The sequence below is a fragment of the Paramisgurnus dabryanus genome, chromosome 3, assembly GCF_030506205.2.
Source record: "Paramisgurnus dabryanus chromosome 3, PD_genome_1.1, whole genome shotgun sequence".
In the NCBI taxonomy this organism is placed as follows: Eukaryota; Metazoa; Chordata; class Actinopteri; order Cypriniformes; family Cobitidae; genus Paramisgurnus; species Paramisgurnus dabryanus.
Window position 1 is genome coordinate 43394071 of NC_133339.1, and position 72089 is coordinate 43466159.

At 34.8% G+C, this 72089-nt stretch overlaps 4 protein-coding genes and 1 long non-coding RNA gene across 9 annotated transcripts; all 5 read left to right on the forward strand.

The window, feature by feature from the left end:
* Positions 1–593: 593 nt before the first annotated feature.
* On the forward strand, positions 594–7095 carry LOC135744881 (immunoglobulin lambda-1 light chain-like). 4 transcript variants are annotated; one of them, XM_065263261.2, is made up of 4 exons: positions 594–634; positions 719–1038; positions 5992–6025; positions 6610–7095. In XM_065263261.2, the coding sequence occupies exons 1-4, from the start codon at positions 595–597 to the stop codon at positions 6927–6929; spliced, it is 714 nt and encodes a 237-aa protein (XP_065119333.1). In that variant the 5' UTR covers position 594; the 3' UTR covers positions 6930–7095. The 4 variants fall into 4 exon arrangements, 1 of the variants encoding a protein (XP_065119333.1); XR_012336380.1 differs by lacking the exons at positions 594–634; positions 719–1038 and adding exons at positions 4768–4908; positions 4985–5171 and having other exon boundaries at positions 5943–6025; positions 6610–6749; XR_012336381.1 differs by lacking the exons at positions 594–634; positions 719–1038 and adding exons at positions 4780–4908; positions 4985–5099 and having other exon boundaries at positions 5943–6025; positions 6610–6749.
* A 9589-nt stretch (positions 7096–16684) lies between these two features.
* LOC135744817 (immunoglobulin lambda-1 light chain-like) lies at positions 16685–19348 on the forward strand. Its single transcript, XM_073813719.1, has 4 exons — positions 16685–16766; positions 16843–17139; positions 17721–17774; positions 18586–19348. Exons 1-4 carry the CDS (start codon positions 16685–16687, stop codon positions 18903–18905), a joined length of 753 nt encoding a protein of 250 aa, XP_073669820.1. The 3' UTR covers positions 18906–19348.
* A 14841-nt stretch (positions 19349–34189) lies between these two features.
* On the forward strand, positions 34190–35869 carry LOC135744900 (uncharacterized). The gene is made up of 5 exons (XR_012336464.1): positions 34190–34436; positions 34524–35008; positions 35088–35144; positions 35257–35310; positions 35411–35869. It is a non-coding gene; the product is annotated as an uncharacterized lncRNA (long non-coding RNA).
* A 1422-nt stretch (positions 35870–37291) lies between these two features.
* On the forward strand, positions 37292–40011 carry LOC135744917 (immunoglobulin lambda-1 light chain-like). The gene is made up of 4 exons (XM_073814161.1): positions 37292–37370; positions 37447–37772; positions 38346–38379; positions 39190–40011. The coding sequence occupies exons 1-4, from the start codon at positions 37331–37333 to the stop codon at positions 39507–39509; spliced, it is 720 nt and encodes a 239-aa protein (XP_073670262.1). The 5' UTR covers positions 37292–37330; the 3' UTR covers positions 39510–40011.
* A 23828-nt stretch (positions 40012–63839) lies between these two features.
* On the forward strand, positions 63840–68923 carry LOC135744918 (immunoglobulin lambda-1 light chain-like). 2 transcript variants are annotated; one of them, XR_012336382.1, is made up of 4 exons: positions 63840–63954; positions 64031–64217; positions 67260–67342; positions 68430–68567. XR_012336382.1 is itself a non-coding variant. In XM_073814073.1 (4 exons), the coding sequence occupies exons 1-4, from the start codon at positions 63873–63875 to the stop codon at positions 68747–68749; spliced, it is 765 nt and encodes a 254-aa protein (XP_073670174.1). In that variant the 5' UTR covers positions 63846–63872; the 3' UTR covers positions 68750–68923. The 2 variants fall into 2 exon arrangements, 1 of the variants encoding a protein (XP_073670174.1); XM_073814073.1 differs by having other exon boundaries at positions 63846–63954; positions 64031–64359; positions 67309–67342; positions 68430–68923.
* Positions 68924–72089: the final 3166 nt, after the last annotated feature.

Here is a 72089-nt window from a genome sequence, read left to right on the forward strand (position 1 = left end):
CAGTTTGAGATCTATGAGATCTTTCACTTCAATCAAATTCAGTGATGTGTGAAGATTTTCTTCAGGACAGAAACTTCTGTAGTGACACACAGGAAACATCTGCTGTTATAACATTCATTTACTTCAGCTCTATGTAAATCATCACATCTCTTTATTTTATTTGTTTATCTCTTCAGTGGATGTTCACTCAAGCAGACTTTTATTTTCAGGTTTGACTGAAGTTTTAAAGAAATATATAAAAAAAAAATAAAAAAAAAATGGCATAAAGTGAATGACTGGTGACAGACAACAAAAACAAATTTAAAATCTCTCTAACAAATAATAAATAATAAACACAAAAGTGACAAATAAGAGAGTGAGATGACTCAAAGTGGGTTAACGGTCATCATAAATATTTATTTTTACAGTATTTAATAATGTCAGAGTGAAGAGTTTATATATGAACTAGTGTGATAGTCTCTCACTCACTGATTCTTAACCTGATGTTGAATAATGATGATGATGATGATGTTTGGTGAAGCTCCTCCCTCTTCATCCTCCTCAGTGTCTTATAGCTCCTCTCTCATCTCTCTCCTCACATCACACACTGACATCATGCTGATCATCTTCATCATCTTCATCATCACACCATCATGTAAGATACATCAGATGAACATTTAATATCATCAGAAACAGATGTGAGTTATTGTGTATCATTAAATGTGTTTTTATTCATCAGGTGTGGGTGGAGTGACTGTAGTGACCCAGACTCCAGAGCTCACAGTGAATACAGGAAATAAAGTCACAATCAACTGTAATCTGGGATCTGTTGATAATTATGCTGGATGGTATAAACAGATTTCAGGAGGAGTTCCTCAGTATGTGTTAAGACATTATCATGGCTGGAGCTCACCTAGTTATGGATCTGGTTTCTCTGCTCCTAAATTCACATCAACACATTCATCTAAATCAGATTATAGTTTGATCATCAATAATGTAGATGTGAGAGATTCAGCTGTGTATTATTGTCACACATGGGACGGCTTTGCTCAGGAGCACGTATCACAGTGATTCACATCATGACAAAAACCTCCTCACTGTTCACAGTCACTTCTGCTTTCATATAAACAGAATGAAGGACATGAACACATTTATGACAATCTGACAGTAAATGATGTCTTGTTTCTTTATGAATGTTCACAGTAATTACAAACTGACCATTCAGTGATCAGTCAGATTGATAATAAAATAATCAAATTAATTCAAGAAGAGTTTATTATTATACAGTCAAACTAAAACACTTGCAGTGATAAACAAACACTGTATATATTTCTGCTTGTGTATAAAGTTGTATGTTTGTCATGATATTTAATCATTGAAAGAGCTGTAATGAGTTTCAGTTTAGTGTCATCATTTTGATTTATTTTTACATTTGTTGAGTTATTCACAAGATTAATGAATTAAAATACAACCTAAAACGAAATGCATAAATGTAAGATTTCTCTGCTTTAACACTGTAAAACTAATTTTTACATATAATGGCAGTGTAATAAGAGCGTTGCTGGAAGAGTTTAGGTTTAGAGTTTTAAATGATGACAATAACTATCTACTAACAAAGATAGTTCATATGTCTGCATTCTGTTTTTAATTTTAATATCAGACTGTCTTTGTCAAAACCTACAAGTACCACAAGCGTGATAATAGATGAACTGAAAACCCAAACAGTCCCTTATGTTAGTCTTAAAGAGCTCCTATGGTTTGATTCATGATTTTACATTTTCTTTGGTGTTTAAGTGTGTAACGATGACGCAAGTTATCGTCTCCAACGTGAATCTCCTTTCTTGGACAGAAGCGGACAATCCATGTGCCATGAGTAAAAGTCCTCCCCAGTATTTTGTTCCAATCACCTGGATTAGCACAGTTTTTCAGCAGGAGGTGACCTCCTGGCTCGTTGGTGTTTTAAGCCCTCAAGGAAGACTTCAAGGCCGCGCTGCCTGGAAGGCACTCCACGTGCCCCGAGCGTTTCAGCCAATCACAGCACTGGTGCAAGATATCGAGCCTTCCACCAGCTTCTGGCAGTTCGAGCTCACCGTTGGTCAGGTGAGTAGCGCAGATATGTTAAGATAGGAATGTGACTGTATTTGAATTTAGCTTGAAATGTTTCGAGGGTTTAAGTGACGTGTTTCCAAATGTCTGTGGCACGACATGCTTTTTCGTGCGAATTTCACATATTGTTTACTCAAGTGTTTTTCCTATTTTCTTACCATTGTCGCTTGGGATTTGGGTTAGAACAACTTTCTGTTACAGAATATTACATCCTCACCCTAACCCAATTATAAACCCAACCACAACCGAAAACAGTTTATAATTCTGACAAATAAACATAAACCAATGCTTAAAATAATATCCACATTTATGCCAACCCCCACTTTATCCTCGCACGAAAACAGCAGAAAAAAGAGAGGAAAACCACAAATCTAACCCCAATCCTTAGCGACAAGGGTTTGAAAAAATTAAAACCAATTGCGTAACCGATACGTGAAACTGGCACAAAAAGAAAGTCGTGCCACAGACACGTGAAGACGTGCAAAAACGTCACTTAAACGCTCAAAATTTTTTGAGTTGAATTCAAAAAGAGTCACATTCCTATCTTACCATATCTGCACTTCTCACCTGACCAACGGTGAGCCCGAACTGCCAGAAGCTGGCGGAAGGCTCGATATCTAGCACCAGTGCTGTGATTGGCTGAAATGCTCGGGGCACAGGGAGTGCCTTCCAGGCAGTGCTGCCTTGAAGGCTTTGTTGAGGGCTTAAAACACCACCGAGTCAGGAGATCACCTCCTGCTGAAAAACTGTGCTAATTAGCAAATCCAGGTGATTGGAACAAAATACTGGAGAGGACTTTTACTCATGGCACATGGATTGTCCGCCTCTGTTCTTGGAATACAACAAACACACGGATTGTAGGCAACAGTTTACCAGCTAACAGAAAAAAGTTCTAAGAATGTTCCCTGAAAGTTTCCAATGTTTCCAAAAACGTTCTGCCAACAGAAAAAGTGTCCAGTTTTCTTGACGTTCTAAGAACGAAGTTTCTGTGTTGACTGAACGTTAGAGGAATGTTACATTTTACCATTTTTAAACGTTATGACAATGTCATGTTTTAATGTTCACACAATGTTTAAAACAACAGCTGTTTATTATATTGACTTGTTTAATTGTTATGTAAATGATAGAGAAACATTGCATTTTATTTTTTTATAAAACATTATTTCTGAATGTTCAGTAAATATATTGCTGTAGAAAACACAATTCACTTATTAGGTTTAGATGTTGATGCTTTGTTTCTTTTCAAGTCACAATTATTGTGATTAGTGTTTGTTTTAGTTGGACTCTTGACCCTTGACATCGAAAGCTTGAGTCCTGAATGGTCTGGGGGAAGGATTATAGTGTCTCTGATCCAATACCCACAGTAGATGGCGGTAATGCTCTTTTAAGAATGCGAGCCGCCAATAAGCTCAAAGAAGAAGAAGAAGAAGAAGAAGAAGAAGAAGAAGACTTTTTGCTTTCTTCCCTGGTTGTGTTAAATTTGTGTTAATACACCACATTTGTTATGAACTTGTAAAGTTAACAGTTTACTTCTGTGGTGTTTGGTATATAATGGTAAAGTTCATCATCTAGTTAATTTACTAATCAAAAGTTTATTTTCTGTCAATAATGTATATGAGATCCAGCACTTTCACAGCAGTTTGTTATCAAGGAGTTTTAGAAACTTTGGACAAAAATGTCCGCTGTATAATTGGGACGCACAAACATCAAGAATCAGAGTATGAATCTCAACCATGGTCACAAATAAAATTATAAAAAAACATTATTTATCCATGCTGCAGTGCATGCTGGGAGTCCTGAATGAGATTTGTAATTTGTTAATACCCAGCATGCATTGCAGCATGAAGTTTTTTATTTAATTGTCACCATGGTTGAGGTTCATACTCTGATTCTTGATGTTTATGCTTCCCAATTACACAGCAGATATTTTTTGTCTTTGCAAACATTATTGTGTTGTTGCTGTTTGTTGGCTTGTGGGTTAAAATATCTTGCACCCAACCACTGCAAAAGTGTACACACTTGCTGTATTCTAAATAATTGATGAAGTTTGGGTACTGTACGTCAGAGAAGAAAGTTTTCAGGGTCTCTTAGCCATTCTTTGGCTGGCAACTCGTCTGGGTCGATGCCGTTTATTGTCTTTATTTTATCTAAATATTATCCATTGGAAACAGTATTCAGTATGTCGTGAAAAGCACCTCGCTTTTGCTTACTCCATATTTACCTTCCTGTATGTCCTTATTTAACACAGCTTTGGTCAGACCAAACAAACTCCAGTACAGATCAAAATAGCGTATGGTCCTTCCAAATGGCACTGGTGCCCCTGCATGCACTGTGGCGTGACGTTGCTTAAAACTCGCTATACATAACTATATATATTTTCAGTGGTATATAAAGACCTTACATAATGAACGGTTATGTTTTTATTACTTTAGAAGCTGTTTTGTCTTGATACACTGCTGGTCCTCTTACATAGAAGTTGCCATTTTGCACCGCCATGTTTCTACAGCAGCCCCTAAACGGAGCTCTAGAGAGTTTTTATCACTATGTTGTCTCAGACGATGACATGTTTGTCCGATTTGATTTTACATAACATTTATTTAAAGATTGATTTTTGCAGGCAGACTGATGAAACTCTTTTACTCTCTAGCAGGAAGTGAAGCTGATTGGCTGAATTTTAATGAACTTCCTTCTTTCAGAGTTTCTCTTCTTCAAAATCTCTATATGAGAATGAAATTGTCTTCATGTCTTCACTAAACTCAAACAGCTTCACAAACACAGACAAGATGCTGATAATATTCATCAATCTCTTCACTCTTCTCTCATGTAAGTTACACATTTCACTCTTAACATATTGATGTCATGGACATGAAATGAAGGATTTTCTCATTTGTTATTTCAGGTGTCAGTTCAGCTAAAGTTGTCACACAAAAACCCTCAGTACTGACAGAAGAAAAAGGAAAATCTGTCACTATGGACTGTAATATAGGAAAATATGATGGCAACTATGTTCCTTGGTATAAACAGCTTCCAAATGCAGCTCCTCAGTTTGTGTTGCTTTCCGATCCATCTGATGGCTCTCCTGCTGAGTATGGTGCCAGTTTTTCATCAAGCCGTTTCACATCTAAAAAAATTTCAGATCTTGAGTATCAGCTGATCATCAATAATGTAGATGTGAGAGATTCAGCTGTGTATTACTGTTACAACTGGGATGACTCTGCTCGTGAGGACGTATCACAGTGATTCACATCATGACAAAAACTTCCTCACTGATCACAGTCACTTCTGAGAGCTGACTGACATTATTATTACTGTTTAAAACCCTATTATTAAAAATATGTGGCAGTAACTGACTGAAGAAATTATTGAAACACAAATCATATCATAATAATTAAAAAAGTAAAACGACCTAAAATTAAAATCCCTGTATATAAGTTACTCTAAACTCACTGTTATAATAAACTCACTGAAGACGTTTACTGATATTTAATATTTGACAGAACACCGAGTTAAAATGTATCCATGCTGGGTGGTTTTTTCCCAAATGCTGGGTTATTATAACCCATGGCTGCATTACAACAACCCAACATTGGGAAATTTTTAACCCAGCATGCGTTGTGTCCAATATTTACCCAGCATGACTAATTAATAAAAATAACACAGGCAGTTTTAAAGTGTGGATTATAAATAATGTGAACAGGTTTGTTGTGTAGTTTAATATATCAATCTTCTTCAGCACATCAGTTTCAAGTTTTAATGATTATTAAACAAGTGTTTAAATCATTTCAAAATATAAACTAAAGGAGACAGAGATGAGTTGAAGTTGAGTGACTGTTTCACTTCTGTTTGTATCACATCAGAGACTGAGGAGGTTTTTGTACGACTGAAGATCTGAAATCTATCACTGTGGTATTCGGACAAGGAACAAAACTCATTGTGACCGGTAAGTCATCTTTCTACTCGTATACAAGCTGTTTTTATATTTTAAATGTATGTAGAGATATTATAAAATAAAATAAATGATAATTGGGGCAATTCATATTTAAAGAAACATTTTACTGCTTAATCAACACTTAGAAAGGCTTCATGTGAATTTTTACCTGGATTAATTCTTTGTGTACTTTCAGTTTTTTTTTTATTATAAATTATCCAGTATTTATGTATTTTTGTAACTTAAAAGATGTTTTTAACAGCACACAATTTGATCTGCTCTACATTTACAGGAGTGATAGTTAATGTTTTGTTCGATTGAATCACGTGTTAAACATTAATGTTTATGACAAAAATGATGGACACATTGTATATATGATTGCATTAATTTACAGTTGTTCAGTTCTCTAAAAATAAACCTTTACAAAAAAAATTAATCTCTTTAAATAAGTCCTACACTAATAATACATGTGAATGGGATTTTGGAATGGGATTGATTTACATAAATGAACTCTGTGTAAAATATAAAATGTTAAAAACTTTAAACACATGTTTATGATAAAGTCCATTTATTTCTTCATGATTTGTGTTGTGTAGATTCAGGTGTTTCTCCTCCTGTTGTGAAGATTTTGCCTCCATCCAGTGAAGATGTGAGCTCCAGTAAAGTGACTCTGGTGTGTTTGATCAATGACATGTCTGTGGGATTTGCTGATGTGAGTTGGTTTGTGAATGGAAACTCAGTTACTGATGGCATCTTCACCGGATCTGCCGAACAGCAGCCGAATGAGAAATTCAAGTTGAGCAGTTATTTAACCATTGAGAGATCAGAGTGGGAGAAAGACAAAGATCTCACATGTAAAGTGACTTCTGCTGGAAAGATCACAAACACAAAGATCAAGAAATCTCAGTGCAATTAATAAATGCAAAGATTATTGTGTGCTAATTGTTTGTTTTTATGAAAGCATGTGTTAATAGAAACAATTGAATGTTTAACTATGAGATTGAATTTCTGCAAACATTTCTGCTTTTCATTTTATTGTAATTTGATTTCAATCCTTAATAAATTTGAATAAACTTCATAATAATCAAACCGTTTACTTATTGATTTATGGGGAAACTAATAAAATTTAGAAATATGTATTAGTTAATAATTTAAACCTAAAAGAAAGAAATGATTCTATGAAAGAAACTTTCTTTAGTTTGTATACAGAGTACAGCATCTATATCATTAATTTATTGATTATTTGTTTTTTATATTTTAAACTATAATGTTTCTGAAAATAAAGATAAATAAGAGAAGAGTAAACTGTAGTTAACAGAACTACATGTAAATTTGAGATTCACATGAAGTCTCATGTTTAGAAAAATAAACTATAAAGAGTTCATGAAAGATGTTTAATTCACTGAATTATTTAAAAAAGAAGTTAAGTTACAATGAAAACATCATGAAAAAGCTTTGAGTGTAAATATGTTGAATATTATTGAGAATAAAGATGAATAAAGTCATTAAAGTTCATCAGGCAATGTTGAAGTTTCTCTTCTTGCAGATTCAGTGAAGTGTGGAGATTTTTTGAAGAAGTTTTGCTCTGACACACAGGAAACACCTGCTGTTATAACACTCATTTATTTTAACTCTATGGGGTGGTTTCCCAGACAGGGTTTAGATTAATACGTAATAATTAATAAATAAGTAATTTTTACAAACAAACCTTACAAAAACAACACAGGTGTGCATCCTGAGACAAAACAATGGCACTGATATATGTCAAGAGATGTCAGAATAAGGTGTTTTTAAATTAAGGCAACTCAAACATGCAGTTTAGACTGGGACTAGCAGCCCACATAGCAATTTTGTTCCGGCCCAGCTCTGGCCCACACAACCAATTTTCCTCGGCCAACATACAACGAAGAATAACGGCCCTACGTGGCCCAGTTCTGGATTACAGACAATAGCCCATACCTGGCCCAGACCTGGGCCAGAACAGTAGCTGCAAACAAGCCTACGATGGCCCTTTTTCTGGGCATAGCCTTAGGGCACCATGCAGGTTTGCTCACTGGCGAAACGTTGGCCCCTTAGCGCTGGCCCTGCATCCCCAGGAGGCCCTTATACAGCAAAATCCCCAGAGTTAAATAATTACTGCTGGATGTATATATTGTCCCAATCTTACAGAGTGTTAAAAAGTAACACTGAAGCAAAATTAAAAGCTCTGTTATCCTCTCTCTCACCATCTCTGTCTGAAACCTAAAATTGCATTTACCATCTTATTTGTAGAGTCACTTTCTTAACTTAGGTTTAGATTTTGTTTCATTTGAAGTCACCATTATTGTGATTAGTTTTTGTTTTAGTTGGACTCTTGACCCTTGACTCTTTCCTTCTTCAGTCTTTTGATCGCGATGACTTTGTGTGTTTAAGAAATCTTTGTTACGGCATAGAACAGACTATAGAGCAATTCTGTGATGGTGGTTAATACTGTACATGAAGTCTAGACATCATCATCTAGAAAACTTACGTATTAATTAAGTGTTATAACACAACTGTTAATCCAGATAAAGAAATCTAGCGGCGTCAGTTTGTGTTGAAAAGTGGTGGGGACAAAAGATCAGATGAGAAAACATTACAGCAAAAATATTAAATAACGGCGCATCAAAAATGGGCATAACTCTGGCATAAATGGGCTCAACAACGTCGACTGTACACAAGTAACAGTCCCTGCAACACCAGCTCAACCGAACAGTGCCAAAGCACCATACTGTAGAAAACAGCAGCACGTTAAGGCAATGATTACAATGAAATTCATTACATATGTAAAAGAAAACACACCATAAGCACACAATGCAACATATCTGACCCTGGACCACAAAACCAGTCGTACACTGCAAAAAATGATTTTCAAGAAAAAAAATTCTTAGTATTTTTGTCTTTTTCCAGAAGAAATATCTAAAAATATCTTAAATTAAAGGTATTGCGGAGCATTTTCTTTTTCTGGGTGGATCATCAAGACTATTGGTCCTCCTAGTTGTCAATCAGGAGTGTTGAGCAATTGCATTTTTTTAAAATGTGGAGAAGGCAGTTCTTTTCTAAAATTCGAGAAAATCCTCCACTACTTTAAGATTGATGAGCAAAATGACCTAAGAAAATAGGTCTAGTTTTTAGACCAAAAATACCAAATGTAAGTGATTTTGTGCATAAAGCAAGCAAAAAAAATCTGCCAATGCGGTAAGCAAAAAAATCTTGAACATTTTTCTTAAACAATAAATTCAAGAGAAAAATGCTTACCCCATTGGCAGATTTGTTTGCTAGTTTTATGCACAAAATCACTTCATTTGATATTTATGGTCTTAAAACTAGATTTTTGGTCATCAAGAAAAAGCTTCTTAATTTAAGAATTTTTTGATATTTTTCCTGAAAACAAGACAAAAATACTAATAATTTTTTTCTTGAAAATCTGACTTTCTTTCTTAGTATTTTTGTCTTGTTTTTAGTAGAAATATCTAGAAATTCTTGTTATGCAGGTGGTAAAATATATCAAAACGAGCTATGATGCTATTTACAAAGTAAAAGTCTTCATCTTCTACTTCCGGTTATTGTTGGACTTCAGTGGTGCATTACTGCCATCTAATGTATTACAGCATTACTGCAGTTTATATACAAGCAGTTTATATACACGGGGTTAGCTGACACACTTTAAAGAATATTTGAAATTTCCTTACTGTTATTGATCAGGAAACGTTACATAACTATAGGCTTTACAACAAATGTAAATAATAAACCAATGAAAATCAAAACATTTTATGACACATTTAAAAGATAATGGAAACATTTGTTTTCGTATCAACACATATGAAAAACCTTTTTAGCTCATAAATATACTAACCCAGCTGATAATACCTTGAACAGATAGGAAATATAATTAAATACTTACGGATTTCAGCTGGTTCCTTGTCTTGGTACTTCCTACTTTTTTACTGTTTCATTCAACTTTATTGCACATAGCTTTACTTATGGACTTTAATGTTGTGAATTCATTATATTTGTGGATTTCTTGAGTTAATACTGATGTGTGGTGAAAATTTTATGTGAATAACCTCATTGGAAATATATGTACTGAAATTGACACGTTCAATACTGATTTTGCCCACTGTATAAACCAATGCCAAACATTTAAAAAAAACTGAAAACTCCTGATGTGTGTAGATGACAAAGATAAAAGGATTTCTGTGACTTAAATAATCATTTGTGATTAAACAGTTAAATGTCATGCTTTCATTTGCTGTTAGTATCTTTATTAGTAAGTTAATGATCGTAATGATTTACTGATTATAATTATTGTGTTTATACTCTTATTGAACATTTCATATAAAGGATCTTGTTTAAGTCAAATCTTCATCACATCTTGAATCTCATGTGTCTACAGTACATTGTGATGATGTGTTTGGGTCTTATAGTGTTTTGTGTTTTTAGCTCCTCTCTCCAGATCTCTTGAGTCTGTCTGATCATTTCAGCATTATTAGTTTAAGGGATTAGCTTAATCCAGGACTAGGCCTTAGTTTAATTAGGAAATATAACTAGTTTTACCAAACATGCCTTACTAAAAACATTACCTGTGTGCATTTTGAGGCAAAACAATGGGCCCTGATGTATTTTAAGATAATTCAGTGCAAGTTGTTTTCAGTTTGGAAAGCTCTTAAAAATGTTTTAGTCTAGGACTAGTCTAATCCCCGTCAGTGTTTCTCAACCGGGGGGCCGGGGCCCACAGGAATCCTCAACAGGTTCCAAAGGGGCCTTGAGATGCCTTACTCAAAATAAGACAAAAAAGCATTAAAGCTGTTGTTGGTAAGATATATTTGATCATATTCACTGAAACCGACACTATGCTCCGATAGAACAACATAAATTAGACAAAAATCCACCGCTCCCGGTCAATCTGGTCCAATCAGTGCAGGCCGGTTCATCTGGTCCAATCAGCGCAGGGCTGTGTAAAACCTGCCTGTCAATCACAGTTCCTGCACGCGCCACATGTCCCCCCCATGTGCGTTACAATATCACATGCATCCGCCTGAAGTTCACGGGTGTTTTGAATTGAACGCTGGGTCATGGCGAAGAGAACATTTACTAACAAACTTCAGATTCCTCAGTTAACAACCAGAGAACAACCAATGAAAGAAGGAAACAAAGATAGAAAGCGACCGTGCCAGATATAAAACTAGGATCAATATCGGACCGTCATTTGAAAGGTGGAGGAATCTACGAGATTTTAAAGGGTTCAAGTTGGATGCAGAGCTTGCCATATTTCTTCTTGGCAGGTAATTGTGCTTTATCAACCATTGATTGTATTTCTGAGTGTTATGTAAGTAATCTAAGTATTCTTGCTAAGTATGCGTTCACAAAAATACTGGTGCACAAGCGCTGACAAGAATGAGCTTTAAGGAAGGTTGCTCGGTGGAAGTGTGGGAGGGGCATGAAAAATGTAAACATTTGAAATCATCCCAATCCTCTGGAGCTGCCTACTGCGCTTTAAAATGAGACAAAGCAACCAAAAAAATCTAAATATTTCTTATTGTTTTGCTTCTACCCATACACTCTAGAATATTTTATAAAACGATTGATTTGATGTGCCCATGAGCTGTAAAAACCTGGTTGTGCATTCCGTTGTTTGTCATGGATGCAGGGTGCCCCCATCCAAATGCCAACCTGGTCATCTGCCCATGTCACCCATATATAAATCCACCTATGCATGCTTGTGAAGAGTGATCAACTAGTTTTTCAGTTTTTCAAGTAGTCACAGTATTTGATTGCAGGCTGGAGCCCTTGGTGCCCCCCGATTAGCTGGTGCCCCCTATTGTCTGGTACCCCAGGTCACTCGCCCAATCTCGTTTACTGATTATCCGGCCCTGGATGTTTCCATTTGGTGATATGTTGCTGAGAGGTTCATATAGTTTTCACCCTGAAAATTGCTCTCAGTGTGCAACGAACCAAAATAAAACTGCATAATGATTTTTACTTTTAGCCTTTAACTGTGTTTCTCAAAAGCATCATAAATCAAATGACCTTACTCACGTTATACTGCAAAAAAAAAAAAAATATATATATAATAATAATAATAATCCACAGGTTTAGATAATTTTAGGTCATTTTTTTCACTTCTAAAAACACAACACAATTCAACACCTAATTAAAAAATACAAGTATACAAAAAAAAAAAAAAATGTATGCGGTAAACAATGTATAGGACATTTATAATAATATAATATTGGGGGAAAATCACAGACTTCACTAAAGGTTTTTGGGCAGCCGAACACTGCTGTCGTTTTAACGACAATCAATGTGGAAGCGTTGATGTGCTTTGGTTGCTATAATACAAACATTATATTGTCGATGAAAACAACTACTGTCTTATAAGTATCTGCTTATGCAGATCATTTGTTAAATCAATGCGTATTATTGTGGTAACACAGGCTGTTATATAAATGACCATTTACATTAACCTTTATGTTGATGTTCTGAAGTAAAGGTAGGATGTTCTTGTTGGTCGTGTAGTATTGGTTTTGTACGGTGGCCCTGAAGTGCAAACCACAACAACAAATTACTAAACAACAACAACAAATTAAAAAACACCACAACAAATAAAAAAACACTACAACAAATTAAACAACAACAACAAATAAAAAAAACACTACAGCAAATTAAAAACCACTACAGCAAATTCAAAAACACTACAACCAAAATAAAAAACACTACAACAAAATAAAAAACAAATACAAAATAAAAAACACAACAGCAAGTTAAAAAACATTACAGCAAATTAAAAAACACAACTACAAATTAAAAAACACTACAACAAATTTAAAACACAACTACATTAAAAAACACAACTACATTAACCTACTGGAAGAGGTAGGTACCAGTGGGCCATAGACATTATATACGTGGACACCTCTTAGAGTGAGCTGCCTATTGGAGCTGACGTATCGAGCGGCCGCCATCTTGGATGGGTCTCCTTGCATTCATTTCTAATGAGGAATAATCATAACTCCCCTAATTTAATTACTAAAGTACTTTTTACTTAAGTAAAAGTAAAAAAGTAGATGTTTAATGTACTTAAATATTAAATATAAACCAAAAACTTGAAATTATGAAATGTAGTGGAGTAAAAATTATAATAATATGCTTTGGAAGATAAGTTTTCCAAAGAAAAACACTGATAAAATACAGATACTTGCAAATTTACTTTTATGTAGACGGTAAAATACTTAAGTAGTGTCTGCCTCAATATGCTATACTTAAAGAGCATAATACAAAGTATTTTAGCATGAAAGCAGTATTTTTCAATGTGTGACAGCGTCCTGTATCATAACTAAATCTCTCCCGCTTATAACAGCTCAAACCGTGTGAAAATCCGGTAAAAATTAGGGCAGTTATGATTATTCCTCATTAGAAATGAATGCAAGGGAGCGCACTGGAGACCCATCCAAGATGGCGGCCGCGCGATACGTCAGCTCCAATAGGCAGCTCACTCTAAGAGGTGTCTACGTATATAATGTCTATGGCCCACTGGTACCTACCTCTTCCGGTAGGTTAATGTAGTTGTGTTTTTTAATTTGTAGTTGTGTTTTTTCAATTTTTGTAGTGTTTTTTATTTTGTAGTTGTTTTTTATTTTGTTGTAGTGTTTTTTAATTTGTTGTAGTGTTTTTTTTTACTTGCTGTTGTGATTTTTATTTTATGTTTTTTATTTTGTATTAGTCTTTTTAAATTTGTAGTTGTGTTTTTAATTTGTTGTAGTGTTTTTTAATTTGTAGTTGTGTTTTTTAATTTGCTGTAGTGTTTTTTTAACTTGCTGTTGTGTTTTTATTTTGTACTTGTTTTTTATTTTGTTGTAGTGTTTTTTAATTTGCTGTAGTGGTTTTTAATTTGCTGTAGTGTTTTTATTTGTTGTTGTTTTTTAATTTGTTGTAGTGGTTTTTAATTTGCTGTAGTGTTTTTTAATTTGTTGTTGTTTTTTAATTTGTTGTAGTGTTTTTTTAATTTGTTGTGGTGTTTTTTCATTTGTTGTTGTTGTTTAGTAATTTGTTGTTGTGGTTTGCACTTCAGGGCAACCGTAGTTTTGCCTCTCCTCCATTACCATTGGATGGTAGGATTAAAAGTGACTTTTCCGAGCACCACATTTTGATAAATAAAAATATCCCAACTAACAGAAAAAAGTTCTAAGAACGTTCCCTGAAAGTTTTTAACGTTCCCAAAAACGTTCTGCCAACGTTAAAAGTGTCCAGTTTTCTTGACGTCCTAAGAACGTTTTTGTGTTGTCTCAACGTTAGAGGAATGTTACATTTTACCATTTTTAAACGTTATGACAATGTCATGTTTTAATGTTCACAGTCACACAATGTTTAAAACAACAACTGTTTATTATATTGACTTCTTTGATTGTTATGTAAATGATAGAGAAACATTGCATTTTATTATATTTATTTTTTATATTTATATTATTTTATTATATTTATTATATATTATATATTTATTATATATTATATATCTATTATATGTAAGTTTAGATGTTGATGTTTTGTTTCATTTTAAGTCACCATTATTGTGATTAGTGTTCGTTTTAGTTGGGCTCTTGAGCCTTGTCTTTTGCTTAGTTTTTTCCCTGGTTGTGTTAACTTTTTGTTAATACACCACATTTGTTATGAACATGTTGAGTTAGTAGTGTAATTCTGTGGTGTGGTGGTTGGTACATAATGGTAAAAAAATCATTCCTAATTAATTTACTAATCAAAAGTTTATTTTCTGTCAATAATGTAAATGAGATCCAGCACTTTCAGAGCAGTTTGTCATTAAGGAGTTTAAGAAACTTTGGACAAAAAATATCCGCTGTATAATTGGGACGCACAAACATCAAGAATCAGAGTATGAATCTCAACCATGGTGACAAAGAAAATTGGAAAACAAATCTTTATTTATTTATGCTGCAGTGCATGCTGGGAGTCCTGAATGAGATTTGTAATTTGTTAATACCCAGCATGCATTGCAGCATGAAGTTTTTCATTTAATTGTCACCATGGTTGAGATTCATACTCTGATTCTTGATGTTTGTGCGTCCCAATTAAATAGCGGATATTTCTTGTCCAAAGTTTCTAAAACTCTTTAATGACAAACTGCTGTGAAAGTGCTGGCTCTCATTTACATTATTGACAGAAAATAAACTTTTGATTAGTAAATGAATTAGGAATGATTTTTTACCATTATGTACCAACCACCACACCACAGAATTACACTACTAACTTAACATGTTCATAACAAATGTGGTGTATTAACAAAAAGTTAACACAAGCAGGGAAAAAACTAGCAAGCAAAAGAGAAGGCTCAAGAGCCCAACTAAAACAAACACTAATCACAATAATGGTGACTTAAAATGAAACAAAACATCAACATCTAAACTTACATATAATAGATATATAATATATAATAAATATAATAAAATAATATAAATATAAAAAAATAAATATAATAAAATGCAATGTTTCTCTATCATTTACATAACAATCAAAGAAGTCAATATAATAAACAGTTGTTGTTTTAAACATTGTGTGACTGTGAACATTAAAACATGACATTGTCATAACGTTTAAAAATGGTAAAATGTAACATTCCTCTAACGTTGAGACAACACAAAAACGTTCTTAGAACGTCAAGAAAACTGGACACTTTTAACGTTGGCAGAACGTTTTTGGGAACGTTAAAAACTTTCAGGGAACGTTCTTAGAACTTTTTTCTGTTAGCTGGGATTATGATCAGATTAACAATTGTTTACAAAGTAATGTACATAAATGTATATATTTGTTTTTCGAATATTAATTATTTTGTAAAAATGTTTTTGCCAATGCAGCAAACTCTGTCTGTGTCTAATGCTAAAAGCAGAAGTGACTGCGATCAGTGAGGAGGTTTTTGTCATGATGTGAATCGCTGTGATACCCACTCCTTAGCAGAGTCGTCCCATGTCTGACAGTAATACACAGCTGAATCTCTCACATCTACATTATTGATGATTAAACTATAATCTGATTTGGATGAATGTGTTGATGTGAATTTAGGAGCAGAGTAATCAGATCCATAGGTAGGAGAACTGTTTGGATGATAAAAATATAAGACAAAGTGTGGCACAGCTCCATTTGTCTGTTTATACCATCGAGCAGCACTATCAGTAACAGTGTCCAGATTACAGTCCAGTGTTGCCGTCTGTCCTTTATTTACTGTAAGAACTGCAGGATTCTCGGTCACTACAATGACACCACCGACACCTGAAAAGACAAACACAGTTAAAGACTTTAATTACAATGACCTGAAACACATGCAATAATCTCAACATCAGGAGGTTCATACAAATCCAAGCAGTGAAGAGAAGGAAGAGTTTGATGAGCATGTTTGTAGATGCAGACCGGTCTGTTCTCATGATGAGAGATCAGTGAGAGATTATACACTAGATTGAGTTTGTGGGAGGAGCAGCATTTGATATTTTACATAACATTTATTTGAAGATTGATGTTTGCAGGCAGACTGATGAAACTCTTTTGCTCTCTAGCAGGAAGTGAAGCTGATTGGCTGAATTTGAATGAACTTCCTTCTTTCAGAGTTTCTCTTCTTCAAAATCTCTATATGAGAATGAAATTGTCTTCATGTCTTCACTAAACTCAAACAGCTTCACAGACACAGACAAGATGCTGATAATATTCATCAATCTCTTCACTCTTCTCTCATGTAAGTTACACATTTCACTCTTAACATATTGATGTCATGGACATGAAATGAAGGATTTTTTCATTTGTTATTTCAGGTGTCAGTTCAGCTAAAGTTGTCACACAAAAACCCTCAGTACTGATAGAAGAAAAAGGAAAATCTGTGACTATGGACTGTAATATAGGAACATATCAGGGCTATTATGTTTCTTGGCATAAACAGCTTCCAAATGCAGCTCCTCAGTATGTGTTGAGACACCATCCTTCTGAAAGCTCTCCTAATGAGTATGGTGCCAGTTTTTCATCCAGCCATTTCACATCTAAAAAAATGTCAGATCTTGACTATCAGCTGATCATCAATAATGTAGATGTGAGAGATTCAGCTGTGTATTACTGTGCAACATGGGACAGCTCTGTTAATGAATACGTATCACAGTGATTCACATCATGACAAAAACCTCCTCACTGTTCACAGTCACTTCTGAGAGCTGACTGTCATTATTATTACTGTTCAAAACACATGATTAAAATATTATTGAGAAAGTATCAGTATAATTTAATATGTTTTATTATATATAAATATAATTTGTTTTACTTTTTATATTGCAGATGATTATTTAACAACAGGCTATTATTGGAAATATGTGAAGGTTGACTGGAAAAAAAATGAAACTCAAATCATAATATAAAAAGTCAAATCATGACTTCAAATCCAAATCACTGTTTCTTTACAAAGTTACTTTTCATTTACTGTATAATAAACTCACTGAAGTGCTGATGTGACTCTGGATTATAAATAATGTAAATAATGTCAACAGTTTGTGTTGAGTTTCAATGATTATAAAACAAGTGTTTAAATCACAAGTATGTTAAAATAATATTAAATAACTAAAGGAGACAGAGATGAGTTGAAGTTGAGTGTTTCACTTCTGTTTGTATCACATCAGAGACTGAGGAGGTTTTTGTACGACTGAAGATCTGAAATCTATCACTGTGGTATTCGGACAAGGAACAAAACTCATTGTGACCGGTAAGTCATCTTTCTACTCACATACTAAGCTGTGTTTATATGTATTTTATAAAGACATTTTCATAAAATAAAAAAATGTATGTATTTATTATTTATGTATTTTGGTGTAATACATTTTAGGAGAAACATTTTACTGCTTATTCAACACTTAGAAAGGTTTCATGTGCATACCTGGATTTATGTTTTATGTACATCCAGTATTTATGTATTTTTGTAACTTTTTTAACAGCACACAAATTTATCTGCTCTACATTTTAGAATACTGTAAAAATTGGCAGCATTTTTGTCAAATCAATACATATTTTATGTTACATTAACTTAAAGTTCAACTTGAATTCATAAATTATGTCAACATTTTAAGCCAGAACTTAAAAAAGTTAGTTGAATTGACTAAGTTGTTTTATGTGCTGCATTTTTTTCAGTGCAGGGATGGTAGTTAATGTTTTGTTCAATTTAATCACCTGTTAAACACTATGATTAATAAAATGATGATTGATTTATTTACAGTTGTTCCAGTTCTCTAGAAATAAATCTTTAGAAAACCAATTAACCTGTTTAAATAAGTCAAGTATAAATTTGGATTGAGACGGATTTACTTAAATTGACGTTTTTTAATTAACTACATTTTGAAGCTTTCAAACGGAGTTATTAAATATTGTTAACAGAATATATCAGTAAATTAATCAATGAAACTTAATCTTTAATCTTGAGAGACTTTAATGTTGTGAAATGTTTAAAAGTTTCAACACTTCTTATTCTGTGATAAAGTGCATTTATTTCTTCATCTTTCTTCATGATTTGTGTTGTGTAGATTCAGGTGTTTCTCCTCCTGTTGTGAAGATTTTGCCTCCATCCAGTGAAGATGTGAGCTCCAGTAAAGTGACTCTGGTGTGTTTGATCAATGACATGTCTGTGGGATTTGCTGATGTGAGTTGGTTTGTGAATGGAAACTCAGTTACTGATGGCGTCTTCACCGGATCTGCTGAACAGCAGCCGAATGAGAAATTCAAGTTGAGCAGTTATTTAACCATTGAGAGATCAGAGTGGGAGAAAGACAAAGATCTGACATGTAAAGTGACTGCTGCTGGAAAGATCACAAACACAAAGATCAAGAAATCTGAATGCAATTAATAAATGCAAAGATTATTGCGTGTTTGTTTTCATAAAAGCATTTATTAATATTTCCTGCAATAAATAATGATTATAGAAACAATTTAATGTTTAAGTATGAGATTTAATTTCTGCAAACATTTCAGCTTTTGATTTTATTGTAATTTTTATTTCGATTCTTAATAAATTTGAATAAACTTCATGATAATCAAACAAACTGTTATTTTAATCTTATTGATTTTGGGGGAAACTGATAAAATTGTGAAATATTAATGACTTAAGCCTAAAAGAAAGAATTAACCATTTCAGTGTGAATATACAGAAATCTCTGTCATTAATATATTGCTTATCTGTTTCTTGCATTTTTAAATGAATGAATAAGAGAAGAGTAAACTGTAGTTAACAGAACTGAATTTCAAATGAAGTCTCATGATCAGAAAATAAACTATAAAGAGTTCATAAAAGATTTTTAATTTATTGAATTATTCAAAAGAAGTTTAGTTACAATGAAAACGTCATGAAAAAGTTTTGGGTGTAAATATCTTGAATATTATTGAGAATAAAGATGAATAAAGTCATTAAAGTTCATCAGGCAGTGTTGAAGTTTCTCTTCTTGTAGATTCAGTGAAGTGTGGAGATTTTTGAAGAAGTTTTGCTCTGACACACAGGAAACATCTGCTGTTATAACACTCATTTATTTTAACCACATGTAAATACTTTATATCATCTATTATCTTTATTATCACTTGATGTTTATCCAACCAGTGAAGATCATTCAGATAAACTTTATTGTTGTTTATGATGTTGTCTTTCCATCATATTCTACATGAAAATACAGAATAATACAATCTAAAGATTTTAATGATCTTAATAAAAGTTTAGATTGATTAATTCATAGCCTATAGTGGATGCAGCTGTATTTTGCATTTATATATTCTGATCATAAATCTGTTATTTTGGTGTTTGTAATTATCAATCATTGTACATAATTAAATAAATGAAATATAACCTGACTTTAATCTATAGTAAACTCAAATGACACACAAGATGTTATGTTAAGATCTCAAGAGACAGTTATGATCCTCACACACTTCAGTCTGTGCGATTCATCTGCTCACTACACATTTATACACTTAGATGTAAACTGTGAAGTTTCTCACTCAAGATGAAAACAAACCGACTCAAACCCACCCAGCTAAAGCTTCACATGACAAACATCTAAACAACATTAAGATTTACAGACCTCTAGCCAACAAGGAGTGAAGGGGTGGGCAGCAGGGTGGGACAGGACAGTGTCATCCCTAATACTCACAGTAACAGGGTGAATGAGTTCAAGGGTGAGGACATGGGTGACAGCTCCACAGTAAAGTCTATAATCCAGCGCTCCTCAGCTTGTGTGTGGACAGACCAGCAGGTATTTGCTCAATGATTGAAGGTTTCTGGTTCTGGTACAGATATTGTGGCTGATTCAGGCTGTGGGACAGACACTGTGGGATGCTTCTGGTCTCTGTTTATTTAATCGTCTGGTTAACTTTAGTGTCCACTTGCCCAAGACAATAAGAAACACCGATTTGTGGCAAATGACTTACCAGTTTCCCGTTGAAGGGGAGATTGTGAGACGGAGATGGGCCTGTTTAAACCGATAGATAACATCACCAAACAGGCACTCACCTGGAATTCTCAAGGGAAAAGAAAACGAGGAAGGCCAAGAAACACCTGGCGCTGTGACCTTGAAGTAGACATCAAAGTGACTGGCCTGTCCTTGGGCGAACTTGTCAGATTAGCACAGAATTGAAAGAGCTGAAGGGAAGTCGTCAAAGGCCTATGCAGGTTCAATGGGCTTAAGTAAGTAACTTTAGTGGCTAAACTGAACTCTGGACAAATACCTCATTAAAACAAATAAAAACACTTTGATTTGAACTAAGGCCATCTACTTGTTGGGAGACATTTATGAGAAGAGCACAGCAAGCGGAGTGATAGAGACTTTGAATTGCAATATTTAAATGTCTTCCTAAAGTAAATGTGATGTTTCCTGACAATATTCTTTAAAATACCAAAGAGGGATGTGAATGACGCTGTTTAATTTAAAATGGTTATTTTATTTCACTGTGTGCAATGTGTTCATCTTAGGTCACACATGCAGTATAGGCCAGTATTATAGGATGCTTTACAAAATATTACGTGATTTCCCAGTTAGAATTTAAAAGTTCTAAGAACGTTCTCTGAAAGTTCCCAATGTTCCCAAAAACATTCTGCCAACGTTAAAAGTGACTAGTTTTTTTTAAGTTCTAAGAACGTTTCTGTGTTGTCTCAACGTTAGAGGAATGTTACATTTTACCATTTTTAAACGTTATGACAATGTCATGTTTTAATGTTCACACAATGTTTGAAACAACAACTGTTTATTATATTGACTTGTTTGACTGTTATGTAAATGATAGAGAAACATTGCATTTGATTATTTTAGAAAACATTATTTCTGAATGTTCAGTAAATATATTGCTGTAGAAAACACAATTCACTTATTAGGTTTAGATGTTGATGTTTTGTTTCATTTTAAGTCACCCTTATTGTGATTAGTGTTTGTTTTAGTTGGACTCTTGACTCTTGACTTTTTGCTTGCTAGTTTTTTCCCTGGTTGTGTTAACTTTGTGTTAATACACCACATTTGTTATGAACATGTAAAGTTAATAGTGTAATTCTGTGGTGCTTGGTACATAATGGTAAAGATCATCACCTAATTAATTTACTAATCAAAAGTTTATTTTCTGTCAAAAATTTAAATGAGATCCAGCACTTTCACAGCAGTTTGTCATTAAGGAGTTTTAGAAACTTTGGACAAAAAATATCCGCTGTACAATTGGGATGCACAAACATCAAGAATCAGACTATGAATATCAACCATGGTGACAAATAAATGAAAAACTTCATGCTGCAATGCATGCTGGGTATTAACAAATTACAAATCTCATTCAGGACTCCCAGCATGCACTGCAGCATGGATAAATAAGGATTTTTTTTACAATTTTATTTGTCACCATGGTTGAGATTCATAGTCTGATTCTTGATGTTTGTGCATCCCAATTTTACAGCGGATATTTTTTGTCCATAGTTTCTAAAACTCCTTAATGGCAAACTGCTGTGAAAGAGCTGGATCTCATTTACCTCATTGACAGAAAATACACTTTTGATTTGTAAATGAATTAGGTGATGATCTTTACCATTATGTACCAACAACCACAGAATTACACTTTTAACTTTGCATGTTCATAACAAATGTGGTGCATTAACACAAAGTTAACACAACCAGGGAAAAAACTAGCAAGTGAAAAGTCAAGAGTCAAGAGTCCAACTAAAACAAACACTAATCACAATAAGGGTGACTTAAAATGAAACAAAACATCAACATCTAAACCTAATAAGTGAATTGTGTTTTCTACAGCAATATATTTACTGAACATTCAGAAATAATGTTTTATAAAATAATAAAATGCAATGTTTCTCTATCATTAACATAACAATCAAACAAGTCAATATAATAAACAGTTGTTGTTTTAAACATTGTGTGAACATTAAAATATGACATTGTCATAACGTTTAAAAATGGTAAAATGTAACATTCCTCTAACGTTCAGACAACACAGAAACGTTTATAGAACTTAAAAAAAACTGGACACTTTTAACGTTGGCAGAATGTTTTTGGGAACATTGGGAACTTTCAGAGAACGTTCTTAGAACTTTTAATTTCTAACTGGGTTGTAATATATGTGAATGTTTTTACATCTGAGAGTGTGGATGGTTGTCTAAGAGCTCATCTTATTGTAAGTGATATATTTTTTTCTTACTTTTAGTTAAATTAAGTGGGTAATATAAGGATCTACTTACGTTATTTTGTCTCTCTTTGTATATTATTCCCACTGCCGTATTTTTTGCCGTAACTTCACACCAGTGAAATAAGAGATTTGAGTGTGCCGTATATTATCAAAATCATTGCAAACCTGACTCAATACTGGATCATCTGTTTATCAGACCTACTGGTTTTATTTAGTTTTTATGGCTTAGCTTTTATCACAACCTTCTGGTTTTGCACGCTGCAAGTTACTCCTAAGGGCCGTTCACACATACAGCGATATGCATTGACACAAGTTGCTGCAGTTGTACTCATGAAAGTTGGTGGTTATCCAATAGAGATGAGTCTTTGGATCACATGTGCCTTGCCAACCAATCATATAATGGCCCTGATGTCTACTGACCTGACTCAACTATTACCAGATACCACAGATTTAATTAGGTATTAAGCACGAGTGATGGGTCGGCTCACATTGGCTTTGTCTCCAGATTTGCCCTGACACACCAAGCTGACGGTTGACCAAGTAGTATGTGAATATAGTTGGTATTCATTACTCAAAATGGGAAACCAGAAGAGCTAGTGAGTGAGCTTATAAAAAATACATAAACAAAGCAACGCTCATAACAGATGGATTTGTCATGACTGTATAAGTTGTAAGTGGCCCTGCTGTTGTCAGCCCTTAAATGAGATATGCAAAAAATAAAATGAGATCCCTCATCCCTTTCATTTTTCTTCTTGTGCACTGGTTGGCTAAGTTGAACAGCCAATCAGAATAATCGGACCCCTATAACCAGACCAATAAAACTGTCAGACAGCTGACCATTGGCTTGGTGTGTACTTACTGTAGCATTACCTGTGATTTCTCAAATAAAACAGCTGTTCTTAATGTTGTATACTCAGTTTATTCAGTCTACCTGTTTTCGTGCTTTTCCTGTATGTTTTCCCTAGAGGAGAGATCTGGCCACAGTGACCATCGGCAATGCATTGTAGGTGTGTCCAGTGATGCAACAAAGTTGAGAGAAGTTGAACTTTATGCAAATGAGCGGCGACACAGCGTAGCGACTACCAGTAGGATTGAAGACACTGGATGTGATTCGTCTTCTGTGAGATATTGTAGTTAAGAACATTAATACAACGACCGGGACAATGACCCGTCTATTAATCGCTGTATGTGTGAACCCCCACTATTACAAGGCAATACAGAAAGACGCAGGACTAAATAAAATGTTTAAAGGTTCAGAATGAAATATTTAATCCTATTCCCACAGAAATGATCTCACATTTAAACACACCTCATGCTCACAGTATTGTTATAGTTATTTGGAGAAGATGAAACACTTCATAGCATAGAAATCAATGAGCATCTCAAATCCAGATCATCTGTGTTTTGAGGATTAGTCTAATGGTCTCCATTCATTTATTAGTCTGGTGATCTGATGACTTCTTAAAATGCTCTCCGTTCATTTTCTTGTGACGTCTGATGAACTGAAATCTGAGGAGATGAGACAAACACATACAGATCATGGATCTACTCTCAGCAGTACTGTGTGTCACATAACAGGGAAGAAGATTTTGGGGCCAATAATTTAAAGAGCAAAATCTAATGTATGATTTAATAAAATGGGCATTGACTGTTGAATAAATAGACTTCTGTTAAGTGAATGTATTTACTGTGACATTCATGAATGAATCAACGTCACAAACTAACAGAATGTACACAGGAAAATCCCCAGTGTTAAATCAACTCTACCAGTGTTAAAGGGACACTTCACCCATTTGCATTAAGCTTTGTATAGTTAGAACCCCAGTCATGTTTTTGAATGGTCATGCATCATTTCCTCAGCTGCTGCTGAGACAGGAGAAATACAGATTTCAGTGTTGCACTTCCTTCTTTCAATGATGTAAAAATCATCATATTGCATCATTGAAAGAAGGAAGTGCAATATCTTTTATGAGGGAGCGAGACTACAAACACCCCTTTTCTCTGTCAAATAGGCACCAAATTCTAAATGTATGTTACATTTCGACTACAAATATGACACACTTTTAATAAAGATTAATGTTTCTATGGGTGAAATGCTCCTTTAAATCAACACTATTTGGTGTTTATATAATCCACACCAAGATCTGTGTTAAAAAAGACTGGTGTTAAAAATATAACTCTGAATCAGTGTTAAAGTTAATGAGATAATGAAGTGATGATTAAGACATTAATGGTGAACACCTGCTGGTCATTCAAATCAATTACATTTTGGACATTTTCCTGTTTCTAAATTTTTATTTTGATGACTCGTTTTCTGGGGCCTGTTGCACAAAAGTAGAATTAAAGGGGTCATATGATGAAAATGTTAGCATTGCCACTTTGTAGGTTTGAGCAAAAATGTGTCGTTTTGGGTGTGCAAATGAGCGGATGAAGTGCAAACACTGATCACAATGATGGTGGTTTGTTGTAATTGAAACTCTATTGTGCTGTCAAGTCCAAAAATGTGTCGTTTTGGGTGTGTTTTTTGAAATGCAAATGAGCGGATAAAGTGCAAACACTGATCACAATGATGGTGGTTTGTTGTAATTCAAACTCAATTGTGCTGTCAAGTCCTTCCTTTCTCTTTCTTTCTCTCTGCACTAAACGGCAGTGCAGTGGTTGGAGAGTTCAGATTAAGGAGGCGGTATTATTCTAATAAGATATCCTTATGACATCATAATGAAAGCCAAATTTCAATGACCTATTTTTGCTCACACCTACAAAGTGGCAATGCTAACATTTTCATCATATGACCCCTTTAAGACATCCAGGCTAAATGACTGAGCTGAGCTCAATGAAGCCAAAACAAGTGCGTCCACGCTTAATTGGTTGCACAAAGACCAAGCCAGGATGATCAGACACGGATTCATCAAGCCAGGTGAAACCAATCCTGGATATGTGCGCGCTCACGGCTCACTCAACTAGACCCCGCCACCGATCACAGATTCACAGATTCACCATGGCAACTAGCGGCGTTCTTTTCCCCGTCAGAGGCACAAATCCATACGAGGAGGTAAAAGACATAATTAAGAAGAAAGGCAACACCGCCACAGTGATAAAGCAAAAAGAAAAACCGTGGCAAAGTATTGCAGACCGCCTGAATGCGTAAGTAGTACACAATTACACACTCACCGCTCCTCTGAAACATCACAATTACAATTAAAATATTTAATTCACATCTCCAAAAACACAATTGTACTCTGATTATAAAACAGTTAATTTTTTTATTGAAATGGATTGCAAATATGAGTGAAATTGTGTAAAGTAACTCCATCACACTGGATAAGGCTTCAATAAATTATTATGAAAGTCTTACATTATTACTACGCTCATTATGTACTCTGCTTCTTATGTTGTCCACCGGGTTTTTTTTCCTTTTCTTTTTTTCTGCTTTTATTAAGCTGCTTTGAAACAATGAAACAATTGAATAAATAGATGAGCTATTAATGTTGTGGTTTTCATTTTCCTCCAATGAAACAATCTTCAGTCTTAGGTTTTGATTTCAAGAGATAGACTTTTATTTTCCGGACAAAATAAGAAGCCGAGACCACCCTGGTGAAACCCCCCCAGAACCAGAGTGTGATCCTAGGAGGGTCCTCCAAAATCAGTCTGACTTTCTGAGCCAGGTTTGGTAAATATATATGGTTTTGGTTCCCCCCCTCCTCCATGCTTAAAACAATATGTTTCTGTTCAGGCAGGAACCAAATGACATTCCTCAGACCAGTGTCTTCTTCCCGTGACCTATTTGACCCTGGCCATTCACTTACTTAAACCCTTTGTGCCCTTTGACATGAAACACACACAGCTGGGTTGCAATAGCAATCCCATGGCAAACTCCTGACTTACACACAGCATAACACATGACACAAATACTGCATAACTTCATGGTAAACAAATTGCATGTGATTATAATGGTAAACTCATATTCATGTAGATTGGGATTAAAATAAACTTCTTCATAATCCCCGCTCTGAGGCTTAATTTAGCCTCACTTTTCCTGTTTATTTTAATCCGGAGTGCAGTTTCATAATTCAGCCTTCTCAGTTATTACTAACTTGTGACTAAAGAAAGCCACCATACATTACCAATTACCAAATTACGCCACAGCACTTCGAACTATGGACAATTAGAGCAAACCTCTTTCCATTCTTGTTTTGTCTTTGAATGTAAAAGTAAAAGAACTTAAAGCCCCTCTATATAAACAGTTTAAAAATGTGTGCAAGTGGTTCTGCACCTGCTGTTGGTTGTCACAGTTATGTAGAATATATTGTAATAGTTAAAAGGAAACAAAAATAAAAGCAAAGAAAACCAAAAAGCAAATAAAACAAAATTACTGAAAATAAAAACAAAAAATAAATCATTCATAATACGAAATATTTGTTTCAATACAAATACAGCTTGTTCCTCTTCTTCGTCATCATCATCATCATCATCATCATCATCATCAAAGGTTCTTGAATATTATCTACCCGTTGTGAATTCAATACTATTTTGTAACGTAAGTTCTGATACCATTCTTATTGATTTAAAATTAATTTTTCCATCCTCCTAATGTTTTAACTTTTGTTTGATTTTTCTAAAAAGATACCTACACCTTATTTACCCACTAACTTCTGATTAAAATGTATTCAGAATATGTCTTGTATTTCTACTGGCTTCATCTAGTTGTTTTCCTAAGATAAATTAATGCCTTATTGGTAAACTTAATAATCTACTTTTGATTGTAGTACCGTACATAATTCATTTATTCTGTATTTTTATTCTGACAAAACTTTACTAAATTCCGTATTTAGCTTAATCCCATACCTTAATCTAATTTGGTACCCATTTGGTTGATTGACAGAATCTACATATAATTTATGATTAATTGTTTTGTTCATCCTTTTATAAGGATTCTAAATACCCTTCTTTTGTAATGATTTCCTGTCTCCATCATATTTAATAACCTTTTTCTCCCTCCTAATGATAACGAGGTTAAACATTTTATTTTTCTACAAATCCAAAATAATTCTCCAATCGATATATTTGATCTTCAAATATTGCTCTGATTTGATTATACTATTCTTCTTATAGCATCTCTCTTTTTTTTTTTTTTTTTTACACCTTAAGCTAGACTCTTTGATGTCTTCATAGTATATATAGAGTTTTGTAGTTGATTCGTTCAAGATTCCTGTTATAAAGCATTTCATATTGACTTTTCCTAACTCCATAATTCCATAAGGTTTACATTTTTTTGTATGTATCATTCTGAAATTTCTATCCTTCCTGTTCCTATTTTTAATGTTTTGTTACTATACCATTGACACAAATATCCAAATTGTGGCCTGCAAAATGTATTTTTAAATTCAGATTTTCCCAAATGACCTAAGTATTATCAAGATAAGTTGACCTTAACTTTTTCTCTTATCCATAAGAATTCTTGTTGAATTTATCCCCCTATTTATGTGGACTTGAAAATGTTATTGCATTATTGAAATCTAATTTAGTTTAAAGCCTAAAAAGCAACTTTGTAAACATATTTCCTTAACTGTAAATATTCCCCATTTGTATCATTTGTTATCTTTGGAATGTTTCCCATAAAATGTCCACCTTATGTTTTCTGTTCAATGTCTCTATGTTTTCAGTCTTTCTTTCAGAGTCTGTTCCTTTGAGATTGTTACAGATCTTTCACTGGGCCTCGTTTAAGGCAAAAGTCCATCGCCAGGAAGTTTAATTGACTGTAGCAATGCAAATCTTCTGTAGTAATCGGCTTCGTTCTTTAATTGACTGTAGCAATGCAAATCTTCTGTAGTAATCAGCTTCGTTCTTTTTAATTCAATTTCTTTTGACAATTTCTCTTTTTCACTTCTTCCTCTCGGTGCTCAAAACTTTGCTCTCCATCCGTCGGTATACTTGAATTGCTTTTGATTTGATTTGGTTTTGATGTTTCTTCTTTCATTTCATGTGCGTAATTTTTCTCCTTTCCAAATGGCGTAATACGAGCTCTGCTACATTGGCTGCTCCTCCCACTTTGGACATTTCTGTGGTCGCTCTCATCCTTCTGTCTCCCCCAGTTTAGGCCCCTGTGGCCGTGTTTGGCCTCCTCCGACCTCTCGACCCTCAGATAAGCTAGATCATCTCGCACAATGAGTCATGTTGTCTCAACTTCTCCTTAACTCCTTTCAGCTTTTTCTGTACACAAATAACTCAATACATAGACAATTAGTTTCTTCATATAACACTTAATTCCAGATGTTACAATACGCATAGGTCTATCGGCGAATATTTCATGCAGTGTTAAAGGTGTACGTTTGTTAGTTTACATGCTCATTAATACAAGGTAAAACATAAGTTCTGTTACGATTAGTATTTTCACACACTTTGTTAAGTATGGCTTTGATGATTATTCCTTTTCTATACCTTTTTATCTACCATCCTTTGTTGATTATAGATGATAGTCAAATTTTTCTTTTCTCTTATTCGTCGCATCAATTTTTCCATTCTTATTTCAACTCAAAATCTTTATTCTTCTCATGAATCAATTGATTTATTTTCATTCCACTTATTTCCCCCATGTACATCTATGATAATAGTATTTATGACTGAAATTTTTCACTTCTTATACAATCTAAAAAGATCTCCTGACACTCTGAGGCCCTTTTTAGCTTCCACATCTGTTTGCCCATGCTGGCAAATCAACTGTTCTCGTGTGAGCCTATTATTCAATGACAACCAATCACTTGATCAACCATTTAGCGTTAATCAACCAGACTAACTTTTCAGCATGTTGGAATAGCGGTTCATCCATTCTATACCTGTATAATGTTTTTTCCTCATAAGTAAATACCTAAATGCAAGTATCCATTTCTTATCCAAATCTGAATTCACAGTAAAAATGTTTATCAAATGGAGAAACACTTGTCAGCAAAGTATGTAGTTTTTTTTTGGAACATCAATCTTTTCTTGTCATTAATTGCTCTTAAATCGTAGACTAGATACAATTTAAATTTATTTGCTTGAAATGCTAAGTTTGTTACAATCATTTGTTATTTCTTTTCTCTATTCTCACAGCTTTTTCTTGTTTACCTATGGTGTTATTTGAATTTATTTATTTTATCTATTTTATTTTCCTTTCTGCCATAGCTGTCTATGCCATTTATATTTGCTTTTTAGCTTAGTACCATCATTGGAGTTCTAACTTCCTCTGTAGAATACCAAATTTAAAAACCCCAAATTTTCATTATGCATTTCTTCCTGTAAGATTAATAGGTGTCTGATTTGATTTCAGAAAAGGTAGTCACACCTAACAACATAAGTTCTTGATCAGCCTTTAATTTTGTCTAGCTGATTTTCTCATAAAGATTGTCTGTGTCCCTATAGTATCAAGGTCTTTACTAAACATTGAACGGCTGTTTACTCTTTCCCCTTTTTCACTCAAAGGCTTGTATGAAGAAGCAAAAGTATAGTCCAGTTTTTCTCTTGTCTCCAAGAACAATATTGTCTTTGTTGGTCTCCTTCTGGATTCCACTTAGTCTTTTTGTTGTTTGTTTGTAATTGTCTCTTGAACATATGCGCAGTGCCCCCTTCACTGCTTGAGATCAGTTATAGTCCCATTCATATACAGTAGGATGTATCCACAGCTTAGTTTATGAGTTCTCCTCTTTTTGCAACTCCAACACTTTGATGTCACATACAGTTTTTCATTGTCTTTGCATCGCCAGCTTTTATTCACTTTCTTGAATGTCAAAGGATCAGAGCTTTCAGCCTTTCAAGGTTTAACTTAACCCATTGCAAAATATTGCCTTTCAATTTAAAATAAAATTTATTTTGTGACCACCTTCAATCATCAGATGAAGACTCCTCTTCATTTTGTTAAATCTTTTTTCCTTTATATAATTTATCTGTGTCATTCGCCTTTTAATAATTTTCCTGTCCTTTTTAATTTTTCATCTTCATTTCCACCTTTAATAACTTGGTCTCTACTCTTTTTTTTCTCTAATTTGTTGTTTTTCTTTCAAAGTTTTACCTCTGTTTTTCTGCTAGATTTTGTTTGATCCCACAATTCCCCTCGAGTAATGAGAGTTGACCTTTACAGGTCAAATCTGGTGACCATTTAGAACCCCCTCCCTTTCTCTCTCTCTCTCTTTCTCTTTCTCTCTCTCTCTCACTCTATCTCTCCTTCTCCCTTTGACCGTTTCTTTGTCTGTTAATTATCTCCTCTTATCTTTCATTAGTTTGTATTTTTATTTAGTTGTATTTCTCCTCACACAATGCCACATCAAATGTTTCCTCATTTGAACATCCAATTATTCTATTTTCTATTTCTCCACACAACAATTGTTTAATCCTTATTTTTCCATTAATGTGACTGCCATAATCTTTTCTTTGCAATATAACACACCTCATTTTTTATAATTATTTCTCATTTAACCACTTCACAATCTTATTGCTTTTTATTTGTCCAATTTATCTACTCTCCAAATAATTACTCAGATTCCCAATGTGTCCTTAAAACAAGATTCTTTCAAATAATGTTAAATTCCATCACACACTTTTGTGCTTTTCTGGGCAAGCTATACTTTTCCTATAGAGCACACTCATTTATTTGAATCAATCATTTAAATGAGTTATTCAGATATTAGAAGTACCTGCGTACTTTACTATAAAAATTTATATTTGTGGCTACAATAACTCCACAATACCTTCCAATATCATATTTATTACCCAGCATTTATAACTGTCTCTTATTCTTATCGTAATTATATTCATACTTATATCTTACTCATATTCACATCTTTCACAAACTGTATTACCTCTCCACAGTTTTAAAACAATCCTTCACTCCACTTTAGTGTAACACAACACCTCTCTGCGCTCTTTGCAGAGCCACAGAAGAAAGACACACCCACTGCTCACTCAGCCCCCACTCTTGCCATCTCATACATTCACACACAGACTCTTTATATCACAGACACATTACATCCTCACACAAATAAAATAAAACAACTCTATCTAGACTACCTGGCCAAGTTCATCATTCCACTTCACTTCCATCAACGTGGAAAAGATTCACTTACACCATTTACCAATCCAACATGACAAATAAAACAAAAACAATATCTCTCATCAGCCCGGGCCTTCCAAAACAACAAGACAAATAACACATAGACCGTACCTGACCTGCAGGACTTTAATAACTCTTCTCTCCGAACCCCAACGTGTCTGCCCTGACACGGTAACACTCAGGTTCGCGAAACTTCTTAGGCATTTTCTCAACTTTAACATTAAATCTTTATCCAAGCCTCCAACGACAAAAATAAAACTCATTCACACAATAAACCATCATCTGTCCTAGCCCACATTCCTTTTGAAAATGAAACCCTTTATTCTTATCATTTAATCTAGTAATCTTTAATTTCCCCTTTTAATTCTTAAATTTGGAAGAGCATTTGAGATTTGACCACACCGAGCCCTCTCAGGTGAACAATACAATCTTTAAACAAGCAAAATTGATTGATTAATAGGTGGCCACCTGATTGCATTGCCCATCGAGAAAGTTAGCTGTAGTCTCTGGTTCTGTGCTCTTTTTGATGTCCCATTTGGTGTCAATTGTTTTTACCAAACCTTAAATTTCAAATGTATGTTTGGTAACCTATAAACCAAATTGTTAACCAAACCATTTTTCAGTAATAACCCATTAGCATTTATGTCAACCCTTTATGTATTTAATTGGGCTCTATTTATTTTATTTATTTATTTCCTTAGGGCTCATTCTTCCACACTATAACACAGTAGTTATTTACCCTACACTCAAAGGATACACTTGCACCCCCCTTAACAACCCGCAGAGACTGCCTAAGGGAAACTCTCTCCCTGCCTGCCAGATGCACGTTCACATTTCTCTCACTCACACACACTCTGCAGCTGCATACATACACACTCAAACACAAACATTAAATAATTGAACAATCGTTAATCCACTTCCCCGACATAACGACTTTTGAGTGTCCTTTTTTACATTAACCAATTAAACAATCATTACTGCACTTCCCCGACGTAATGATTTAAACTTTTAACTTCGAATTAAACCAAATTAAACCTCTACGTCATTCACTTCCTCGACAAACGTAGACATATGCACCCTTGCATACAAACTCTTGCGCATTCTCTTTTACTTAAACCTCTACGTCATCCTTTTCCCCGATAGACGCAGCATATGCAACCTTGCATACAAAACTCTTACACGTTCTCTTTTACTTAAACCTCTACGTCATCCTTTTCCCCGATAGACGCAGCATATGCAACCTTGCATACAAAACTCTTACGCGTTCTCTTTTACTTAAACCTCTACGTCATCCTTTTCCCCGATAGACGCAGCATATGCAACCTTGCGTACAAAACTCTTACGCGTTCTCTTTTACTTAAAATCTGTTTCAATTCACCATGATCATCAAAGCCAAAGTAATTAACACAGATCCATGCATGCATGCCTTAATTAGATTGTACCCTTGAAATCAAAACCCAGTTCACCTATATGGTTCTTAAATTTAGAAGAGCTTAAATTTCTCACCACGTTGAGCAAAGTCTGGCAAACAACACAAACCTAATTTAATAAGCAAAAAGTGCTTACCTTATGGCCATACGTTGTTTGTGTTGCTCGTCAGGTTCGCCCAGGTGGTGTGACTGTCCAGCTCTTTTCTATCCCGGGTTTCGGCACCAAATGTTGTGGTTTTCATTTTCCTCCAATGAAACAATCTTCAGTCTTAGGTTTTGATTTCAAGAGATAGACTTTTATTTTCCGGACAAAATAAGAAGCCGAGACCACCCTGGTGAAACCCCCCCAGAACCAGAGTGTGATCCTAGGAGGGTCCTCCAAAATCAGTCTGACTTTCTGAGCCAGGTTTGGTAAATATATATGGTTTTGGTTCCCCCCCTCCTCCATGCTTAAAACAATATGTTTCTGTTCAGGCAGGAACCAAATGACATTCCTCAGACCAGTGTCTTCTTCCCGTGACCTATTTGACCCTGGCCATTCACTTACTTAAACCCTTTGTGCCCTTTGACATGAAACACACACAGCTGGGTTGCAATAGCAATCCCATGGCAAACTCCTGACTTACACACAGCATAACACATGACACAAATACTGCATAACTTCATGGTAAACAAATTGCATGTGATTATAATGGTAAACTCATATTCATGTAGATTGGGATTAAAATAAACTTCTTCATTAATAATAATCAATTTAATTTATAAAGCGCCTTTCAAAGGACCCAAGGTCACTTGCTCATTGCACTGCAAAAAAAATGACTTTCTTCGTGTTTTTGTCTTGTTTTCAGTACAAATATCAAAAAATTCTTAAATTAAGATGTATTAAAAGTTTTCTTGAAATATACTTTTTCATAAACACTTAATTTAAAACATTTTTTTTTATTCCATTGGCTGATATTTTTGCTTATTTTCCTAGGTCATTTTGCTCATCAAGAAAATGCATCTTAATTGAAGAATTTTTTGATATTTTTACTGAAAACAAGACAACAATTCAAAGTAAGTCATTTTTTTGCAGTGTGACTCCATTGAATGTTCTTGTGTGTTAAAGAAAGTCTCTCTTTTTGTGTGTGGTGTTGTGTGATGTAGATTAAATATGACCGGGCCAAAACGGACATGGCAGCAGGTCAAAATCAAAATCTGCAGAATGGTAAGGGCCCTGACTAATACTTAATAATGCACAAGCATAGATTGTACCCAGAAGGTGCCTGCTCACACATTGTCTGTACTGTTTTAGCAGTGGAAAAGAATACCCAGAGACAAGGCACGGGTGGTGGGTCACCAAAAGCTGACCTCACCCCAGCAGAGGCCAGCTTTGGAGCTAAATAAAGGCAGGCCTGTTGGAGGGGATCCCTGGGGGAAAAGAGACAAGCATAGGTCCCTCACAAGATGCCACCCGCTTCATACAAGGTATGTTCTTCCATCTCTACATGGGACACAATCACATTCATATTGAATCTATTTGGACTGTCTGACTTTGGTTTGCCTATTGCCTTGTAGTGTCTGGCAGCACTGTGTTACTGTTAAAGCCACCAGCACGAGCACCTGACGATGCTGATCCAGTGAGTACTCCATCAAAGGCATACTGTAGGCCTGGCATGTCTTGTCTACTAGCTTCAATATGAATCCGATTAAATGTGATGGGGTCAAGGCCCCATTTCATCAGCACATAACGGCGATGATGATGAGGAGACCATCTCTCTGGATTCCAAAAGGCATAAGGTATCATGTCAAACTTGTGAAAGTACTATACAAAGGAGTCATCATTGGAAGCCATCACAAAATCTCATTTCTTTTACAGGACCCAGAGTCATTGGTGCACTGGACTACACAAACATAAGGATAAAAGCCCCCTCAGGTGCCCATGAGGAAGATTTTGTAAATATGAAATCTTTTTACAGCATTAATGTTCAGGTGAACATAACTTTTTGATCTTTTCCATTAAACACTGGCAAAATGGCCTGGCTCAGTCCATGACTCCAGAATCTTTTGGACCTCTGAAATCTATCAGCGCCTATCACAAGGTGAGCCACACAACCCCTATTAATAACCACTTTTTACATCATGGCTGTGTCAAGAATATCACTGTGTTTTATTAGTAATGATGAGATTTTTTGTTGACAGGTGAATTCTCTGGTGTGTTGCTGGTAGACAGGGGGTAAGGCTGCCAGCCGTTTTTCCTGACACCTTTCACAGACCCCCAGGAAGCACAGCCGGCCTACAACTATGCCCATGTTAGGGCCAGAGTTGAAATGACCTTTGGCCTCCTGAAGGCACGCTCTCACTGCTTTCACAAATTAAGGGTCAGCCCTGTGAGGGCATGTGACATTACTGTGGCTTGTGGTGTCCTCCACAATGTGGCCTGCCTGAGGAAGGAGAGGGCACCCAGAGTGCCGCCAGCCATGGACTGGGACAATCCGGAAATCTTCCCTGATGACAACAGTGGTCGGCTGCTGAGGGACCAATATGTGTTGAATTATTTTAGTCCGTATGTGTGCTTTCACATTTTTTTGATGTTTGTGCTGTATACTGTGTGTATACTGTTTGTAATACAACCTTGCAGGAAGGCTACTGCATCCGTTAATTGTCTTGTTTTCAGTTGTCTGAAATTTTCTGTTCAGTTAATGTGCATGAATTTGTCCTGCATTTATTTCAGTGTGCAGACATGCAGGGTGTGTTATATACAGACCTTTGAATGTGTATTTATCCTTTGGTTGTACAATATGCTTTGATTCTGTGCTTTCCATCTTGTAGAGTCATGCACTGTGTGACTTCAGTTTCGAAAGGAGCTGATGGTTTACCTGCTTTGTTTTGTCCTTATTCAATAAAGAAACATAATGTTACACTTGTGCTTTTATATTTATATGAAATGTGTATTTTATACGACAGAGTATAAGGGCCACACTGAGGAAAGGAGAAAGTCATACATTTGAGGCTGGTTCTTTCTGTGGAAAGATGCATATTGTTTTTACAGTCCTGATACTTATAACTATTTGATTAAGTATTTCCTTGTTTCTGAAACCATACTGAAGTACAATTCCACGAAATGCCCCACAACTGTTATTGTAACAACTGTCCTCCTCTAAAACAACAAGTTACAATATTACGACTTCATTCTCGGTCTGTTTTTTTTCTCTGTGGCCCTAATGTTCTATCATTTTATATATAGCCTTATAGTCTTTAGGAAACTGTAAATTATCTAATGATAGCAACATCATCTAAAAATCATAATTTATCCAAAATTATAAAAATTAATGATCACAAACATTTAATAAAATGACAGTGGGTCTAGTTATATGTGATAACAACGTATATTGGGCAGTGAAATAATTATTGGTTTCAATTTGTGGTGATTGCTGAGTGACATAAGGCATGAGATTAAATAGATCCTGGAATTTAGCCTGGTCTGGAGCAGGCTAGCTCCACAGAATAGATCTCCATGGTAATTTATACCATAACATATCCTCCTGCCCCCTATCCAGCTTTAGTGCAACCGGATAACGTATCAATTGAGCCAGGATCACCAAGATATCCCGGCTTAATCCCTTATCCTAGTTTTGTGCAATAGGCCCCAGGTGACAATAATCAAAGTTACAAAACACACACAAAAACAGATGACAGTGATTAACCATGACAGCTATATTTTCAGTGGTGTATAATACATACTAAGAAGCTGTTTTATCTTTATACACTGCTGGTCCTCTTACATGGAAGTCGCCATTTTGCACCCCCATGTTTCTACTGCAGCCCCTAAACTGAGCTTTACATTGAGTTTCAAAACTACATTATCTCAGACGAAGACATGTTTGTTTGATTTGATTTTCATAATATTTATTTGAAGATTGATGTTTGCAGACAGACTGATGAAACTTTGCAGACAGACTGATGAAACTCTTTTGCTCTCTAGCAGGAAGTGAAGCTGATTGGCTGAATTTTAATGAACTTCCTTCTTTCAGAGTTTCTCTTCTTCAAAATCTCTATATGAGAATCAAATTGTCTTCATGTCTTCACTAAACTCAAACAGCTTCACAAACACAGAAGAAGATGCTGATAATATTCATCAATCTCTTCACTCTTCTCTCATGTAAGTTACACATTTCACTCTTAACATATTGATGTCATGGACATGAAATGAAGGATTTTCTCATTTGTTATTTCAGGTGTCAGTTCAGCTAAAGTTCTCACACAAAAACTCTCAGTACTGACAGAAGAAAAAGGAAAATCTGTGACTATGGACTGTAATATAGGAACATATCAGGGCCATTATGTTTCTTGGCATAAACAGCTTCCAAATGCAGCTCCTCAGTTTGTGTTGCTTTCCCATCCTGATGGCTCTCCCTATAGTTATGGTGCCAGTTTTTCCTCCAGCCATTTCACATCTAAAAAAATGTCAGATCTTGACTATCAGCTGATCATCAATAATGTAGATGTGAGAGATTCAGCTGTGTATTACTGTGCAACATGGGACAGCTCTGTTAATGAGGTCGTATCACAGTGATTCACATCATGACAAAAACCTCCTCACTGATCACAGTCACTTCTGAGAGCTGACTGACATTATTATTACTGTTTAAAACACATGAATAAAATATTATTTAGAAAGTATCAGTATAATTTAATGTGTTTTATTATATATAAATATAATTTGTTTTACTTTTATTAAATATTGCAGATGATTATTTAACAACAGGCTATTATTGGAAATATGTGAAGGTTGACTGGAAAAATAATGAAACTCAAATCATAATATAAAAAGTCAAATCATGACTTCAAATCCAAATCACTGTTTCTTTACAAAGTTACTTTTCATTTACTGTATAATAAACTCACTGAAGTGCTGATGTGACTCTGGATTATAAATAATGTAAATAATGTCAACAGTTTGTGTTGAGTTTCAATGATTATAAAACAAGTGTTTAAATCACAAGTATGTTAAAATAATATTAAATAACTAAAGGAGACAGAGATGAGTTGAAGTTGAGTGTTTCACTTCTGTTTGTATCACATCAGAGACTGAGGAGGTTTTTGTACGACTGAAGATCTGAAATCTATCACTGTGGTATTCGGACAAGGAACAAAACTCATTGTGACCGGTAAGTCATCTTTCTACTCACATACTAAGCTGTTTTTATATGTATTTTATAAAGACATTTTCATAAAATAAAAAAATTTATGTATTTTTTATTTATGTATTTTGGTGTAATACATTTTAGGAGAAACATTTTACTGCTTATTCAACACTTAGAAAGGTTTCATGTGCATACCTGGATTTATGCTTTTTGTACATCCAGTATTTATGTATTTTTGTAACTTTTTTAACAGCACACAAATTTATCTGCTCTACATTTTAGAATACTGTAAAAATTGGCAGCATTTTTGTCAAATCAATACATATTCTATGTTACATTAACTTAAAGTTCAACTTGAATTCATAAATTATGTCAACATTTTAAGCCAGAACTTAAAAAAGTTAGTTGAAGTTGTTTTACGTGCTGCATTTTTTTCAGTGCAGGGATGGTAGTTAATGTTTTGTTCAATTTAATCACCTGTTAAACACTATGGTTAATAAAATGATGATTGATTTAATTTACAGTTGTTCCAGTTCTCTAGAAATAAATCTTTAGAAAACCAATTAACCTGTTTAAATAAGTCAAGTACAAGATCAATAATAAATTTGGATTGAGATGGATTTACTTAAATTGACGTTTTTTAATTAATTACATTTTGAAGCTTTCAAACGGAGTTATTAAATATTGTTTACAGAATATATCAGTAAATTAATCAATGAAACTTAATCTTTAATCTTGAGAGACTTTGATGATGTGAAATGTTTAAAAGTTTCAACACTTCTGTGATAAAGTGCATTTATTTCTTCATCTTTCTTCATGATTTGTGTTGTGTAGATTCAGGTGTTTCTCCTCCTGTTGTGAAGATTTTTCCTCCATCCAGTGAAGATGTGAGCTCCAGTAAAGTGACTCTGGTGTGTTTGATCAATGACATGTCTGTGGGATTTGCTGATGTGAGTTGGTTTGTGAATGGAAACTCAGTTACTGATGGCGTCTTCACCGGATCTGCTGAACAGCAGCCGAATGAGAAATTCAAGTTGAGCAGTTATTTAACCATTGAGAGATCAGAGTGGGAGAAAGACAAAGATCTCACATGTAAAGTGACTGCTGCTGGAAAGATCACAAACACAAAGATCAAGAAATCTGAATGCAATTAATAAATGCAAAGATTATTGTGTGTTTGTTTTCATAAAAGCATTTATTAATATTTCCTGCAATAAATAATGATTATAGAAACAATTTAATGTTTAAGTATGAGATTTAATTTCTGCAAACATTTCAGCTTTTGATTTTATTGTAATTTTTATTTCAATTCTTAATAAATTTGAATAAACTTCATGATAATCAAACAAACTGTTATTTTAATCTTATTGATTTTGGGGGATAAAATTGTGAAATATTAATGACTTAAGCCTAAAAGAAAGAATTAACCATTTCAGTGTGAATATACAGAAATCTCTATCATTAATATATTGCTTATCTGTTTCTTGCATTTTTAAATGAATGAATAAGAGAAGAGTAAACTGTAGTTAACAGAACTGAATTTCAAATGAAGTCTCATGATCAGAAAAGAAACTATAAAGAGTTCATAAAAGATTTTTAATTTATTGAATTATTCAAAAGAAGTTTAGTTACAATGAAAACATCATGAAAAAGTTTTGGGTGTAAATATCTTGAATATTATTGAGAATTAAGATGAATAAAGTCATTAAAGTTCATCAGGCAGTGTTGAAGTTTCTCTTCTTGTAGATTCAGTGAAGTGTGGAGATTTTTGAAGAAGTTTTGCTCTGACACACAGGAAACACCTGCTGTTATAACACTCATTTATTTTAACTACATATGTAAATACTTTATATCATCTATTATCTTTATTATCACTTGATGTTTATCCAACCAGTCAAGATCATTCAGATAAACTTTATTGTTGTTTATGATGTTGTCTTTCCATCATATTCTACATGAAAATACAGAATAACACAATCTAAAGATTTTTATGATCTTAATAAAAGTTTAGATTGATTAATTCATAGCCTATAGTGGATGCAGCTGTATTTTGCATTTATATATTATGATTATAAATCTGTTATTTTGGTGTTTGTAATTATCAATCATTGTACATAATTAAATAAATGAAATATAATCTGACTTTAATCTATAGTAAAGTCAAATGACACACAAGATGTTATGTTAAGATCTCAAGAGACAGTTATGATCCTCACACACTTCAGTCTGTTAGATTCATCTGCTCAGTACACATTTATACACTTAGATGTAAACTGTGAGGTTTCTCACTCAAGATGAAAACAAACCGACTCAAACCCACCCAGCTAAAGCTTCACATGACAAACATCTAAACAACATTAAGATTTCCAGACCTTTAGCCAACAAGAAGCAAAGGGGTGGGCAGCAGGGTGGGACAGGACAGGGTCATCCCAAATACTCACAGCAACAGGTTAAGTTCAAGGGTGAGGACATGGGTGACAGCTCCACAGTAAAGTCTATAATCCAGCGCTCCTCAGCTTGTGTGTGGACAGACCAGCAGATATTTGCTCAATGATTGAAGGTTTCTGGTTCTGGGACAGATATTGTGGCTGATTCAGGCTGTGGGACAGACACTGTAGGAGGCTTCTGGTCTCTGTTTATTTAATCGTCTGGTTAACTTTAGTGTCCACTTGCCCAAGACTATACGAAACACCGATTTGTGGAAAATGACTTACCGGTGTCCCATTGAAGGGGAGATTGTGAGACGGAGATGGACCTGTTTAAACCGATAGATAACATCACCAAACAGGCACTCACCTGGAATTCTCAAGGGAAAAGAAAACGAGGAAGGCCAAGAAACACCTGGCGCTGTGACCTTGAAGCAGACAACCAAGTGACCGGCCTGTCCTTGGGCGAACTTGTGAGATTAGCACAGAATCGAAAGAGCTGGAGGGAAGTCGTCAATGGCCTAAGGACCAGGAGGTGCAATGGGCTTAAGTAAGTAACTTTAGTGTCTAAACTGAACTCTGGACATATACCTCTTTAAAACAAATAAAAAAAAAACTTTGATTTGAACTAAGGCCATCTACTTGTTGGGAGACATTTATGAGAAGAGCACAGCAAGCGGAGTGATAGAGACTTTAAATTGCAATATTTAAATGTCTTCCTAAAGTAAATGTGATGTTTCCTGACAATATTCTATAAAATACCCAAGGGGGATGTAAATGATGTAGTTTCATTTAAAGTGCTTATTTTATTTCACTGTGTGCAATGTGTTCATCTTAGGTCACACCATGCAGGCCAGTATTATAGGATGCTTTACAAAATATTACGTGATTTGTAATATATGTGAATGTTTTTTTCATCTGAGCGTGTGGATGGTTGTCTGAGAGCTCATCTTATTGTAAGTGATATATTTTTTTCTTACTTTTACTGAAATTAGGTGTGTAATATAAGGATCTACTTACGTTATTTTGTCTCTCTTTGTATATTATTCCCCCTGCCGTATTTTTTGCTGTAACTTCACACCAGTGAAATAAGAGATTTGAGTGTGCCGTGTATTATCAAAATCATTGCACAGTGAGTGATATTTTGTGTTTTCATTTTTTTGTTTTTGATTCTTGTGCTCTGTTTTTATTTGAAACCAACAAAACTTTGTGTCCATACAGTGGAAACAAAATAAATGAACCAAAAGGTTTTTCTATATCAACAAGCCACCTTCCTGCCCAGTACGTTCACCCAGTCCACACAAGCCCCACGTGAAATCCCTGGAAATCTGCTGCACCATTTTCAACATCATTCACGCTTGCCGATCCAGACCAACACAACCAGAATCCATTCCTATGAAGGAAAACTCGACCGCACTCAGTATCTACTAGCCTGGAGAAAGACAATGCTTTTAAAAAGACAATTTAACTACAAAACTGGATCAGATGTTTATCAGACCTACTGGTTTTATTTAGTTTTTATGGCTTGGCTTTTATCACAGCCTTCTGGTTTTGCACGCTGCAGTTACTCCTAAGGGCTGTTCACACATACAGCGATATGCATTGACACAAGTTGTTGCATGAAAGTTGTCATGAAAAGTTAGTGGTTTTTCAATCGAGATGAGTCTTTGGATCACATGTGCCTTTTCAAGCAATTATATAATGGCCCTGATGTCTACCGACCTGACTCAACTATTACCAGATACCACAGATTTAGTTAGGTATTAAGCCGGCGGAGTGTCGGGTCACATTGGCTGTGTCTCCAGATTTGCCCTGACACACCAAGCCGACGGTTGACCAGGTAGTATGTAAATAAAGTTGGTATTCATTACTCAAAATTGGAAACCAGAAGAGCTAGTAAGTGAGCCTATAAAAATACATAAACAAAGTGACACTCATAACAGATGGATTTGTCATGACTGTAATGTCTGGTAAGTTGCAAGTGGCACTGCTGTTGTCAGCCCACAGATGAGATATCCAAAAATAAAGATGAGATCCCTCTTGACTTTGTCGCTTGCTTCGTCACTTTATTTTTTTCTTGTGCACTGGTTGGCTAAGTTGAACAGCCAATCAGAATAATCGGACCCCTATAACCACACCAATAAAACTATGTCAGACAGCTGACCATTGGCTTGGTGTGTACTTAGCATTACCTGTGATTTCTCAAATAAAACAGCTGTTTTTGATGTAGTATACTGTAGTCTTCCTCTTTTCGTGATTTTCCTGTACGCTTTCCCTAGAGGAGCAACTCTGATCACAGTGACCATCGGCAATGCGTTGTAGGTGTGTCCAGTGATGCAACAAAGTTGCGAGAAGTTGAACTTTATGCAAATGAGCAGCGACACAGCATAGCGACTACCAGTAGGATTGAAGACACTGGATGTGATGCGTCTTCTGTGAGATACTGTAGTTTTCTTACTTTAGGTTGAGATTTTGTTTCATTTAAAGTCACCACTATTGTGATCAGTGTTTGATTTAGTTAAACTTGACTCGTGACTCTTACATTGTTTAATTGTGTGGTTGCTATAACTTTGTGAGTTTAAGACATGTTTGTTATAGCAGAGTGCGATACTTTGGTGGTGGTCAGTTCAGTAAATAAAGTCTAAATATCATCATATAAAAACGAATGTATTAATTTATTGTTTGCACACTAATCAGAAAGATCTTTCTCTGACAATGTGATCCTATTGTATGAGATCCAGCTCTCTCTTAGCAGTTTGTCTTTCTGAAGAGGTTTGAAACACTGACACTCAAAATTAACTGCTTTACAACATAGACACACAAATATCAAGAGTCAGAGTATGAATCACAATGATGGTGACAATAAAATGAAAAGCTTCATGCTGGGTATCAACAAATTACGAATCTCATCCAGGACTCCCAGAATGCACTGCGGCATGAATAAATAATGACCTTTATTTACCATTTTCTTTGTCACCATTGTTGAGATTCATACTCTGATTCTTGATGTCTGTGCATCTACATCTTTCAGCGGTTAATGTTTATGTGCAAACTATCAAAATCCTTCAGAATAATAAACTGCTGTGAGAGTTCTGGACCTTACACTGTAGTATTTCATTATTAACAGAAAATGATGCTTCTGATAAGGGAGAAAACTATACTAATAATTCTGTTTATTAAATGATTATGTTTGATGTTGTTTATGTATCAACTATCAATATTCAATTACAATTGCCTTTTCTTTGCTATAACATGTGTTTTAAGCACACTTAGATATAGCAGCCAGAAAACACTATCAAGCCAACGGTCAAGAGTCAAAGTCCAATTAAAACAACCACTGATCACAATAATGGTGACTTTAAATGAAACAGCCAACATCTTAACATAAGTTAAGAAAATGACCCTAAAAGTAAGATGTGAAATGCAATTTAAGGTTTCAGACAGAGATGTTGAGAAAGAGGATAACAGAGCTTTTAATTCTGCTTCATTGTTACTTTTTAACACTCTGTAAGATGGGACAATATATACATCCAGCAGTGTTCATTTAACTCTGGGGATTTTTCTGTATGAGGGCTTCCTGGGGGCTAAGTGAGGGCTGCCCGCGCAGGGCCAGCGCTAAAGGGCCAACGTTTTGCCAATGAGCAAACCTGCGCGGGGCCCTTAGAATAGCCCTAAGTGTGCCCATAAAGGGCCATCGTAGGCTTACTTGCAGGGTAAGAACGTTAATACAACAACCTGGACAATGACCCGTTTATTAATCGCTGTGTGTGTGAACGCCCACTATTACAAGGCAATACAGAAAGACGCAGGACTAAATAAAATGTTTAAAGGTTCAGAATGAAATATTTAATCCTATTCCCACAGAAATGATCTCACATTTAAACACACCTCATGCTCACAGTATTGTTATAGTTATTTGAAGAAGATGAAACACTTCATAGCATAGAAATCATGAGCATCTCAAATCCAGATCATCTGTGTTACATTCATTTATTAGTCTGGACTATCTGATGACTTCTTAAAATGCTCTCCTTTCATTTTCTTGTGACGTCTGATGAACTGAAATCTGAGGAGATGAGACAAACACATACAGATCATGGATCTACTCTCAACAGTACTGTGTGTCCCATAAAAGGGAAGAAGATTTTGGGGCCAATAATTTAAAGAGCAAAATGTAATGTATGATTTAATAAAATGGGCATTGACTGTTGAATGAATAAACTTCTGTTAGGTGAATGTATTTACTGTGACATTCATGAATGAATCAACGTCACAAATGACGTGATGCTCTTCAAATACAAGGATAAAGATACAAAACTAACATGACTGATTTTATTGTTGCTCTCATAGTGCCCATATAGACCTTTCTCACAGTAACCGGAAATCCGTAATCGTCGTGTAAGCGGAGTTCCTGTCAAGCGTCAACACACTAGAAAAACATAAACCCGGGCAAGTTTAAAATGGATCAAAGAGTCTACAAAACTTCGTTAACAGATTTGCCAAATATTACATTTGCTGATGTGACACGACTAATGGAGGAAAACTTTTTCCATGAAGAATTTGTCAATAAATTTCTAGGTAAGTAGAGAGCGAGTATAACTGTTACTGAACTGTTAACTAAAACGACACATTATAAGTCTCGCCGGATAGCCTGAATCCACTTCTGTATACCTTCACCATCAACAGGGAATTGATGGAACAGATACGGCTTTTTACATTGCCTTGACTGCGGAGGAAGTAGATTTCCGCGACGATTGCGTAGTTCCGGTCATAAATACGGAAGTTGTGAGAAAGGTCTATTTCCTCATACTGTATAATATCACACATTAGAATTAAAGTATTACAAATATTACAAATATTCTTTACAAGCATTTCAATACATGAATAAAATGAAAGTATGTGAATTATTTAGCAATTAAATAAATGTTATTGTAGGGTATATCAAAATGATCATATATTTTACCTAATTCTTAGTACCCTGTATACTTTGACCATTATCTTAACCAACTTCAGGAGGTGCGTGGTTTTAATAGGACAAAAACACTACTGCACTCTCAGAAATAAAGGTACAAAAGTTGTCACTGGAACAGTACCCTTTCAAAAAAGTACATATTTGTACCCAAAAAGTGCATATTCGTACTTCAAAAATACACACTGGCAGTTCAAAGATACAAATTTGTACCTAAACATTTCATCCCTCCACTCAAAAGGGGGAGAGGTGTGACAGTCAAGTTATTAAATAAAAATTAAACAGATTGAACTAAAAGAAAAATGTCACAATTCTTTACTTTGTGAAATTACACAACTGTTAATCCAGAAAAAGAAATCATATTCATATAAACATGACATCATTATTTACAGTTGTGTAATTATATTAAAACATATCAAAACAAAAACACAATTTATGATTCTGTGATTAAAATGACTGATGCACGAGTCAGTTTTACATAAACAGATTTTCTGTGTTGCCAAGACAACGATGCTTTTTACAAAGTAAAAGTCGTCTTATACTTCCTGCTACTAATGGACTTCAGTGGTGCATTACTGCCATCTACAGCATTATAACATTATAGCAGTTTATATACAAGGAAGACTGGGGCTAGTTGTCACACTTTTACTCCAAAGAATATTAGAAATGTCTTTACTGTCATTGCTTATGGAAAGTAACATAAATATAGACTTTACAACAAATGTAAATAATGAACCAATAAACCTGTAAAAAATGACATTTTCCTTTTAATCATACTGATGTCTAATCAGTGGAAATCTTTATCAAAATAACAAGACGAGATTACAGTTTATAAATGCATAAACTGTCACTGCTCACATTCACTTCTAATGTATTACAGCGGATAATGACTGAAATGATTTTAAAGTTTTATGTTAAAAAATATCATCAGTGTTAAAACTCACCAATGAATAAAGTAAAATATCTGTGAACATCACTGTGATGGTTTGAAGAAAATTACAATGCAATTATAGCTTCTGACCAATATAAGGCACTGTAACCAAACTGATATGAAGCTGACAGGAAGTGCGTGGTGACTTTGATTACTATGAAATAATTTACTATGAAAACTTAAATAAATTAAATAACATGTCAGTTCTTATGTAAAGTATAATATTAAGAAGAGAACTCATGATATGTGTAGAAGACAAAGACAGAAATATTTCTGTGACTAAAATGTCAGCATCTTTTATGTTTGTTAATATCTTATTACAGTAGTAAGTTAATGATCGTAATGATTTACTAATTGTGTTAATACTCTTATTGAACGTTTCATATAAAGGATCTTGTTTAACTCAAATCATCATCACATCTTGAATCTCATGTGTCTACAGTACATTGTGATGATGTGTGTGGGTCTTATAGTGTTTTGTGTTTTTAGCTCCTCCCTCCAGATCTCTTGAGTCTCTTAAAGTTTCTCTGTCTGATCATTTCAGCATTATTCAACATCATCTGCTCATCTTTACACAAAACAAATCACAAGATGATGAGAATATTCTTCACTTTCTTCACTCTTCTCACCTGTAAGTTTCTCAGATCAAGCGTGTCTTCAATTTGAGATATTTGAGATCTTTCACTTCAATCAGATTCAGTGATGTGTGAAGATTTTCTTCAGGACAGAAACTTCTGTAGTGACACACAGGAAACATCTGCTGTTATAACATTCATTTACTTCAGCTCTATGAAAATCATCACATCTCTTTATTTTATCTGTTTATCTCTTCAGTTGATTGTCACTCAAGCAGACTTTTATTTTCAGGTTTGACTGAAGTATTAAAGAAATATATTTATAAATAAATGAAAATAATGACATAAAGTGAATGACAAACAAAAACTATGTAAAATCTTTCTAACAAATAATAAATAAAAACATAAAAAAGGGACAAATAAGAGAGTGAGATGACTCAATGTGGGTTAACGGTCATCATAAATATTAATTTATATTTTACAGTATTTAATAATCTGAGAGTGAAGAGTTTATATATGAACTAGTGTGATAGTCTCTCACTCACTGATTCTTAACCTGATGTTGAATTATGATGATGATGATGTTTGCTGAAGCTCCTCCCTCTTCATCCTCCTCAGTGTCTTATAGCTCCTCTCTCATCTCTCTCCTCACATCACACACTGACATCATGCTGATCATCTTCATCATCTTCATCATCACACCATCATGTAAGATACATCAGATGAACATTTAATATCATCAGAAACAGATGTGAGTTATTGTGTATCATTAAATGTGTTTTTATTCATCAGGTGTGAGTGGAGTGACTGTAGTGACCCAGAATCCTTCAGAGCTCACAGTGAATAAAGAAAATAAAGTCACAATCAACTGTAATCTGGGATCTGTTACTAATTCAGGTCCTAGATCAGGGGTGTCAAACATGCGGCCCGCGGGCCGGATACGGCCCGCAAAGGTGTCCAATCCGGCCCGCCTGATGATTTATACAGTTTTATTAAATATTAAATAATATTTTAAAAACCCTTTTAGGCGGGTGTCTAGTTCATTTTTAATATGAGAGACTTGCGGAAAGCAGCAAAACGCGGAACATAGAGTAAACACGGTGCCCACAAATCTTGCCGTTTTATTGTTACCGCTCCGCTAAAGATCCACTGATTCCTGTAATCCACTTCGTGTTTTCCCGCCCGCTCCGCAGCATCTCTGTGTCCACTCTCTGCTTGGAGAGCGAAGACGACAGTTTCCGAAGTTCGTTGCATTAACAGGTAGATTCATTACATTATATCAGTTGTTAAACCGCAGAATTAGTAATTTGTAAGTATGTTTATGTATTTCTTCCGCTAATGATTTGCTGTCAGTGTTCTAAAAGTGCTAACAACTAGCAAGCAAACAACAAAATATCCACATTCTTATTAACGTTACAATGCTTGTCTAATCGATTTAATGTTCCCGATCAGATCTAAGTTAATATAAACACTAAAGTTGCTGTTGTTGGCACACTTTGTAGACAAAAAATAGAAAAAAAAACAATGCCTTCACAAAATAACGACAGAGAACGAAAAGAGAGGCTTTTAGCAGCAGTTCAACATTGCAAACATGGATTCAAAGCTCCATCAAGCCAGCAGGTAAATCATATTGAATATTTAGCAGATTGTCACACTTTAATTCTTATTATATTTCCCATTATAATCACTTGTCTAAGTTGATGCTAGTAATATAACACATAATATTTATAATACTTTATTAAAACCATAATAATAGTACCACTCCCCATAGTGCCATTTTTGGTTTGGGCCACTGCCCCATCTAGCATTTTCTAAATGACTGTTCTCTTTACAAATATATTCCAAAGAAAAGTGAATGGTTTATAAATAATTTTGGCATTAAGGCAAAAGAAGTTAAATAAAAGCTTTTCAACCTATAAGGCCAGTGGGTTTTGTTCAGATGTAAATTTGTGTGTATAATATACAGTATGAGTGTGACCTTATGAAATGTAGTTTTCACAGAGATGTGTGTTTCTCTGGTTTTCTTGCTAAACAAACGAATTAATTGGTTTGTTTAGTTAATTTTAACACAATTATCAGCACACTAAGGTTTAAAAAAATTATCCGGCCCGCACTTCATGGCGTTATTTACCATCCGGCCCTCAGCCTAAAATGAGTTTGACACCCCTGTCCTAGATGGTATAAACAGATTTCAGGAGGAGTTCCTCAGTATGTGTTGGAATATTATCATAGCTGGAGCTCACCTTCTTATGGATCTGGTTTCTCTGCTCCTAAATTCACATCAACACATTCATCTAAATCAGATTATAGTCTGATCATCAATAATGTAGATGTGAGAGATTCAGCTGTGTATTACTGTCACACATGGGACAGCTCTGCTGGTGAGCACGTATCACAGTGATTCACATCATGACAAAAACCTCCTCACTGTTCACAGTCACTTCTGCTTTTATACACTGCAAAATCCCGGGAGTTAAATTAACACTGCTCAGTGTTTATATAGGTCCACTCTCCGGAGTGTTAAAAAAGTAACACCGGAGAGAGTTAAAAGCAGCAATCTGTGACTTTAGCCTCTCTATCACATCTCTGTTTGAAAACTAAAATTGCATTTTACATCCTACTTGAGTTATTTTCTTAACTTAAGGGGACATATTATGAAAATCTGACTTTTTCCATGTTTAAGTGCTATAATTGTGTCCCCAGTGCTTCTATCAACCTAGAAAATGTTAAAAAGATCAACCCAATAACTTAGTTTTGGTAAACCATTTTCTGCAAGCATGTGAAAAATAGGTCATTGTAATTTGGCCCTTATTGTGATGTCAGAATAAGGTAATACCGCCCCCTTTATCTGCACTATCCAACCACAGCACAACCATTTAGTATGGAGAGAAAGAGAGAGATAAAATATTTCACAGCACAATTGAGTTTCAATTGCAACAAACCACCATCATTGTGATCAGTGGTTGCACTTCATCCGCTCATTTGCATTTTAAATGACACACCCAAAACGGCACACTTTTGCTCAGACCTATTTTAGACTTAGTTTTCATCTTTAAAAAAATCTCATAATATGTCCCCTTTAGGTTTAGATGTTGGCTGTTTCATTTAAAGTCACCATTATTGTGATCAGTGGTTGCAGGGGTGCAATGAACTGTTTCAAGGGGGGTATGCGAGACAAAATTTTGGGCCCCTTTCTTTAGATGATTGTTTGATTTTCATACCATAATGTGTAGCTATAGAAAATTACTCAGTTGAGTGCGTTTATTTAATTTTACAAGTCGCATTTGCACCTAAAAATAAATGCATGAAGCAAAAAAAAGATTTAGGCTATTCGAAAAACGAATACCATTTTAATCTGGAATGGCAGAAAACATTCACATGACTGATTTTAAAGAGATAACTAAAAGAAGAATAATTCATGGAGATGCATTTCTGAATCTATGGAAATCTATGGAAGACGCTTTGAAAGTCGCGCCAGTCGAGTTTTCTGTGCGCTTTTAGAAGCGAAATGTGTACATTTATGTTTAGCCTATAATAGTTCATTCTTCATATTGGAAAAGTGCTTAGCGCCACGTCAGGGTCTGAGCAGACGTACGCACTTTTGCTTGTCTGATTGCTGCAGGTTTTTGGAAATAAGCCATTCTTGCTGTTTGAAATTGGGTTTAAACATTGACAAGCGCTTTTTATATGTCTGACATTAATTACGCATCGTTTAAAGGCGAAGATCTGAAGCGAAATGTGTACATTTATGTTTAGCCTATAATAGTTCATTCTTCAGAGTTCAATTCAATTCATATTGATGATCTTATAGTCCATTTAGTCCATTTAAAAATGTTCTTACAAACCGATTGTATTCATCAGAAAACACCAAATAACTTATATTCTCTTTATGTCGTTGTTCTCTGTGCGTGTGGTATGTGTTTCCCGCAACCCCCACACGCGTCCTCCGCTCATGACAAAAAGCGTGGCCGGCAAAAGTTTTAAAAATTAATATGACGTTGATTTTTTTTTTAAGTGTGTGCCTCGCCCACACACGCCCTTAGCCAGTGACACAGAAATTGCAAAAAGCACGATCGGCTAAAGTTTTACATATGACGTTGATTTTCAGTCAAAAGCATGCCGCAATCCATAATATGATTTTGCACATCCAACAACAACTATATTATTACAAAAATAATACTGCATGTTTTGGCATTTGATAGCATATTGCAGTAGTTTATATTTGATCCACGGTGTTCTTTTTAATGTACTTTTTCTTTAATATTCACAACACTTATCAACAAAACATTCATTAAAATTAAGAGACTAATTATATTAAACGAAATTTATTTTAAGCAAACATTTAAAGCAAACAAAACTTAAATTAAACTCGAAAATTATGTCTTATGATTCACTCTATTTTTACCGTCATATTAGCCTTCAATCCATTACAACGCCCCATATATACACAGCAAAATCCCCAGTGTTAAATTAACACTGCTCGGTGTTTATATAATCCACACCAAGATTGGTGTTAAAAAAACACTAAATCAGTGTTAAAGTTAATAAGATAATGAAGTGATTGAGTCATTAATAGTGAACACCTGCTGGTCATTCCGTGTCAAATCAACTCAATTTTGGAAATGTTCTTGTCTTAAAATTTTTATTTTGTTGACTCTTTTTCTGGAGAAAGTAATACTAAAATGAGGAAGAAAGCCAAATTATTAAATGCAATAGATGAATTTACCAAATGAACACTATCATCATCTCTGTTTGAAAACTAAAATTACAACTTGCTTGCAGAGTTACATGTATGAAAGGTTTAATTTCTAAAGAACTGCTGTAAATCTGGTTGATAAAGTAAGTCACCATTGCTCCGATTAGTGTTTCCTTAAGGTACTTGGGTCTTGAAGATTAGTGTTAGTTTTCTTCTGCTAATTGTGGCAGTGTGTTTATAAAACACATCTGTTAAAGCAGATGAAGATGAGAGGCATGAAGTCTATAACTGTTACTATGTTAATTAGTATGAAAGTATAAGTCTTGGGATTCAATGATATCATAAAAAGTAATAACTGAATAAAAGTGTTTAATTTATGTTCTGCCAACCATGTGAGGCTCCCATGAAATCCAACAGTCCTGTAAAATCCACATACCCTGAAGAGTTAAATATTGTTTACCCAAATATAATCTGTGGTGTTAGTCAGACACACTGAGACATCAACAATCAGCCTATAAAACACAATCATGGTGACAATCAACAACAAAACGTCATGCCGCAATGCATGCTGGGTACCAGGATTGTAGAAAACTCATTCATAACTCCCATCATGCATTGCAACATGACAAAAATTTAGCAACTTTCTTACCATTAACTGTCACCATTGTTGAGATTTGTATCAGAAATCATGAAGTCTCTCTTAAGCAAATGACAAAAAACAAAACACTAAAGCATTACGGCAGTCTCATTCAAAACAATGTCATTTGCATAGAGCTTTTTTATATGCCTGTTTCTTTATACACTAGTCAACATTCGAAGTGGATCAAAACCTTTAATAAAAGTTTACAAAAAACCAATCCCTAATACCCATTCTTGTCTTAGGACAACTTTGATAAACTTTTTTGATCCACTTGAAATGTTGACTAGTATAATTAACTTGTGATTAAATGTTTCAATGATTTGTAGAGTAGAATATAATCAAAATAAACTGAGAAGGTCTAGAAGGGCCTCCCTCTATATGAAGCAATGAACAAGTGGTCTTAATAAAACATTGTTGCTATTGCTAAAAGAGGAGAGTTAGATCAGTTAAGGTCAAGGGACAAATGCCCAGTGTTGGGTGTAACTAGTTACAAAGTAACTAGTTACTGTAATAATATTACTTTTTTCAGTAACTAGTAGTGTAAGGCATTACCCGTCTGAAAATGGTAATATTATTACAGTTTTCCCGAGCTAGTTACTTAAGTTACATTCGCCAGTAGCACCTTCATCACACAAGGCACAAAACACAGAGAACAAAAGGGAAGGGGAGGAGGGCGTGAATGGAACAGTGATTGGTCTAAGTTTGGCACGAGGTATCATTTACCATCACCGATTGGTCGACACCCGGCAGCCAGCAGCACAGAGCGGCAGCGGCACACTCAGACAGATCGGGTAAATGGAAGCGTCAACAACGGCAAGCTCTTTTTCAGAGGAAGGTTCCCAGCAACAGAAAGCTAGTTTCGACGGGTGGAGATTCAGTCATATTTTATTAACTTGACGGTGAAGTGCACACTCTTTAATGTTTCTCCAAACGCTGTGCCCCACGTCCAGTAGCGGGTAAGGAAGCCAGCATTTTCTTGGCCGTGGCTTGCCCAAATAAACATTCTTGTCCAGTAAAAAAATGTAACTAGTAATATAACTAGTAATATAACTAGTTACTTTCTCCAGGGAGTAATAAAGTAAAGTAAGGCATTACTATTTTTGAGAGTAATATGTAATACGTAATATATTACTTTTTTGAGTAACTAGCCCCAACACTGCAAATGCCTTACTAAAGGAAACACTAATCACAGTAATGGTGACTTCAAATGAACTCATAACAAACACAAATGTGATACATTTTGTGATAAATGTCTATTTGACTTGTGAGACATCACGTCAGAAAAAAGATTTGTCTACTAAATCACGCGTGTGGATGCTGGAATAGTTGAGCACTTGTATTTTGTTCTGACAGCTGTTTAGAAGTTAAACTTATCCATTTAGAAAATAACACTGCAAGTTATCATGTTATTTTTCAAACAGCGATGCTAATAGAGAGGCAAACGTGAAAGATTGCAGCTTTTGGAGGCATACACCCAACAGTATTCATCTATTGCATTTAATAATTTGTCTTTCTTTATTATTTTAGTATTTTCTCCAGAAAATAAAAATTTAGAGACAGGAAAATGTCCAAAATGTAATTGATTTGATTGACCAGCAGGTGTTCACCATTAATGTCTTAATCATCACTTCATTATCTCATTAACTATAACACTGATTCAGAGTTATATTTTTAACACCAGTCTTTTTTAACACCGATCTTGGTGTGGATTATATAAACACCAAATAGTGTTGATTTAACACTGGTAGAGTTGATTTAACACTGGGGATTTTCCTGTGTAGCGTTTAAAATTACAGTCTTAATAATCGGTCTTAATAATACAGTCTAAACAAAACAGTAACAACATTACAACAATATTTAAACAAAACAATACTTAAACATAAATATAGAACAGACATTCTCTATTCAGATACATGTTAAAAACAATCTGATATAGCGTTTATAATAGCTGTACTAAGGGCTAAACCTTCGTTGCAAACCTGAATAAAAATGAATCACTTTCACTTTGAAAATGATGCGCTGTCACATTAAAACCAGCTCTTAGTCATTTAAAATTTAACTCAATTACAATGGCTAAGACAATTCTCCTATTTCATGTTTATTTAATAAAGATTCCACAATTGCAGAAAATAATATTTTTAACTACGCCTATTAAGTAATTGTCCATCTTAGAAATGCAATGGCCTATTTTTCAGCAGTCGCTATCCTAATATTTCCTTAAATAAAGGCCTTGCTGTCCTTTTGTTTTAACACAAATATTTAAAATTTTTCATGAAACAAACAGTTTACGGATCAGCATGAGCGCTTTTTAGTGGCATGTGAGATCTTACCTTGAAATGCCAAACAGTAGGGCTTTCGACTGTTTGTGGTAACTTAAAAGGATTGCATAGCAAACCCACCAAACTGATCCCAAACCAAAATGTTGCCTACCTACCCATATCCATACCAGGGGCCTCATTTATAAAGCCTGCGTACGCACAGATTTGATCGTAAAGTGTGTGTAGGCGAAAATCCACAGCAAAGTCCATATTTATAAAAACCGTCTTTGACGTGGAAAAGTGCTTAGCGCCACGTCAGGGTCTGAGCAGATGTACGCACTTTTGCTTGTCTGATTGCTGCAGGTTTTTGGAAATATAAGCCATTCTTGCTGTTTGAAATTGGGTTTAAACATTGACAAGCGCTTTTTATATGTCTGACATTAATTACGCATCGTTTAAAGGCGGAGATCTGAAACTGCTCGGCTGCGCGCACAAGTTCAAGTTCAATTCTGATTTATAGATTTGAAAGGGGTACGCGCGTTTTCTGCGTGTACGTTCGGTTTATGAATCACACGTACGCATTTTTGTTAAATGATCGCAAGATCAAATTTAGGATGTTTTTTACGCAGCATTTTATAAATGAGGCCCCTGCACAATCAAATTAAAAACCACCAGAACCGCCAAATATGTAATTGCATCTACAAGGTCATGGTTGCACGCTGTTTTAAAAAGTGTCTCAATTTTACTTATCACAAAGTCATTTACATTAGTTTTATATTCATTTACTTTACATTTTACTATAGTGTTAATAATTAAACATGTACAAAAAAAATAAAAAATGGAAAAGTGATGACGGTGGGGCCCCCTAGCGTACTCATGGGCCCATATGCCTTGCATACTCTGCACCCCCCCCTAACGGCGCCCCTGAGTGGTTGTTTTAGTTGGACTTGACTCTTGACTATTAGATTGTTAGTTTTTTCTTACTGCTATATCTTAATGTGTTTCAAACAAATTGTTAAAGCAAAGAAAAGGTTATTGTGTGATTGAATATTGATGGTTATAACAAAATGTCAAACATAATCATTTAATGAACAGATTTATTAATATAGTTTTACCTCCCTCAATCAGAAGCATCAATTTCTATTAATAATAAATTACTACAGTTCAAGGTCCAGTAATCTCATAGCAGTTTGACATTCTAAAGGATTTTGATAGTGTGCACAAAAACATTAACCGCTGAACAATCTAGATACAAAGACATCAAGAATCGGAGTATGAATCTCAACAATGGTGACAAAGAATATGGTAAAAAAGTTCATTATTTATTCATGCCGCAGTGCATTCTGGGAGCTCTGGATGAGATTTGTAATTTGTTAATACCCAGCATGCATTGCGGCATGAAGCTTTTCATTTTATTGTCACCATCATTGTGATTCATACTCTGATTCTTGATGTTTAAGTGTCTACATTAGACTGCAGTTAATCTGTAAGTGTCAGTGTTTAAAAATTGTTCAGATTGAAAAACTGCTATGAGATGGCTGGATCTCTTTCTACAGTATCATATTATTGACAGAAATAAATACTTCTAGTAAGAAATAACTGTAGAAATCATTTTTAAAGAGTGTTATTTCATAGTATATCCTAACAACCATTATAATCATAGAAATGCACTAGTGTCTCATCTTTGCCAACCACAAACATGTTTTAAACACATATAATTATAACAGCCAAAAATAGCTGAAAAGCTAAGACAAAGACTCTAGTGATGTTACCAGTGACACCGAAGCTCCGAAGCGTGTGTCAAAAAAAACTAACCGATTTTCATTGAAGCTTTGTATCGAAGCTTGATTCGTTCTGGCAAAATCATGTGACCAATGACGTCCGAAGCTTCGTTTCACACACACCCACGTGACTGCTTCGTTATCTGATTCAAAGGTTTAGAATTGTGCAATGCGCGGCGCGCCCTCATGGGTTGTATTGAAGTATTGCATTACACGGAATCGATTACTAGTGAGTTTATGAGATATATATAGTAGTAAAAAGACTTTTCTGCACCACTTAAAACCATGATATAATTTTTAATTGGTTCACACTTTATACTTTTGAGACAAGTTCTATCCTTAATTTATTTTTGTTTGGAGTACCATTCGCATGAAATGGAGCATGCTTTGGTCATGTATTTAATATATTGTAACATTTATTTATGAATCTATCCTTAATTTGTCAATCCATTAAGTTTTCCTTTTATAATTAAATTAATACGTTGTTTGGTTGTGGAACATGTTGTGAAACAGCACTTTCACCAGCAGAGGTCCTCATTGAGCTCTGATTTGAAAAGCTTCGAGTAATGAACCTTTTTCCGATACAATTGGGTTGAAAACTTCACTGCTTCAAGAACGCTTCACTGCTTCAAGAACGCTTCACTTCACCATCACTAAAAGACTCAAGAGTCCAATTAAAACAACCACTGATCACAATAATGGTGACTTGAAATGAAACGGCCAACATCTAATCCTAAATTAAGAAAATAACTCTACAAGTAAGATCTAAAATGCAATTTCAGTTTTCAAACAGAGATGGTGATAGAGAGGAGAAAGTCACAGATTGTAGCTTTTAACTCTCTCCGGTGTTAGTTAATTAACACTCTGGGGAGTGGACCTATATAAACACTGAGCAGTGTTAATTTAACTCCCGGGATTTTGCAGTCTATAAACAGAATGAAGGACATGAACACATTTATGACAATCTGAGAGTAAATGATGTCTTGTTTCTTTATAAATGTTCACAGTAATTACAAACTCACCATTCAGTGATATCAGATTGATAGTAAAATAATCAAATTCATTCAAGAAGAGTTTATTATTATACAGTCAAACTAAAACACTAGCAGTGATAAACAAACACTGCATATATTTCTGTGTTTGTATATAAAGTTGTATGTTGTAATAATATTTAATCACTGAAAGAGCTGTAATGAGTTTCAGTTTAGTGTCTCTGAGATGTCATCATTTTGATTTATTTTTACATTTGTTCAGTTATTCACAAGATTAATTATTTAAGATTAATTAGTTAAAATACAACCTAAAATAATTAAATGTATAGTTAAACACTGTAAAATTCATTTTACATAGCATTGCAATAAGAGCATTGCTGGAAGAGTTTAAGTATGGGAGTTTAAATGATGACAATAACTGTCTGCAAACAGAGTTCATATGTTTGCATTCTGTTTTAAATGTTAATATTTGACTGTCTTTTTCAAAAACAAGAAAGTACAACCAGCGTGATAATAGATTAACTGAACACCCAAACATTACTCTACACTAGTGCTGTATGGCCTCTTGTTTCCTCATATACCTGTAACAATATGATCTGTGTTTAAATGCAAACCTTCCATGAGGAAAAAAACATTTCCTAGCGGCTTAAAAACAAGACATGAAGTTCAGACAAGAACATGCAATTTGGTTTATTAATTTGTAAAAATACTCATATATATATTTTATTAATTATGTTTTAATTATGCAACAATTTCTATTGAATTTATTTGAAAGAATTTAAGTGTACCTGTCAAGGTGTTCAGTACGTACACTCTAAAAAACATCCGTAAAAAAACGGACAAAGTACTGTGTAAATATGAAGGAATTTTCCGTATTTATGTTTTACAGGCGTTTATCTTTTTTTTTTTTTTAATAACATGTTGCATTATAGGTGCAATAACTCCTGCTGCAATCTTTCACTTTTGCCTCTCTATCACCATCTCTGTTTGAAACCTAAAATTACAACTTGCTTGCAGAGTTATTTTCTAACATGGATGATGTTTAACTTCTAAACAAATGCTGTCAGAACAAGATACAAGTGTTCAACTATTCCAGCATCCACACATGTGATTTAGTAGACAAATCTTCTTTCTGATGTGACATGTAAGTCAAATGGATATTTACCACAAAATTTATCACATTAAATCTACAGTTTGTGTTTCTTTAAGATTCATTTGAAGTCACCACTATGGAGATTAGTGTTTCCTTTAGTTAGGCATTTGTCCCTTGACCTTCATAGACTGACTTTGCTATTTTAACGTTGCAATAGTGTTTTTGCTTGTAGCAATTGCAACTTGTTTGTTGCTTGAGGAAGGAAAATTATTTATGTTGTGTTGTGTAACATTTAAATAAGAAATGATAAAATAGGAATAAAGAACTGAAATATATAAGAGTGACACTCTATGGTGATTTAAACACAGACTGTATTGAATAATATTGCTGCAAATGTGTCAGCGGTGGTTTTTACTTCAGAGACATCAACACTTTGGATACAAATCTCAACAATGGTGAGAGTAAATGTTAAGAAAGAGTTTTCTACAATCCTGGTACCCAGCATGCATTGCGGCATGAAGCTATGTTGTTGATTGTTACATTGTTGCGTTTCATAGGCAGATTGAAGTGTCCCTAAAGGCTACGGAAAATGTTCTGTAAATTTACGGACAGTGTTCTATAAATCTACAGAATGTTCAGTTTTTGAATAAGCGGAAATTCTGTAAACATGACGGCAAAAGTGCCGGTAATGTTCTGCCAGGACATTATCCGTTTTTTTTTATGAATTATTTTTTTAGAGTGTAGAAAAGGATATGTTTTTAGTTTTAGACTGTTTTTATGTAAGCAAGAAGATATAAATGTCTGTGCTGTGTTGTGAATAGGTAAAAGCTAAGAGGTGTTATAAATGCATGACACAAAGCATCTACAGTCTACAGCAACCCCTTCAGCCGTGACTTATGTACTATTAGCCTTGAATATCTTACTGTTTTTATAAAACTGTTACCACACAATATAAATATTAAAGCAATAAAACATATATCAACGCAATTTTCTTGAAATTCAATAAAAGCCTTTCTTCTGCTGGAGATGCAAACTACAAACTCCTCCTTATCTGAAATGGATAAAAGTACCTTTCGTCAGACATCCCATCATTCTGGTTCTCTCATCAAGAGAAATAATAACAGTAACAGATCCACTACAAAGTTCCCAGAGACTGAAACAGATCAAAAACACAGAGATATGAGTTTCTGTCCTGTGCATCCAGAGAGTAATGCCGGATACACACCAAAAGATTTTTTACATCTTATAAGATTTTCAAAATGTGATAGACCACAAACATGAGGATAAAAAATCCTAGATTTAACCGTTTTGCATCTATAGTGTGTGGTGTGCCATGATGTGTCACAGACTGCACACCACACACAAACAGATTTTCAACCAGAGTCTTGAATGTGAACAGGAAATCTTGCAAAATCTTGCGAGACTTCAGAATAAGCATGGCGGACGATATGCAGGAAGAAATTTCAATGATAGTGTTTGAAATGATTTTCACAGAAAAGTCAAGGGAAATAAAGAAAAGGGTTTGGGTGAAGCCATAAAAACAGCGGGAACATGGTCTGTACAAGTTTGCATCAACTTCACTTTGTGCTGCGCCATGACTGCTTCGTCTTCCATCATTTCACTTTCTGATTGGATATTGTTTCGTTTCACGTGATGATCTCAAGAGCGTGCATGCGTTTGTCCTCTGGGTTACCCCCAAACAATCAGGATTTCTGATCGTAAATATTAAACATTTTGAATATTTACAATTCGCAATCGGGGCGGCTCCGACCAGGTTCGGACACTCTTAACACACCTCACACCAAGGGAAAATCTAATAAGATAATCTGTAGAACCATCAAGATAATCGGGACATAGCTACGATTGCCAGAAGGGGGAAATCGGCCCAAAATCAGCTCGATTATCTTTTGGTGTGTACCCAGCATAACCGTTTTTGCACCTATAGTGTGTGGTGTGCCATGATGTTTCAAATACAGCACACCACACACGAACAGATTTTCAACCAGAGTCTCGACTGTGAACACAGGAAATAAATCTCGCGAGACTTTAGAATAAGCGTGGCGGACGATATGCAGGAAGAAATTTCAATGATAGTGTTTGGAATGATTTTCACAGAAAAGAAAGAAAAGAAAAGGGTTTGGGTAAAGTCACGGAGACAGCAGGAACATGGTTTGCATCAACTTCAGTTTGTGCTGCGCCATGACTGCTTCCGTCTTCCATCATTTCGCTTTCTGATTAAATATTGTTTGGTTTCATGTGATAATCTCAAGAGCGAGCTCGCATTTGTCCTCAGGATTCCCCACACACATCAGGACTTCTGTGTTGAATATTTACGATTCGCAATCGGCGCGGCTCCGACGTTCTTCCGAGCAGGTTTGGAAACTCTTAATACACCTCACACCAAGGGAAAATCTGATAAGATAATCTGTAAAACCATTGCGTTACTCCGGACCTAGCTAGGATTGTCAGAAGGGGGGAAATCGGCCCAAAATCAGCCCGATTATCTTTTGGTGTGTACTCGGCATAAGCGGATCAAACAACGTTCAGAGCTTCTCCTCAAGGAAGGCATTAACCGATGTCTGCAAGTTGCCAAAAGAGGCTTATTTAAACTTTGTGCATGCACGCTACTGGTTGATGAAGCGTTGTGCCTTGCATGATGCGTCGGATTTACAAGTTCAAGGCTGTGCATCTAATCATTATACAGCTGTATTTTGATAACTTACATCTTTCTTGCACTTCCACTTTCTGAGGAATCGCGCAGCTGTCCTCCTTTGAGTTGCACCTCTCTTTGTGATTTGATTCGTCATCTGAGAATCAATTTGACTTTCTTAGCGCAGACCTTGTGACATCACACTACCGCGAGATCCATCTGTAAGCATACTGAGTCATTTACTGTTGAGTCGGGCTCGCGGTGCTAAGACGTCACATGTAAATCGGTCTGCGCGGCACCGCAAGAGGCTAAACAAGCACTGAGCGTTGGGTTAAAGGGGTCATATGATGAAAATGTTAGCATTGCCACTTTGTAGGTGTGAGCAAAAATAGGTCATTGAAATTTGGCTTTCATTATGATGTCATAAGGATATCTTATTAGAATAATACCGCCTCCTTAATCTGAACTCTCCAACCACTGCACTGCCGTTTAGTGCAGAGAGAAAGAGAGAGAAAAGAAGGACTTGACAGCACAATTGAGTTTGAATTACAACAAATCACCATCATTGTGATCAGTGGTTGCACTTCATCCGCTCATTTGCATTTTAAAAAACACACCCAAAACGACACATTTTTGGACTTGACAGCACAATAGAGTTTCAATTACAACAAATCACCATCATTGTGATCAGTGTTTGCACTTCATCCGCTCATTTGCATTTTAAAAAACACACCCAAAACGACACATTTTTGCTCAAACCTACAAAGTGGCAATGCTAACATTTTCATCATATGACCCCTTTAAATAAGACGAAGACCTCAATGGTGGGTACGGCTATGCACATGAGTGAAAAAAACACAGCAGAGAAGAATGTCTATTTTAGCGTGAGATTTAGGCTGCATGCCAGATGCGTGAGAGTTGGTAACCCTGCTATGATAGTTGACAATGCTGGTGAGTTGATATCAGTTCTGTAAACAGCATTCATATTAGATGCAGTGATCTCAACCATGGTGACAATTAAAGAAAAACTTAATGCTGCAATGCATGCTGGGTATCAACAAATTACAAATCTCATTCAGGACTCCCAGCATGCACTGCAGCAAGGATAAATAATGATTTTTTTTACATTATTCTTTGTCACCATGGTTGAGATTCATACTCTGATTCTTGATGTTTGTGCGTCCCAACTATACAGCAGATATTTTTTGTCCAAAGTTTCTAAAACTCCTTAATGACAAACTGCTCTGAAAGTGCTGGATAGTGATGGGAGAAACAAAGCTTTTCGAAGCTTTGAATCAAATGAACCAATTGCTTTGAAAATTGATTCAGTTTTTCAAAGCAGTTCGAAACAGCACACACGCTAGCGACCCCTGCTGGTCAAAATAGTGTAAAGCAGATATGGCCAAACATTTTAGACTTTTTTTTACAAAAAAATAGCAAGATTTTTATTAAAATATGTTTTAAAAAATTATTTAACTTAATTAAGACATAGTTAAAAGTGTATTATGTGTTTTTTGTTTTATTTAGGGCAAACAAATCATTAAAACTAACTACCCTTTTAATTATGGACGTTTTTGTCATTAAATCTGTCTATAAACAATAAATAGACAAAATGGCAGTGTAATTAGTCAGAAGGATAAATGTTTTATGAACTTTTATAATAAAACTGACCCGAGTTCACCGAAACATTAGACACTGGTCATGTGATCAACTCCCCCTAGTGGTGAATCGTCGGATTTTCGAAACGTTTCGAAACAGTTATGACGTAATGAAGCCTCGTTTGCTAAAATCACGTGACTTGGGCCAGTTTGAAACACGCTGATTTGAAACAAAAGATTCGTAAATGTTTCGAAGCCTCATGAAGCAGTGCTTCGAAAACGACCATCACTAGTGCTGGATCTCATTTACATTATTTGCAGAAAATAAACTTTTGATTAGTAAATTAATTATGTGATGATTTTACCATTATGTACCAACAACCACAGAATTACACTATTAACTTTACATGTTCATAACAAATGAGGTGTATTAACACAAAGTTAACAAAAACCAATGCAATGTTTCTCTATCTTACATAACAAGCAAACAAGTCAATATAATAAACAGTTGTTGTTTTAAACATTGTGTGAACATTAAAACATGACATTGTCATAACGTTTAAAAATGGTAAAATTCCTCTAATGTCATACAACCCAAAAACATTCTTAGAACGTCAAGAAAACTGGACACGTTTTACGTCGGCAGAATGTTTTTTGGAACCTTGGGAACTTTCAGGGAACGTTCTTAAAACTATTTTCTGTTAGCTGCGATGTTGTCTCAGATGATGACATATTTGTCCGATTTGATTTTACATAATATTTATCTGAAGATTGATTTTTGCAGGCAGACTGATGAAACTCTTTTGCTCTCTAGCAGGAAGTGAAGCTGATTGGCTGAATTTGAATGAACTTCCTTCTTTCAGAGTTTTTCTTCTTCAAAATCTCTATATGAGAATCAAATTGTCTTCATGTCTTCACTAAACTCAAACAGCTTCACAAACACAGACAAGATGCTGATAATATTCATCAATCTCTTCACTCTTCTCTCATGTAAGTTACACATTTCACTCTTAACATATTGATGTCATGGACATGAAATGAAGGATTTTCTCATTTGTTATTTCAGGTGTCAGTTCAGCTAAAGTTGTCACACAAAAACCCTCAGTACTGACAGAAGAAAAAGGAAAATCTGTCACTATGGACTGTAATATAGGAAAATATCATAGCAACTTTGTTCCTTGGTATAAACAGATTCCAAATGCAGCTCCTCAGTATGTGTTGCGTTCCAGTGCATCTGATGGCTCTCCTGCTGAGTATGGTGCCAGTTTTTCATCCAGCCGTTTCACATCTAAAAGAATTTCAGATCTTGACTATCAGCTGATCATCAATAATGTAGATGTGAGAGATTCAGCTGTGTATTACTGTTACAACTGGGATGACTCTGCTCGTGAGGACGTATCACAGTGATTCACATCATGACAAAAACCTCCTCACTGATCACAGTCACTTCTGAGAGCTGACTGACATTATTATTACTGATCAAAACAAGATTATTAAAAATATGTGGCAGTAACTGACTGAAGAAATTATTGAAACACAAATCAAATCATAATAATTTAAAAAGTAAAACGACCTAAAATTCAAATCCCTGCACAGGAAAATCCCCAGTGTTAAATTAACTCTACCAGTGTTAAATCAACACTATTTGGTGTTTATATAATCCACACCAAGATCGGTGTTAAAAAAGACTGGTGTTAAAAATATAACTCTGAATCAGTGTTAAAGTTAATGAGATAATGAAGTGATGATTAAGACATTAATGGTGAACACCTGCTGGTCATTCAAATCAATTACATTTTGGACATTTTCCTGTCTCTAAATGGGGAAAATACTAAACAATAAAGAAAGACAAATTATTAAATGCAATAGATGAATACTGTTGGGTGTATGCCTCCAAAAGCTGCAATCTTTCACGTTGCCTCTCTATCATCATCTCTGTTTGAAAAATAAAATGATAACTTGCAGAGTTATTTTCTAAATGGATAAGTTTGACTTCTAAACAGCTGTCAGAACAAAATACAAGTGCTCAACTAGCATCCACACGCTTGATTTAGTAGACAAATCTTCTTTCTGATGTGATGTCTCACAAGTCAAATAGACATTTATCACAAAATGTATCACATTTGTGTTTGTTATGAGTTGATTTGAAGTCACCATTACTGTGATTAGTGTTTCATTTAGTTAGGCATTTGTCCCTTGACTTTCACTGATCTAACTCTCCTTTTTTAGCAATAGCAACAATGTTTTAGTAAGACCACTTGTTCATTGCTTCATATAGAGGAAAACCTTCCAGACCTTCTCAGTTTATTTTTATTATATTCTACCCCACAAATCATTGAAACATTTGATCACAAATTAATTATGAAAAAACAGGCATGTAAAAAAGCTCTACGCAAATGACATTGAATAAGACTGCTGTAATGCTTTAATGTGTTTTTGTTGTTGTTGTTTTTTGCTTAAGAGAGACTTGATGATTTTGAATACAAATCTCAACAATGGTGACAGTTAATGGTAAGAAAGTTGCTAAATTTTTGTCATGTTGCAATGCATGATGGGATGTATGATTGAGTTTGGTACCCAGCATGCATTGCGGCATGAAGCTTTGTTGTTGATTGTCACCATGATTGTGTTTTATAGGCTGATTGTTGATGTCTCAGTGTGTCTGACTAACACCACAGATTAGATTTGGGTAAACAATATTTAATTCTTCAGGGTATGTGGATTTTACAGTACTGTTGGATTTCATGGGAGCCTCACAGGGTTTGCAGAACATAAATTAAACACTAATATTCAGTGATTACTTTTTTATGATGTCATTGAATCCCAAGACTTATACTTTCATAATAATTAACATAGCAACATAATAGACTACATTTCTCTCATCTTACTCTGCTTTAACATATGTGTTTTAAAAACACTGCCACAATTAGCAGCAGAAACTAACACTAAACTTCAAGACCCAAGTACCCAACTAAAGGAAACACTAATCGGACCAATGGTGACTAACTTTATTAACCAGATTTACAGCAGTTCTTTAGAAGTTAAACCTATCATCCATGTAACTCTGCAAGCAAGTTGTAATTTTAGTTTTCAAACAGAGATGATGATAGTGTTCATTAAACTATATATGGTGATTTCATCTATTGCATTTAATAATTTGGCTTTCTTCAACATTTTAGTATTATTCTCCAGAAACAGAGTCAACAAAATAAAATATTTAAGACAGGAACAATTCCAAAATTGAGTTGATTATACACGGAATGACCAGCAGGTGTTCACTATTAATGACTCAATCACTTCATTATCTTATTAACTTTAACACTGATTTAGTGTTTTTTTAACACCAATCTTGGTGTGGATTATATAAACACCGAGCAGTGTTAATTTAACACTGGGGATTTCGCTGTGTCAAGTACCCAACTAAAGGAAACACTAATCGGAGCAATGGTGACTTACTTTATTAACCAGATATACAGCAGTTCTTTAGAAGTTAAACCTATCATCCATGTAACTCTGCAAGCAAGTTGTAATTTTAGTTTTCAAACAGAGATGATGATAGTGTTCATTTAACTATATATGGTGATTTCATCTATTGCATTTCATAATTTGGCTTTCTTACTCATTTTAGTATTACTTTCTCCAGAAAAAGAGTCAACAAAATAAAAATTTTAAGACAGGAACAATTCCAAAATTGAGTTGATTTGACACGGAATGACCAGCAGGTGTTCACTATTAATGACTCAATCACTTCATTATCTTATTAACTTTAACACTGATTTAGTGTTTTTTTAACACCAATCTTGGTGTGGATTATATAAACACCGAGCAGTGTTAATTTAACACTGGGGATTTTGCTGTGTGTATACAAGTAACTCTAAACTCACTGTTATAATAAACTCACTGAAGACGTTTACTGATATTTAATATTTGACAGAACACCGAGTTAAATTTATCCATGTTGGGTGGTTTTATCCCAAATGCTGGGTTATTATAACCCATGGCTGCATTACAACAACCCAACATTGGGTCATTTTTAACCCAGCATGCGTTGTGTCCAATATTTACCCAGCATGACTAATTAATAAAAATAACACAGGCAGTTTTAAAGTGTGGATTATAAATAATGTGAACAGGTTTGTTGTGTAGTTTAATATATCAATCTTCTTCAGCACATCAGTTTCAAGTTTCAATGATTATTAAATAAGTGTTTGAATCATTTCAAAATATAAACTAAAGGAGACAGAGAGATGAGTTGAAGTTGAGTGACTGTTTCACTTCTGTTTGTATCACATCAGAGACTGAGGAGGTTTTTGTACGACTGAAGATCTGAAATCTATCACTGTGGTATTCGGACAAGGAACAAAACTCATTGTGACCGGTAAGTCATCTTTCTACTCGTATACAAGCTGTTTTTATATTTTAAATGTATGTAGAGATATTATAAAATAAAATAAATGATAATTGGGGCAATTCATATTTAAAGAAACATTTTACTGCTTAATCAACACTTAGAAAGGCCTCATGTGAATTTTTTGTGTACTTTCAGTTTTTTTTTTATTATAAATTATCCAGTATTTATGTATTTTTGTAACTTAAAAGATGTTTTTAACAGCACACAAATTGATCTGCTTTACATTTACAGGGATGATAGTTAATATTTTGTTCAATTTAATCACCTGTTAAACATAAATGTTACTGACAAAAATGATGAAAACATTGTATAGATGACTGTATTAATTTGCAGTTGTCCAGTTCTCTAGATACAAAACCAAATAACCTGTTTAAATAGGTCAAGTCCTATACTAATAAAACATTTTGGATGGTATTTTGGAATGGGATGGATTACGTAAATTAACTCAAACACAGTTATTAAGTAAGGAATAATTGACGATGGGCTGTTGAATTATTAGATAATTCAACGAGGTGGTTATATTTCAATAATTCGACAGCCTGTAGTCAATTATTCCACTTATACTGCGGTTACCATACCTCAAGACATCGATCACATGATATATTTAAAGGGATTCGTGCGGTTTTTGTACTTTAATGGCTATTGTAAGATGGATAATTTCTTCCACCTCTCATCCAACGGCTCTTTTGCTTGTTCCATAACGTCATTTTAAAGCTGGCAATGGAGTCTTGAGCCGTAGCAGGAAAAAATAATACTATGAAAGTAAATGGGGTCCACAATTGGTTTGGTTACAATCATTTCTCAAAATATCTTCCTTTGTGTTCATCAGAACAAAGACTTTTATACAGGTTTGTAACAACATGAGAATGAGTAAATGATGACAGAATTTTCATTTTTGGGTGAACTATCCCTTCAACAGAACATATAAAAAATGTATCAATGAAACTTAATCTTTAATCTTGAGAGACTTTAATGTTGTGAAATCTAAAATGTTAAAAAAGTTTAACACTTATTATTTATTTCTGGATCTTTCTTCATGATTTGTGTTGTGTAGATTCAGGTGTTTCTCCTCCTGTTGTGAAGATTTTCCCTCCATCCAGTGAAGATGTGAGCTCCAATAAAGTGACTCTGGTGTGTTTGATCAATGACATGTCTGTGGGATTTGCTGATGTGAGTTGGTTTGTGAATGGAAACTCAGTTACTGATGGCGTCTTCACCGGATCTGCCGAACAGCAGCCGAATGAGAAATTCAAGTTGAGCAGTTATTTAACCATTGAGAGATCAGAGTGGGAGAAAGACAAAGATCTCACATGTAAAGTGACTGCTGCTGGAAAGATCACAAACACAAAGATCAAGAAATCTCAATGCAATTAATAAATGCAAAGATTATTGTGTGTTTGTTTTCATAAAAGCATTTATTAATATTTCCTGCAATAAATAATGATTATAGAAACAATTTAATGTTTAAGTATGAGATTTAATTTCTGCAAACATTTCAGCTTTTGATTTTATTGTAATTTTTATTTCAATCCTTAATAAATTTGAATAAACTTCATAATAATCAAACCGTTTACTTATTGATTTATGGGGAAACTAATAAAATTGAGAAATATTTATTAGTTAATAATTTAAACCTAAAAGAAAGAAATGATTCTATGAAAGAAACTTTCTTTAGTTTGTATACAGAGTACAGCATCTATATTATTAATTGATTTATTATTTGTTTTTATATTTTAAACTATAATGTTTCTGAAAATAAAGATAAATAAGAGAAGAGTAAACTGTAGTTAACAGAACTACATGTAAATTTGAGATTCACATGAAGTCTCATGTTTAGAAAATAAACTATAAAGAGTTCATGAAAGATGTTTAATTCACTGAATTATTTAAAAAATAAGTTAAGTTACAATGAAAACATCATGAAAAATCTTTGAGTGTAAATATCTTGACTTTTATTGAGAATAAAGATGAATAAAGTCATTAAAGTTCATCAGGCAGTGTTGAAGTTTCTCTTCTTGTAGATTCAGTGAAGTGTGGAGATTTTTTGAAGAAGTTTTTCTCTGACACACAGGAAACACCTGCTGTTATAACACTCATTTATTTTAACTCTATGGGGTGGTTTCCCAGAAAGGGTTTAGATTAATACGTAATAATTAATAAATAAGTAATTTTTACAAGCAAACCTTACAAAAACACAGCTGTGCATCCTGAGACAAAACAATGGCACTGATATATGTTAAGAGATGTCAGAATAAGGTGTTTTTAAATTAAGGCAACTCAAACATGCAGTTTAGACTGGGACTAGCAGCCCACATAGCAATTTTGTTCCGGCCCAGCTCTGGCCCACACAACCAGTTTTCCTCGGCCCACATACAACGAAGAATGATCGCCCTACAGTGGCCCAGTTCTGGATTACAGAAAATAGCCCCTAACTGGCCAGAACCTGGGCCAGAACAATCCCTGCAAACAAGCCTACAATGGCCCTTTTTCTGGGCATAGCTGTTAATTTAACACTGGCGATTTTGCTGTGAAGGGGCCAACGTTTCGTGAGCAAACCTGCATGGTGCCTTAAGGCAATGATCTCTGATATAAAAACTTTATAAACTTTGCTTTAACAACAGTTTTTTTGAGTAGGGGGAGGCTGCAGACCTGGAGCCGGTAGATCTACGCCCCTGTCAGTTTTACGCCCCTGACAGTTTTAAGCCCCTGTTGTTCCTCGTGCGTCCAGTAGGCGGAGGCTGTGTCATATATCAGAACAGCAGACCGTATGATAGCAGCAGACCTTCTTGAAGCGATACGAATTGAGGTATGTTAAAGGGGACATATTATGAGATTTTTTTTAAGATGTAAACTAAGTCTTAAACTAGGTCTGAGCAAAAGTGTGCCGTTTTGGGTGTGTCATTTAAAATGCAAATGAGCGGATGAAGTGCAACCACTGATCACAATGATGGTGGTTTGTTGCAATTGAAACTCAATTGTGCTGTGAATTATTTTCTCTCTCTCTCTTTCTCTCCGTACTAAATGGTTGTGCTGTGGTTGGATAGTGCAGATAAAGGGGGCGGTATTACCTTATTCTGACATCACAATAGGAGCCAAATTACAATGACCTATTTTTTCACATGCTTGCAGAAAATTGTTTACCAAAACTAAGTTACTGGGTTGATCTTTTTCACATTTTCTAGGTTGATAGAAGCACTGGGGACACAATTATAGCACTTAAACATGAAAAAAGTCAGATTTTCATAATATGTCCCCTTTAAATAATCTGCTAAAGTTATTGTTGTTGATTGTATTATAATGATACATTTATTATTTATAAACGATTGATGCGATATACTGCCATTAATTATAAGTAAGCATTGTTTCTAACACTATTCAACCTTTGCTTTATTTATTTTTTATCAGTGAGCGAGAGCACTTTGATAGCCGGATAAAAAAAACATTCAAGAGTGGCAAACCAGGAGAGTCATCTACAGGAGTCATGCTGTTAAGAAATAACCAAGTCATGGTGTTAATAATTTTTTTTGTGAACCACAATATTGTCTCTTTCTTTTAAATGACCCTTGGAATTTTAGAAAAGTTACATTGTGTTTGTCTTCATAAAATGGTACGTAGGACATGTTTTGTACCTGTATTAGGATCCATATGATTACACAGTTTATGTCTAATGGCCTAAATATGGTTAATATCCAAATGTAACTTAATATAAAATCACAACATCATATATCAGTCAGTCTCTTGTATATAAAAACAGTTTATAAATAAATATAAATAGTTAAGTGTGACGTCATCATGCTCCGCTTCCGGGTCCAATCGATTTAAAATGCCACAGGATATCGCGCTAATATACACTCGAATCATAATCCAAAACTATTTATACCCATGATCCTTATTTTTAGCTCCAATAATAAAAACCAAGATGACCAGATATGGATTTTTTACTGTCTGTGGTTCCGTAGTGTGCAGACTGCAGTGTAAGTTTATACAATTTTCGCTTAAATGTGTAGTGCTCATAAACGGTTGTTTAAATAGGCTAGTATCCTAGTTGTATTTCCCTCTCCCCCTACTGGACGCATGAGGAGCAACAGGGGCGCAAAACTGCCAGGGGCGCAAAACTGCCAGGGGCGTAGATCTGCCAGCTCCAGGTCTGCAGCCTCCCCATATAGGTTTTTTTCCCAACTGCCCAACTTAATGAACCACAGATCACCATAATGGTGACCAAACAATTTCAAAGTAGACAAAAGTCAGTCTGGTTTGTAATAAGAGTGATGTTTTTTTAAGTTGATTTTATCTAAGGCAGTGACTGGAAGTTGTAGTTGTAGTTGGCTCATTATCACCAGGTAGGGGTGTAACGATATTACGAACCGAACCGACCGATCGCGATACACCACCCACGATACGAATCGCGAACCTCCCGTGTCGTGTCGCGGTACTCTCACGCCTCCTGCTGCCCATTGTTGATGTTAACGTCACTTATCTCTGACTAACTAATCTATTTATTTAAAAAAATATTTGCATATATTTGATTAAATTGTATTAGTAACGACTAATAAGAGCTTTTTTAAATGCAGTTCTAAATATTATATTCCAAAGTTACTGTTTTCCAAGTGCATGTCATGTCATGTCACGTGACGTGACGTGACTTGGGAGTGAGCGCAGGTCACAGGATGGCTGCTCCGCCTGAGATTGCAGATCCCCGGACACATTTAAGTCT

Excerpts from the sequence above, each read along its gene's own strand:
- LOC135744881 (XM_065263261.2), top strand. The coding sequence starts at position 595 with ATGCTGATCATCTTCATCATCTTCATCATCACACCATCAT. Across the intron at positions 635-718 it reads CTTCATCATCACACCATCAT|GTGTGGGTGGAGTGACTGTA; the intron begins GTAAGATACATC and ends TTTATTCATCAG. Across the intron at positions 1,039-5,991 it reads ACGGCTTTGCTCAGGAGCAC|GTATTCGGACAAGGAACAAA; the intron begins GTATCACAGTGA and ends TCTATCACTGTG.
- LOC135744817 (XM_073813719.1), top strand. The coding sequence starts at position 16,685 with ATGTCTTCACTAAACTCAAACAGCTTCACAGACACAGACAAGATGCTG. Across the intron at positions 17,140-17,720 it reads AGATTCAGCTGTGTATTACT|ATCTGAAATCTATCACTGTG; the intron begins GTGCAACATGGG and ends GTACGACTGAAG. Across the intron at positions 17,775-18,585 it reads AACAAAACTCATTGTGACCG|ATTCAGGTGTTTCTCCTCCT; the intron begins GTAAGTCATCTT and ends TGTGTTGTGTAG.
- LOC135744917 (XM_073814161.1), top strand. The coding sequence starts at position 37,331 with ATGCTGATAATATTCATCAATCTCTTCACTCTTCTCTCAT. Across the intron at positions 37,371-37,446 it reads TCTCTTCACTCTTCTCTCAT|GTGTCAGTTCAGCTAAAGTT; the intron begins GTAAGTTACACA and ends TTGTTATTTCAG. Across the intron at positions 38,380-39,189 it reads AACAAAACTCATTGTGACCG|ATTCAGGTGTTTCTCCTCCT; the intron begins GTAAGTCATCTT and ends TGTGTTGTGTAG.
- LOC135744918 (XM_073814073.1), top strand. The coding sequence starts at position 63,873 with ATGTCTTCACTAAACTCAAACAGCTTCACAAACACAGACAAGATGCTG. Across the intron at positions 63,955-64,030 it reads TCTCTTCACTCTTCTCTCAT|GTGTCAGTTCAGCTAAAGTT; the intron begins GTAAGTTACACA and ends TTGTTATTTCAG. Across the intron at positions 67,343-68,429 it reads AACAAAACTCATTGTGACCG|ATTCAGGTGTTTCTCCTCCT; the intron begins GTAAGTCATCTT and ends TGTGTTGTGTAG.